Source organism: Panthera tigris, chromosome A1 (assembly GCF_018350195.1).
Source record: "Panthera tigris isolate Pti1 chromosome A1, P.tigris_Pti1_mat1.1, whole genome shotgun sequence".
Taxonomy (NCBI): Eukaryota; Metazoa; Chordata; class Mammalia; order Carnivora; family Felidae; genus Panthera; species Panthera tigris.
Genome location: NC_056660.1, coordinates 40844839 through 40913652, shown reverse-complemented (window position 1 = coordinate 40913652; position 68814 = coordinate 40844839). Strand labels below are relative to the sequence as shown.

General features: G+C 35.2%; 1 long non-coding RNA gene across 2 annotated transcripts; it reads left to right on the top strand.

Moving 5' to 3' along the window:
• The first annotated feature begins 25467 nt into the window (after positions 1 to 25467).
• LOC122230990 lies at positions 25468 to 29281 on the top strand. 2 transcript variants are annotated; one of them, XR_006208064.1, is made up of 4 exons: positions 25468 to 25608; positions 25865 to 25932; positions 28749 to 28885; positions 29244 to 29281. It is a non-coding gene; the product is annotated as an uncharacterized LOC122230990 (long non-coding RNA). The 2 variants fall into 2 exon arrangements; XR_006208065.1 differs by lacking the exon at positions 28749 to 28885 and having other exon boundaries at positions 29244 to 29279.
• Positions 29282 to 68814: the final 39533 nt, after the last annotated feature.

Here is a 68814-nt window from a genome sequence, read left to right as displayed (position 1 = left end):
AGCTTTTGTTTTATTTCCACAGGTTTTTACAAACGTCTGGCATAGTATGTTTTAACTTTTTTCTTGTTGCTAGTTTTTTCACTGTCTTTCTGTTCTCTTTAGAATGTAAAACTCTCCATGGCAGAGATTTTAATCTGTTTTGCAGCTTCCGTATTCCCAAAATTTAGAGCAGTATCCGGTACATCGTAGGCATCAGTAGATATGTGTTCTAATGAAAATTGTCTTTTGGTAAATTAGACACAATAAGCAAAACTAAATAGTGTAAGAATCTCCAATTTTCCCAAATTAATTTATAGACGTAATGAAACATATATATCACTTCTCCACGGGTTTTTTTTGTTGGAACTTGTCAAAATAATTCTCAACTTCAGAGTAATCAGTAATTATTGTAGTAGAAGGAGCAGGGAACTGTCAGATGGATGGCGGCTAGTGTCGTTAAAGCAGTGAAAATAACGATGAATTTGGAAAATAAGGAAATATGATTTCCCAACAAAATGTTAAAATATGGTATAAAATAGAATAATGTAAAAAAAATCAGCTTGCGTAAAGATCTGCAGATACGTAAATGGAGCAGCAAATGCAGCCTCAAAAACAACAGTAATCGGAGCAGTACTGACGGGTTAGACATAAAAAGTTGCACGAAATAGTAGGTATCTGGGGAGTTTTTGTTAGTTTATTTGCTTACAACATATACCCAAATAAATTCCAGAGGTTTAAAATAAGTTAAATAACACTTTTTATAAAAACAGAATAATACAAATACCAGAAAATACAGGTGAATATCCCAGACACACAGAAATTATTTGAGTCACGTTTTACCTGGTCTTTTAACGCTGATATTTCAGAAGTCATCACAGATAAAACTAACAGACAACTGATTAATAAAAACATTTTCAAACCTGTTTTCTTCTAAAAAGCTTGAAGAACTCTTCCAAAGTATAATGGCATTCAATTTTTTAAAAGAGAGCAAAAGACTAAAACAGAAATGTTTAGCTTCACCAATAATTTTTAAAATGCGAATTAAGAAAAAGAAAACAATAAGATGATATGTCCCCTGTTCCCAACTGGCTAACCCTAAAATTAGTAATTAATACACTTAAGTATTCTCATATCCTTGTGGGAGAAAATGAAAATTGGTTCAAACTTTCTGGAGGGAAATTTGGCTCTCTGATCAATATTTTTACTTTCAATAATAAATCCTAAATAAATAATCAAGAATCAAACTGTGTTTGATGCTCCAGAAATTTCTTCAAAGCATTAGTTAAGATTGAAAAATAATAGAACAACCTAACATTCAACAGTAGAGAAATAGTTTAATAAATTAAGTCATTTAATTCAGCTCAGGTAAATGATGGTATATTAATATGATAACATTTTTGTAGCTATTAATGTTCAAAGCATGCCTAAATATGTAGAAAACTCCTCATGATATGTGGAAAACCAAATAGATAATATTAACCTGATTTTTAGAATGATCCCAATTTCTTTCTTCCCATTTATAATACACATATAATGCATTCTGTCAATCTACTCATCTATCTACCAATCTTCTAGTTTATCTATCTATATACCTATCATCTATCATATCTAATTTTAACCTAGTTGTACTGCATTAAACATAATGTGTAGTATGAATATAAACTCTCTTTCTCACAAACACACTAATTTTTAAGTGATTACATCTGGTTATAAAACTGCAGGTGACTTAATTCTTCCATCCACTCTTCTGCATTTTACATTTTGTGCAATGAAGATAAAACATTTTATCATTCAATGAAAGAATTGAATACAAGTATCCATAAACTTTTCCTGAGACCTATTGAAGTACAATCCCCAAACTCTCATAGTTTAAATCGTGGCAGTTTCATGACTGTCTCAAATAAGGAAGTCAGAAAATAGAATGTGGCAACTAAGGGTTGGATGTCACTGCTTTCCTTTGCTGAAAAGCTCTTCTTTCATAGCTATTCACTGTTTATAAATGACAGCACAAAAGGATAATTGGGAAGAGTTGCCTGATACAAAGAAAAAGGAAAAATTCTCTGAAAGTCTTCTGCTAGAGAGTTATTTTTGGAGATCTTTAGTGGGCAGAATGGTCCTTCAGCAAGACTTGAGCTACTGAATGCATTTGTGTCTCTATCAGTTTTCTCAGGAAGGCTACGATAACTACCACCCACCCACGCAACCAAAACACACATAAGATTGTAACATTTTATTCTTTTACTGTGCAACAGTCCTAGTTTTAAAATGCCGCAATGTAACTACTGTGCTTGAAGGGATGGAGAACTGTAATCTGTTTTTTGGGGAAAATGCTTTTTGTGACCCAGAGGTGCCAGATTTTGGTAATACCGTCTCAACGATAGTGTCAAGTTTTTGTCTACATTTTCTTTTCTCCTCTGCATAACCTGTCTACTCTCTCCCTCTTTTGTCACCCCTTGTGATATGATATGCTTATGGTGGCTACTATTACAAGGTGCCCATAGATAAAATTGAACATGACAAACTTGTGAAATAAACCTATCCCAGAGTGAGAAAACTATTCATAGAACATTCACCGTTTGCAGGTGTTGTTTTTTTTTACATCTTTAATTGACTAATTTATTTCATCTTCACGACAGCCTGTGTTATACTGTTAACACTCCTTTTGCTCTCAGATTAAGATACAAGACACAGAGAAGGCAAGGATCTTACCCAGGTTTACACAGCTAATAAATAGATGATGGGCTAAGATATAAACCAGGGATTCTGGCCCTTAAGCACGATAGTAAATTTTCCTGACATTTTTGCAATGATCTATTGAGTCCCTTTGTGAAAAATCCCCTCTAACGTGTTGGGTGCAGGGTTTTTGTTTTTTGTTTTGTTTTGTTTTAATGCATGTAAACTCCTACTGTGAATCAATTTTGGGGATCATTTTCCTGAAGCCACACAAAAAAGTAACTTGATACTGGAAGGGAGAGGCTGTTTCTTTCCTCCCTTCTTATTCTGAAGGATGCGAAATTTACAGCAGGTTTGGTGGTGAGAGAGGCATCAGATCAGCAAGGGAAACAGTGGGCCCATAGAATACTTTTTTTCTTTTTGGCAATGGTGTCTGCAGTTGCAGCAAGGCCGCGTTTTAATTAATTTTCAGGAAAAGCAGTGATTCTTGGGAAGATAACATCCAGCTCCACTTTGAAACACATCTGAGTTCTAGACCCACTGGCAAGAAGTCAGATAAATTCTTCCTGACGTTTTGGATGTAAAGAAATTACAGGGGATTTGGGAAGACAATAGATTCGGGACATGCAGTTCAAGTCTTCTCCTCATTCCCTGTTCTCCCTGCACCTGCTCGCTGTTCCTCTGCCTTTGGGAAAATGGCTATGTGGAAATCCTAAGAGTTATTCCCTCTGACTTACTTTTTTTTTTTTTTTTTTTTTTTTTCTGGCCCTGAGCCTTTGCTCTGGTTTTTCACAGATTGGGCTCAACACTGAAGGTTTATCCACTCTTTGGTGAGGAAGAAGCCACCTGGGTCAATCAGCAGAAATGTGCATTGGTGTTGGAGAAAGCTGTATACCAAGGGACCACAGGAGCTGGGGCCAGCCGTAGTTTTTTTTTTTATTCAGGTCCAGCAGCATATGCTGACTTCCATGTGACAGATGGCACCGTGGCTGCTGTGGATGCAGCTTAAACAGTGGACTTTCCAGAGGCCAGCATTTACAAAATTTGGCGCAAGTGGTCACGTAAGAATTTCTGCTTTCTTGGTACAGCAAAGCAAACTGTTTAAGGGGCCAAAGTAAATATCCTCAGGAGTACTTCAGAAAAGACATCTAGTCATACAGTGGATTTCTTGTTTATCAATCACCATGATTTGAACATCTTTATGTTGTAAATGAGATCTTATTATAAGACCACAGGCTAAGGACATCTCTGAGTTGACAAGGACAGCCAATCTAGAATTGTTTTGCACGACGACGTCCTTATTGCCAAGTCATCATATGTATCTTTATACCAATCTCCCACTGCCCTCAGGGGTCTGACTCCCATTTTTTTCTGCCATGATTAGATTTCTCTCTTTTAAGACTACTGATTGATGAGTTTTACTTGCTGATTCCCACTGTTAAAATTACTTTCCTAATTTCCACTGGCAGGGACTATTTCTAAGCATGGAATTGATGACAGAAGTGCTTTGCAGAGAGGTAACAATAGGGAAGCGTCTCCATGGACTGACTGTCCCCCTGATCCACTCGGTTCTGCCCAAGTGTAAAATAATCTTGAATGAAGTTCAGTCAACTTGGGATTCACAGGTCTTTTTCATTTTTCGTATCTATATAAAATTGCAGCTCTGCCCATCTGTATTCTCCCTTGTTAATCTTTATACAATAGAATTCCACAAATAACACTTGATAGTGGGTGGCGAGTAAAGCTATAGCTTTAGCACTGTACTAATTTGCTTTTATTTAAAATCTGCTTTTTGGAATGATTCTAACTCCCTCAAGGGCTTTAAGCAAAAATATCCTAGAGAAAGGAGTTATTCCTCCTCCTCCTTCTCTTTTTACTTTGTAAAGAAATGAGCATTTCTGGTGAATTGCCTTTTTATTTGCAAAGTACACATATATTAACCCTTGAAAAACTTTCAAGGCAAGAATTACAACAAACACGCAAGAAGGAACATCACCTTGCTTAAAATCACACAGAGGGGCCCCTGGGGGCTCAGTCTGTTGAGCTCCAGACTTTGACTCAGTTCATGATTTCACAGTTTGTGAGTTCGAGCCCTGCCATCAGGCTCTGTGGTGATAGCTTGGAGCTCAGAGCCTGGAGCCAGCTTCAAATTTTGTGTCTCCCTCTCTTCCTGCCCGTGCCCTTCTCACATTATGTATCTCTCTCAAAAACAAATAAACATAAAAAATAAAAATAAATAAAATCACAGAGATTTTAGCTATATGAGACAGGTAAAACTTGAAATTCTGACCCTCAATTTAGAAGGTTTTATTTGTTCTGCCTTGTTTGTTTGCATATAGGAATATTCTCAAATATAAATAATAGTTATAAGTAAATAATTAAAATAACCTGAAATTATTTAAAATAAAAATAAAGAGCTGTTTTTCCTCCTCCCAAACCCATGATTCATAACAGTAAAATATTTGCACTTCCAGAAATTTTTAATGAATATATAAAATGTATAAGAATACTCACATGCATAAGAATATTCACATATAGATTTTTTTTCAAAATTTGGTATGTACTAAATATATTGGTTTGTAAGTTGCTTTTCTCACTTAATATCTCAAGATTTTTAAGTTGTAGGCATAATGCTACTTTTGATAGTTACATAGTCTGCATTAAAGGGAATAATAATAACATATGTTTGAAATTCATGGGTCCACTTCTAGGTGAATTTTTTTTCAATAAACACAGTGCAGTGTTATAAATGTATTTTTTCTTCCTTACAATTTTTCTTAATAACATTTTCTCTTCTTTAGCTTACTTTATTGTTACACAGTATATAATACAAATAACATTTAAAAATATGTGTTAGTCAATCGTTTCTATCATCAGTTTCTATCATCTATCTCCTTCTAGTCGACAGGAGGCTATCAATTAAGAAGTTTTGGGGGAGTCAAAAGTTATACTTGAATCTTCAACTGTGCAGATGAAGGGTCAGCAACCCTAACCTCCATATTATTCAAGGGTCAATTGTACATATGTATGCACATCCAAACTTGTATATTTCTTATAATACATATGTATATGGTAAATACATGTATATATTTAAGTCAGAGAAGAATAAAAAGGCTTATCACAAAATACTATAAAGTATAGGATTGCTAAATGAGACCCACAAGTCAGAAATCAAATTTTGCTAATAATTTATAAGGACACAGGTAATGGTGAGATACGGGTAAATTATGGAGAAGTCTGGGACAGCCAGCACATTTCGTCAGGTTCTCTCTCATCATATTAAAACACACTGTATCCCTGATTCAACAAATACTTCAGCAATGCATCATTTCAAATTTCCCTTTGATACACAAATTTATTCTTCAGGCATATCTTTCCACTGTATATTCTTTTTTTCTTCTTCTCCACTATTTATCTAACAAATGTCTTCTTTGATTCAATCATTACATTTTTCAGTCTAATGGTATGCTTGTCCTTTTTTTTCTGTTTTCTTTTTTTCTAGTTTCATATTGCTGATATCTTTCTTGCCCCTTTTTTCATGTTTATTTGGCTTATTTTTGAATCATTAGTCCCTCTAATCCAATACTTATACTTTATATGCAATCAAACATAGTATGTTGTCTCTCATTTGAAATAGTTGTGCTCTGCAAATGCCTGGTTATTTTGACTTGTAAGATTTTACCAACTTATGAGCTTATATGCTTATTTAGTATTCAGTCAGGCAAGGCCCTAACCTGTGCCAAGTCCAGCGATCTCAAAGAGCAGCATAGTGGTTTGTATTCTGTCCATTTGGCTAAGTCAAACTTGCATTTCCCTGAACCTTTTGCTCTCTTTGATTCTAGATTAGAGTTGGTCAAAAGAGGAATTTATGCAAGATTTGGAAGGTGGGAGTGAAGGAGTCACCATCGCTCTCTGGACATCCTTACAGATAGACGTGAGAGACACACATGAGGTCACCAGGGGTCTAGCTTGCCCTTGCTCTCCCTAGCTCTGTTCTCAGATCTTCTACCAACATGTTGCTTCTGCTGAGCAACAATAGCTCTAGGCCTATCACTGGACACTTGGCTGAGGATCCTCAGTAACAACATACACCCAATATGCTTCTGAACTATGTTCCTCCTTTGCAGCCCTCCCTTCAGAATGACTGACTCAGTAACTTTGACCCTCCAGTTCTTCCTTTCAGATCTTCACTTCCCGGCTCTTTCCACAACGGTTCTGGGTAACTTTCCTAAAACAATTGCCTTGTTCTCCTGTGCCATAACAACTGCTGACCTTTCCTACTTGAACCCTGACTGATTCAAGTTTGTGCTGAATAGGCTGAAGCACAGAAACACCAGAGAACCAGAGATAATCATTTCTTAGCAACTCCTCAGATCAAGGCGTTCTCCCAAGCTAAGCAAAGAGACACAGAATAAAAAGGATGCCCTCCTCACTCTGGCTTACCAGCCTTGGAGGTGTGTAGAAGACAGAGGTGGTGCAGCCCGTGTCCAAAGCATGTTAGATCCCCAACACCCGCTTTTCTCAGCTCCCCATCCATCCATGGTTTTGTGTGGCTGTGATCTTACTCCAGAAAAAACTGGCCCAGAGACCTGAGTCACTGCTGGTATGGATTCTGGCATTGCTGGTCCCACGCAGAGTGGGAGGAAGCAGAAACCAAATTCCAACAACCCCTTTCCTATTTTTATTTTCTCACAAGGAGGCAGGGCTGCCTTCCGTTCACATACGTCCTCCCCTGTACACACGCCTGCCTACAACAGCCGTGGTGAGGTTTCTCTTAGTTCTCTCCATGTCAGGGTGCTTTCCCTCCTTGTTCTCTGGGGCATAGCTTTGGAAATGCAGCCAGCACTTGGGCTTTCCTGCCACAGGTTTTGATATTTCTTGTGCGTGTGTGTGTGCGTGCGCACATGTGTGTGAATGTTTCCATTTTGGAAGGCATTTGAGGTAAATAAATGAATTTAATCTGCTGTGTTTCATCGTAAACCTCTGGCTTTGTTTACACTTTGTGTTAGACGACTCTGGCTGCCATAACAAAATATAGACAAGGTGGCTTTGACGTCAGAAATTTATTTTCACACAATCTGGAGGCTGTAATTCCAAGAGTTGGATGCCAGCATGTTTGGGTTTTAGAGCGTGCCCTCTAATAGGCCTGCAGGAGGCTGCCTTCTCACTGAGTCCTCACTCAGCAGAGAGATAGAAAGTCTCTGTTGTCTCTCCTTTCAAGAACACTAATGCTATTGGATCAGAACCCTACCCTTAGGGCCTCTTTTAACCTTAATTACTTCTATAAAGGCCCTGTCTCCAAATATAGTCATACTAGGGGTTAGAGCTTCCACATATGGGTTTTGAATGGATGCAATTCAGTCCATAGCACAATTCTAATTTCAGTTTTCCCCTTTTACTCTATCTTCAAAATAGGAACCCAGCATCTTCCCACTGAATCAAGGCTACTCATTTTGTTCTCAGCCTCCCTCGCTTTGCTTTAAGGTTCCTCCACCCCAATATACGACCTCCTAGAAATTTCCATAATGTAGACCTGTCCCTCTTCTAACTTTCACGAATTAGCTACCCTCTTTCCCAGTACCCTTGGCCAGGGAGGATATATTAGTTTCAAGTTTTACCAATGTAGGCAATAATAACTAAATCTAATTGAAATGCATATGCAGATTAAAAACACCTTAGGAGAATTTTATTAACAAATATGTGTTGACTAAGTGCTATATGACAAATACTATGCAAGATCTGGGAACAGATAAATAGGAAAACTAAAATCCCAGCTCACAATAAATGTGTACTAATCAAGGGAATTTGAAGCTCTTCAGTGGTAAGATGTGGGATTAAATACTCATTAAATCACATCATATAGTCAGAGGCTCCTAAGTTTTTGGCAAGCAGGCCACGTATTTTCCAATTATAGTAAAGACTCTGAGCTCAGACTATGTATTGTTGAGTGCGGATTGATCCCATTATCTGGGGCAGATAATAAGGATATCAAATACTTTCTCTCATACGTAATCTGTCTAGTAAATATGCTAATATCATTGGTAGTAGGCAAGCATTATTGAGTAGCTAGCTCATATCCATAAGAGAAATGACCCATAAAGGCAAAAAATCTTCATTTTTTCTGCACAATTGTTTTATATTTTTCCTGTGGATATTCGTGCAAAATGTCCTGATAGGTTTTATAAAAATTTGATATGGTTAGAAATATAAAAGAATCACAAAAATTGTATCTGGAATGTCTGTTTTTTGAGAAAGCAGGGTGACCTGAGGGTTTGTCTAATGGAGTGTGATGGAGTAAGTGTTAGAAGATTAGTTGGAGCCTGACTGTAGGGGGTCTTGGATTCCATGAGTTTGACTTATAGGGAAGATATGTCTGGTATGAAACCGTCACAATTTTTTGAGCAATGGATTAATGTAAGTAAAGCTTTTTTGTTTTTAGAGTAACTTGCTGACAAAGTTGACTTACTCATGGCAATTGTGGATGTATCAAGCTCATATATGAAGTCAGATAGGAGTCTGTTACAAAAGATCTAGATTAGAAACTGAGTTCAGTAGAGAAAAAAATCTCAAATATGGCAAGGTCTCTGAAAAAGTTCAACAAAATATAGACTGTTGGTTGTCAGTTTAGACTTAAGTATGCACTCATAAAGTATATCTGTTTGTAAATGGAGTTATCAGCCTTTTTGTAACATACAAACATATTAAGGAAGAGTTAACTCTGTGAGATGAATGAACTTCAATGAATAGAAATCAACATTTTCCTACCAAGCAGAACAGATTCCTCATTGTTTCTCTGTCAAGTTCTACAAGACTGAAAAATTAAGGAGCTACATAAGACAGAAAGTTACATAGTAATTTTTTTAGTAGTTTATATGATATATTTTTTATGAAAAAAGAGAGACAATTTGGGATACCTGGCTGGCTCAGTTGGTTCAACATTAGACTCTTGATTTCTGCTCAGGTCATGATCTCATGGTTCATGGGTTTGAGCCCCGTGCCGGGCTCTGTGGTGATAGCACAGAGCCTGCCTGTGATTCTCAATCTCTCTCTCTCTCTCTCTCTCTCTCTCTCTCTCTCTCCCTCCCTCTCTTTCTCTCCCTCCCTCCCTCTCTCTCTCTCTCTTTCTCTGGGACCCTCCCTTGCTCTTGCTCTCTGTCTCTCAAAAATAAATAATAAATAAACTTAAAAAAAGAGAGATAAAATTGTACTTACAGGAAATATTAATATAAAAATTCTGATTATTTTTAAACAAGACAAAAATGTCATTGCACACAAACAACTGTCAAAAGTTGTTTTTATGATAAGGCCCACAAGACAAAGTAAGCTATATTTACATAAATACATAGGAAATTGAGGGAGTTTCCTATATTGCCATGGACACTAGAATTGGCTTAATCATTCCACTTCCGTTTCCATTTTAGTTATTGAGCTTACAAGGTTAGGTTAGAAGAAGGTAGCTTTCAATAAATATTACACTCTAACATATTGGCAAAGTATCAGAAATGTCAGTCATTTGTATTCCAATGCCATGCAAGTGTATTTATTCAACTTTAAAGAATGTTCTGCATGGTATTAAAGAATAGTTCTGGGAATTTTTCATCTGAAATTCATAGGCACAAACTTCACATATATAAATTTGATGCAGGGGGGAAGAAGAGAAGGGTGAAAAAGAAAGGGAGAGAGAGAGAGGGAGATTGACAGAGAGAGATGGAGGGAGAGAAGGAGAGAGAATCAATTTGCCTTAAAAACAGGAGATTTCTTATCAAATGGTGTAACATATATAAAATCAAATAGCAAATTCTAAAGTGCTACAAAAATAAGATGGGATTTATTATTGTATTTTGTCAATGAGGACTTCATCTTTGTTTCTGTGAATGCTATAAGGACATTTGCATCAGAAGAAACTGAATATATTGAATACGATGAATGACAACTTGTGTCACTGAGTAGTGGCTGTAAAATTTTAATAAAAAAAATAAGTGTGTGTTCATGAATTAAAGTCAGAATAGAAACTGGGACCTATGCTTCTATATCACAATGTCTAGCAGCATAACTGATAATAAACTTTACAGAAAAGACCAGTGACTTTACCCCAAAGTGTAGTACAGCCACCAAACTCTGGGACACATCCTAAAGTGTAGCCTAATCATAAGGCACAGTGTGAGGCCCCTCTTGAACAGAGTCAGGTCAGTAGAAACATTGGTCAGGGAGTTCAGCCCACCCAACCAGGAGTGATTACACAAATAGCACAGTCTGCAACCCTGCCAAATAGTTAATACAACCAGTGGTACTACCCTACAAGGAAAGAGAGCCTGTGACCTTGCCTGACAGGAGGTAATTGCAGAATCCAGTCAGTGGCCCACTTGACTGTGAAACACAGCCACCAGCCCTGCCAGACCAGGGAGCTCTTCATCAAGAAGATATAATTGTAAATATGTGCATGTACCCCAACATCAAAGCACCTAAATATATAAAGCAAATACTAACAGAACTGAAAGAAAAAATAAACAACAATAGAATAACAGTTGAGGACTTTATTGCCCAACTCTCAAAAATGAATAGATCATCCAGACAGAGAATCAATAAGGAAATAGTGGACTTGAATAATATTAAATTAACCAAACAGGGGTGCCTGGGTGGCTCAGTCAATTGAGGGTCTGACTCTTGATTTTGGCTCAGGTCACGATCTGATGGATTGTGGGATAGAATCCTACATCGGGCTCTGTGCTGACAGTGTGGAGCCTGTTTGAGGTTCTGTCTCTCCCTCTGTCTACTCCTCCCCTCTTGTGCTCCCTCTGTCTCTCAAAATAAATAAACATAAACAAACAAACAAACACACATACACAGACCTAACACACATATACAGAGAGTTTTGTCCAAAAACATGAGACTATGCATTCTTCTTAAGTGTACATGATATATTTTTTAAGATGGATCAAATGAAAAGCAACAAAACCTGTCTCAATGAATTACAGAAGATAGAAATTATATCAAATATCTTGTTTAATGACAAGATATAAAATGAGAAACCAATATCAAGTGGGAAGCTAGAAAATTCACAAAATTCTTAGTTGTATATTAGCAAACTAAATTCAACAGCACATAAAAAAGGATCAGACACCATTATCTAGCAGGATATAGCAGCTCAGTGATGCAAGAATGGTTCAACATAGGCAAATCAATAAAAGTAATACATCACATTAATGACTGGTAGATGAAATCATATGATTATCTCAGTAAATGTAGAAAAAGCATTTGACAAAATTGAACATTTTTTCATGATAAAAATGTTGAACGAATTGGGTATATAAGGAATGTACCTCAACATAATTAAGATCATGTATGACCAACCTACAGCTAACATTACACTCAATACTAAAAGGTTCATTTTTTTCTCTAACATCAAGAGCAGGACTAAGATATCCAGTCTCACCACTCCTATTCAACATAGCACTGGATGTCCTTGCCAGAGCAATCATAAAAAAAAAACAAAACAAAACAAAACAAAAACAAAAACAAAACCCAAAAACCAAAACCAAAACCAAAACATACAAGACAAATAAAAAAAAAACAAGAACCAGAAGAATAGGAGGAAGAGGAGGAAGAAGAAGCAGAAGCAGAAGAAGCAGAAGAGGAAGAGGAAGAAGGATAAAAAGAAGAAAAAGAAAAAGGAGAAGAAAGGACGAGGAGAAAGAGAAGAAAAAGCAGAAGCAGCAGCAGAAAAAGGAGGAGGAGGAGGAGGAGAAGAAGAAGAAGAAGAAGAGCAGGAGGAGGTGGAGAAGGAGGAAGAAGAAGAAGAGGAAGAAGAAGGAGGAGGAGAGGAAGGAAGGAAGGAAGGAAGGGAGGGAGGGAAGGGAAGGGAAGGGAAGGGAAGGGAAGGAAAGAAGAAAGGAAGGGCAAGCATCCAAATTGTAAAGGAAGAAGTAAAATTGCAGATGATAGTATACATAGAGAAAACCCTATAGACTCCATCAAAATTTCTTAGAAGTAATAAACTCAGTGAAGTTGAAGGATATAAAATGAACATACAAAGTCAGTTGCATTTTTATATACTAACAACAAAATATCTGAAAAAAATAAGGAAAACAATCCCACTCACAATAACATTAAAAACAATAAAATACTTAGGAATAAATTTAACCGAGGTGAAAGACCCATACAGTGAAAACTATGACAATGATAAAAGAAATTGAGGAAGAGACAAATAAATGGAAAGCTATTCCATATCCATGGGTTGAAAGAATTAATATTGCTGAAATATCCGTATTACCCAAAGCTACCTATAAATTCAATGCAAAATAAGAAAATTCTAATGGCATTTTTCTATAGAAATAGAAAAAAAATCTTATAATTTGTATGGAACCATAAAGTGTCTGAAAACTAAAGCAATAATGAGATAGAAGAACAAACCTGTACCATAATTCTTGATTTCAAAATATAAAAACTATAGTAACCAAAACAGTTTCTCACTGACATAAAAACAGACTCATATACCAATGGACAAGGAGCAAAAGCCCAGAAGCAAACCTACACATATATGGTCAACTAATATTTGAAAAATGAGCTAAGAATACTCAATATAATGTTAATAATATATGTACAAAATAAAAATAAAATTAAAATAATACAAGAAATAAATAAGTCAGTAGCAGTATGTGTTCATTTTTGTTTTCCCTCTAATAAAAGTCATGGATAATATTTTTGTGTTCCATTGTCCTAATTTTCCATCACAGTAGTATGAGGGAATAGTGTAGGATAATCTCTAAATGTTTTTTCTTTAAATGTAATCCTCCGATCAGTTTAGACTCATGCTAGGAACTATAGAAAATTTAAAAGATGTAACTATATAAAGTAAATATTTTTGTAACAGAAAAAAATTTTTACATTAAATTATTTTTTGGTATGAAGTTGGTAAAAATCAGTATAGACCGATTTATTATTTAAAACATTTACTTCTACCTGGTAGATATTGCTCTAAGTTCTAAATTTGCATAATTTATTCCCTAATAGGCTAAAAAAAAATCCTAAAAACCCAACATCAACTTTCATAAAATAGTAAATCTATTCATTTTCTACTGTTCCCCCTCCAAAAAAAATATGATGATGATTTTATTAGTTATTTTGGGCCACTCTGCTAAAAAAATTTCTGGAACTTTACTTATGCAAATATTTATTAAACTACACATTTGTTAAGGTTCTTATTGCAATAGTGGAGCCTGGAAGCCTTTTATTGCAATAACTAATTGCAATATTTAATTGGGTCCTGTGGTGATTTCTCATCTGTTTATACACTTGAGAAAAAATGTTTTCAAAAGTCAGAATTTAATTTTCTTTTGACTACATTACGTAATTGTAAAACAAGTACCAAATAATAATAAAAATGGTAAAATTATTTGCCCAATTCAAAGTTTGTTGGAATAACTTAATGTTCTTGTTCAAGGGTCAACAAGATTTCTATCACTGAGGAAAAAAAAGCGACTGCCTTTGCCATATTTTAAAAGCAAAGACAAAGGAAAAGAGGAGAAAAGGAAATAGGGCAAGAACAAGGAATAGGATGGAGAGAAAAGAGATTTTGAAAATAATGAAATTTATAGGAACAGTAAAGTGAAGTAACCCACAGCATATCTCCAGAATAGCAAATCTTAAGGCCTTTATACTACAATTTGGCTTCTTCTCTCCTACCATATTCAAACAACTTTGCTAAGAAATGTTAGAAGTAGAAATAGGAATATTTACTTCTTGGATTTTGAAAAGCTTCCTAGGAAATTCCATGTGGAATTTTTCTTAATGTAATTTATTTGTATCTGTATTTTAGCATATCATATTATGTTCATGGTGTTTACTTACTTACTAGTCCCTTCTGGTTTGTGCACTTTTTAGGAAGAGAAAATAATTTATATTTTTATTTTTCTGCTTAGTATGTGGCATAGGAGGTGCTAATAAATGGTAATATACTGAATAGTTTAAAATGCCAACGGCAACATATAAGACAGGGTATGATTAAAATGTAATTTTTGTTTTTTTTGTTTTTTTTTATCCTAAGACATGGATAATAACTTAAGCTATCATATTATCCAATAACTTCAATTTCAGCAGCATGTAAACAGGTACAGAGAGTATCACACCTATATTTTCACAATGAGGGGAAACACAAAAGCTAGATATACTGTGATGTCTTTAATGAATAAATTGAGGAACTGGGAGTACAATATCTTCTCATAATATTGCCTGCTGATTTAATAAGCCTAGCACTTAATTTATTTTGTTTTTTATTTGAGTATAGTTGACACATCATTAGCTTCAGTTGTACGACATAGTGATGTGGAGAAAGGGGAACCCCCTTGCATTGTTGGTGGGAATGCAAACTGATGCAGCCACTCTGGAAAACAGTATGGAAGTTCCACAAAAAGTTAAAAATAGAACTAAACTAAGATCCTTCAGTTACACTACTAGATATTTATCCAAAGAATATAAAAATACTAATTAAAAAAAACTAATTTGAAGGGATACTTGCACCTCAATATTTATACAGCTTTATCCCCAATGGGCAAATTATAGAAAGAGCTCAAATGTTCATTGCCTGATGAATGAATAAAAAAGAGGTGGTACGTGTGTGTGTATATGTGCACACATATATATGTAAAATGGAATATTACTCAGCATAAAAAGAATGAAATCTTGCTATTTGCAACAACGTGGATGACATTAGAGTGTATTATACTAAGCAAAAGAAGTCAGAGAAAGGCAAATACCATATAATTTCACTCATATGTGGAATTTAAGAAACAAAACAAACAAGCAAAGGGGAAAAGAGAGAGAGAGAAGCAAATCAAGAAACACTCTTAAGTATAGAGAACAAACTGATGGTTACAAGAGGGTAGGTGGGTATGGGGATGGGTTAAGTAGATGATGATGTTAAAGAGTGTACAAGAGCACTAGCTGATGTATGGAAGTGGTAAATTACTATGTTGTGCACCTGAAACTAATACAATACTGTATGTTAACTAATCGGAATTAAAAACTTAAAAGAATCCAATGAAGGAGATTATGGTGACAGAAACACTATCATATCTGAGGAAGGAATTAATGAACTGATAACTAATGACTGATAAAATGGAATGTGGTATAATGCCAAGAGTTGCCTAAAATTGCAAACACTAAATTGAAACTAAAATTATCAATGGTATTTGTTAAAAAATAAAAAATATGGCAAAGAAAACCAAAGAAATAAAATGTTGGAAAAATACATTAGGCATACATTAATCATAAGAAGGCAAGTGTGTTTATTGTAATATTAGACAAAATGAAATTCAAACCAAAATACATTGCTGAAGACAAAGAGGGAGATCATAATTATAAAATGATTAATTCTTCAGAAAAACAAAATAGTTTAAAAGATGAATTTACCCAATATCACTTCATATACATAGCAAACATTGACAAAACTGAAAAAAGAATAGTTGTCACAAGAATATTTTTCAGCCTCTTCCAATAGGGTGTATTTTTTAAAATTTAATTTTAAGTTAGTTAACTTACAGCGCATTATTGGTTTCAGGAGTAGAATTCACTGATACATCACTTACATACAACACCCAGTGCTCATCACAAGTGCCGTCATTAATACTCATCACCCATCTAGCCCATCTCCTATCCACCTCCCTCCATCAACCCTCAATTTGTTCTCTATTGTTAAGAGTCTCTTGGAGTTTATTTCCCTCTCTCCTCTTCCCCCCCACCCCCATATGTTCATCTGTTTTGTTTCTTAAATTCCACATATGAATGTAATCATATGCTGTATTTGTCTTTCTCTGATTGCCTTATTTCACTTAGCATAATACACTCTATTTCTATCCACATTATTACAAATGGCAAGATTTAATTGTTTTTTGATGGCTGAGTAATATTCCATGATCATACATATACATATAGATGATAGATAGATAGATAGATAGATATAATGATTATATACATATATATATGCCACATCATCTTTGTCCATTCATCAGTCAATGGACATTTGGGCTCACTCCACTGTTTGGCTATTGTTTTGTTTTTTTTTTCCTTAAGTTTATTTATTTATTTTGAGAAAGAGAGAGAGCACACATGTGTCCATGCAAGGGGGAGGGCAGAGAGAGAGAGTAAGAGAAAGAATCTTAAGCAGGCCCCATGAACAGCCCTGAGTCCAGTTTGGGGCTCAGACTTACAACCTGAGTCAAAACCAAAAGTTAGATGCTTAACAGACTGAGCCACCCAGGCACCCCTTTAGTTTGGCTATATTGTTGATAATGCTGCTATAAACATTGGAGTGCATGTACCCCTCAGAATTTGTATTTCTGTGTCCTTTGGGTAAATACCTAATAGAACAATTGCTGGATTGTAGGGTAGTTCTATTTTTAGTTTTTTGAGGAGCCTCCATACTGCCTTCCAGAGTGGCTGCACCAATTTGCATTCCAACCAACAGTGCAAGAGGGTTCCCCTTTCTCTGCTCAGCCTCAGCAGTCAGACAATAAAAGGAAATAAAAGGCATGCAAACCGGCAAAAAGGAGTCAAATTTTCAACGTTTGCAGACAACCTGATACTCTATGTAGACAACCTGAAAGACTTCCACCAAAAAATTACTAGAGTACAGGAATTCAGCAAAACCGCAGGATATAAAATCAATGCACAGAAATCTTTTGTATTTTTATATACCAATAATGAAGCAGCAGAAAAAGAAATCAAGGAATCAATCCTTTTTGCAATTTCACCAAAACAATAAGATCCCTAGAAATCAAGCTAACTAAAGAGGTAAAAGATCTATACTGTGAAAGCTATACAACATGTATGAAATAAATTGAAAAGGACACAAAGAAATGGAAAAACATTCCATGCACATGGATTGGAAGAACAAACATTGTTAAAATGTCTATACTACCCAAACAATCTACACATTTAATGCCACCAGCATTTTTTGCAGAGCTAGAACAAACAATCCTAAAATTTGTATGGAACCACAAAAGACCCCAAATAGCCAAAGCAATCCTGAAAAAGAAAAACAAAACTGGGGCATCATGATTCTGGATTTCAAGGTATATTACAAAGCTGTAATAATCAAGACAGTTTGGTGTCCACTTTAAAAGAATAGGAATTCTTATAACAAGCCAATATGAATATGTTTATCAAAGAGACCTCAGAGGTTTAAGAATGAGAAATTTATTTTAGGAAGAAAAAGACAGAAATTATTAAGAAGTTCTGTTTTATTTAGGTGTCTTTGATGGAATAGGGAAATGACCATTAGCTGTGTGAGGGGAGGGGACATTTTGTATTAATTTCTTAGTTTATTCCTAGTGATGACGGTGGACATAGCAAATGGTAGAAAAATTGATAAATAATTCTTGAATAAATGAATACACCTCTTAATCAATGCACTAGTTTCATAACCTTGTTAACTTCTCCAACAATCTAATCTTTTTTTAGTGGGTAATGTAACTATAAATGCATAACATGCAAATGTAACAAATCACAAGAATATAAATTATCTACTAAAGGCAATAGACAAAAGAGTATTTGTAGCCTGAAGTTATGCTGAAAGAGAAGCTTAATAATTGGAAAGAAAAAAATAGAATAGTTAATAGAAATACATGTAAAACTAATGCATTATTGAGTTATATTCCATAAGGAGTTACATACTTCAAATTTAGCTCTTGAAAAGATTAAGTGCTTACTATGTAATTATCGTGCTGTTATATACACCATGATATTTTTGTGGCAGCACTAAGAATATATATATGAATATATGCAGATATATATATATGTACATATATAATGTAATATATATGTACATATATACACATATATGTGTATATATGTATAATATAATATGTGACTTGAGATGAAATTATTTTTTTCTATGATGTCGGTGGTGTTAAGAATTTACCTCTAGTAAGGGAGATTTGGAGCTTTTCAAAATTTGGACTAAAAAGCAACTTAGACTAAATAAAATATAATAAGATCCCTCCCAATTAAAAATGAATGCATAATATTTTTCTTCTCTGTTGGTTTAAGAGAAAGAGATTTTCCAATATCTTACTTTTATTTTCCCACATAGCTAAGTGAGATGTTTTGGAAAACAGCAACAAACAAACAAATCAAGAACACCTTGCCCTTCTTTGTCTTACTTATTGCTTCCAGAATAGAATCATAGTATTAAGGACTCCTCATTACATCATCTGAACATTTCTTTAGGATGTCCAGTAAGGCTTAAAGAAATCAAATCCTTGGACAAATGGCTATTAGAAGTGCAAAATCTTAGGATGCCTAGATGGCTCAGTCGGTTAAGTGTTCCACTCTTGATTTCGGCTCATGATCTCACACTGTGGAATCGAGGCCCTGTGTCAGGCTCTGCGCTAACAGTGTGGAGCCTGCTTGGGATTTTCTCTCTCCTTCTCTTTCTGCCCCTCCTCCACTCTCTCTTTGCCCTCCCTCCACTCTCTCCCTCTCAAAATAAAAAAATAAACATTAAAAAAAAAGACATGCAAATGCTTGGGGCACATGAAAGACTTCACTGGCCAAGAAAATACACATTAAATGATGTCCATTGAACAGAATGTTATCATACTGGATATTGACCTTTATATAAGGTCATGTCAGGTGATCATGAAGTTTCAGAAGGAGAAGAATGGACTCTGAAACCAGATTGCTGTGTTTTACATTCTAGAAAGTTTATTAATTAGCTCTATTACCTTGAGCAATTCATCAACATATATGTAATGCAGAAATGGTACCTATTTCATGTTTTAATTTTGTGAGTTTTAAAGTGGTGAGTTCAGATCTATAATCACCTACCTAAAACCCTCAGACGCAGAAGTGTTTTAGAATTCACAATTTTTCCAATTTCAGAAGAGTGAAATAGTATTTATACTGAAATATTCCCAATGAGTTACAAGGCAGCTTGACATTTTTGTAGTGAAAGCTGCCAATATTCACATCAGATGGGATTAATAAAGACCATAAAATACTTCTTCATGAGTCAAATCAGGTTTTGTGCAAACAAGTTTGCATCACATATGAAATTTCATTTCTCAGAGGTTTATGGGTTGCAGAACTACAGAAGGGATCTATATACAGAAAGCACCCAGGACCATGTATAGAGAATTGAATGTATTTATTAATACAAAAGGATATGGTAATCCTACTGCACTACATGGGAATCGGCTCACATTTGGAATATTCTATCTAGCTCTATACACTTCATTTTCTGTGTAAAGAGACACACTAGCAAATGTCACAAGGATATTTTTATACTAATGGGAGACCTTAGCTGAACAGGAGAAAGCACAAGTATGTTCATTCTATCACTGTCTCCTTAAACTAGGTTAATCCACATTTCTAGTTCCACCTGCCTACCTAGTCACAATGAATCCAAAATGTGTCTTGAGTTCTGTGGGAAACTGCCTGGAAACCTCCTTTCTCCCTATGATCCCAACTTTCTTGGGCTTCCTCCCCATATAACTGCCAAATGTGGCTGTGCACCCGTCACTAACATCCCATCTGTCACCCCATGGAAGAGAATGGTCCTCATCCCTTACTGCCTAGTTTTTAGCTTTGCCTTCCACTATGCCTTTAGTTTCCATATCAAGGGAGGTAGGGTCCCTTGAAAACTGCCCCCACCTCTTCTTCCTCTTTCAGTAAGAGTTATCAGTTGTAACATGCAGTGCCCCAAACTGTGTGCTCAGGAGGGTAATACAGGCACCAATACAGGCATCATAGTAATGAACAATGTGGATTTTACTTGACATAAATAAAGAATATAAAGCTGTTAATAATAGTGCTCACCAGTTGAGGTGCCTTTTTCAATGGCTGTATGACCATCAGAAATTTTGAATATTGGCTACGTCCTTGGTTATGAGAAAGGATATTTACTTTCAGATTTCCTATGAATATTCTATAGTTCTAATAATAAGCTACCACATTACATAATTTATTTTTTGATTAGCAATCCCTGAAATATTTCATTGAAATATTTGTAAATATGTCTAGTTAAAATGTATACATTTTCATATTTGCACAGGAAGTTTAAGTTAAGCCAATGTGTAAAATTTAGGCTGAACCAAGCTTTTAGATTTTGTGGGAGGAACAAGAGAAGACTATAGATAACTATGTATTCTAAAATATGGAATGGTGCTGTTTTGGCATGACTTCTGTACATGTTCAGATAATTTGGGCCAGTCTTGATTTATTCAAGCACTAAATGCCTAAAACAATTATTTTGACCCCACTGAGAATATTAAGATTCCTGAGAAATGTAAATGCTGAACCTCTAGTGAGATCCCTGTGGGAGAAATAAAGTGAATTTCCCTCCATGAAGAAAGCCACTGCTGTGAACTTCTTTTCTGTCAACTTGGCTAAATGTAGTAAGTAAAATTTAGTGAATAAGCTACAAAAATAGCATGTGGTTGAAAATTGTTTCAAATAATGAATTGCATTTAATGCTGAAAACATGTTAAGGTAATTAAAGTAAATTTTGTTAATATTTGTACTCATTTAAATACGAGATTCTTGACAAATATAGTTTGTCTTTTCTGGTGTTAACTCAGGAAGTAAAGTAAAGAATACTTAAAAAGGAGTCCAGATTAATGTTAAGTTTCTGTAACACAGGACTTTAAAAAAAAAAGTTTGTATTTATTTTTGAGAGAGAGCATGTGTGCAAGTGGGCGCAGAGAGAGGGAGGCAGAGGATCCAAAGTGGGCTGTGCCCTGTCAGCACAGAACCCGACGAGGGGCTTGAACTCACCAACCGTGAGATCATGACCTGAGCAAAGTCAGACGCTTACCCGACTGAGCCACCCAAGCGCCCCTGTAACATAGGATTCTTAAAGAAATTCTGTAAAGCGAATACTCATTATGCCTATTATGACATTTTGTGCCTAATCATTTGAAGTCTGTTTTTGAGAGGGGAGGTAAGATGTATCTCGTTATTTCTCAAAAGAACAGGGACAAATACCTTTTCTTTACTCCCCAGATAGCATGTCACTAGTATATCCACATTATTAGAAAAGTAACTGTGTCCTGTTTGCTGCATTCCTCATGAAGAAGGGGACTGCTGATTGTCAGCCCACTAAGCGATTCAAATATTTAGTGATTGTGTTTCTCTAGATGTATATTTTAAATCAACTGTTTAATTCACGTTATCCCCTTTCCTCATGAGATAAGGGATGAATAGTGACTTTCCATGAATCTGATTATAAAACAATGTCTTATCTTTGTGAGATTCGTATTACAAATCCTGTACTGCATAGTGCAAACTGCTCTACAACCTGATTTACTGTAGCCATCTGTTTCCAGTTCAATGAAACTCACCTAAAATGCAGTGGAATTTCATGTTAAAATCAGAGTGTGTATAACAGTCACTTGTTTTCATTCTATCTCTTTCTATATAAGAAAATTAACTGGAGTGTTTTTAGATGGTTTGGATAAGGCAGTAAGAAATTATGTCATGATTGTTTGGGACCAATGAAAAGCCAGTCTCCTTTACAATGTAGACACCTTGGAGAAGTGTCAGAGGAGAGAGAGAAGATTTAGAATGAGCTAATCTACCCACAAATCAAGAGGAAAGAGTAGGAGAATAAGCCATTTCCACAGCATAATTTTACTTTTGTTGGGCTGTATCTTTATTACTTCTTTGAAAAAGTTAGAATGACAAAACCTACATAATGGCATCACTTTGTAGTTAATGATATTTTAAAAAATAAAGACAAAAATTCAAAGTAATTTTTAGAGTAAATTTAAAAATTTAGAGTAATAAGATGGTCAACATAAGGTGTTTCATGTATTTTTTTAAGAGTAATGCAGCCATTATGATAGAAATTAACTATATATGTCATATATTTCATATTTAAGTATGAAAGCACTCATTGGAATTTCAAAATTAAATATCAAAATTCTAATAAATTACAAATTATGGAGTTTGTTTGAAACTAGTGGTATGTGTCTCCTAACAAAGCCAACATTGATAAAGACAATATTCACTATTTTTCCGTTTGTATAATAAGTGAACATATTGTAAATTCCACAAGATCAGGAATAATTTCCTATTTCAATTTCCTCACCAAACCCAGTATAATATTATATATAGAATGACTAACACTAACTTAAGCTACTCTATTCTTGTGACCTTTTTTCTTGCATTTTGATTTAAAGATAAATTAAGAGTATTTTATTTAAAATTTTAGAATAAAACACTCTCTTGCTGCATATACCATGTTACAGGAGGGCATTTGCTGGTTTTCCTCCATTCTATTCCTGTACTGTTGGATTGCCAGTACTCTACAAAGTTCAGTAAGCTTCCTTTTATACATCTAGTAAGTAGTAAGCAGAGGAACAACTAAAAGAAAATATCATTTTAGTTTATGCTGATCAATTCTGTGTTAGCAAACATTGTAATGCTTCTTATTCATATTCTTTTTCTTATAGGTTCTCTTTCTGTCTTATTCTCTCTGCAATTATTGTTTTGGCCAAAAATAAGATTTGTGGCTGGATAGACAGAGAGGCAGACAGACAGACAGATGATAGCCAGACAGGCATTTGGGTATGATGACGCTTTTCTTTTCTGCTTCTGGTTACCAAACTATCAGAGAATAGCTGAACTCACGTGGTTTTACAATATTGCTATTTCCGGTTCCCTTAAACTTTTTGTTATACATTTCCACGGCTTCATTCATGTGGTATCTGGCTTACCTTTGTTTTCCTGGAAAATTCTTATTCATCCTTTATCATTAAGTTCAGATGTGTCTCTTCCAGGAGTTCTTTCCTGACAGCCAAGGTGAGTTGAATGAACTACTTTCACATCACCTACATGTACATCAATTCTATCACAACCTTTCCAAATGGCATTATCTCCTTGAAAGTATCTTAAGGAAAAGGACTATATCTTCTTCACCTTTGGGACACATGTACACAGCAGAGCTTGAACATACCAGGAAGCTAACATATACACTGAATTCACTCATTTTGATCTCACTGTCTTGTAACATACTAATATTTATCTAAAAACTTAATGATACATTTTAAAGTTCTTTGTGTTCTCTTTTTATAAAGACGATTTAGTGTTCCATTACAGGATTTTAGTTATTTATAAGTGTTTAGTATTTATAAATGTTCTATCATAGGATTTTAGTCACATATTTATAAAAGTTTTGATATTCTATTTTGATGCTAATGATCTATAAATCATTGAAAATGAGTCAAGAAGAATGATAAAGTGTGAAAGTGCTAATAAACAAAGCAACTGGAAAATTAGAGGCAAGAATAAAAAATAACGTAAATGGCATTTAGATCATTCTGACAGTTTAGGGAAAAAAAATGAAATTACCGATTTATTCTTTTCACAAAAATAAATTTAAATAAATTAAATACTTTTTAGTTAAATAACATATTTTTAAAAACAGAAGAAAATATGGATGAATATATATCTTTTGTCTATAAAAGAATAATATTTCTAAATATAAAATAAGAAAAGTCATAGAAAAGGACAGGTCATCAAAAATAGACATTGTATAACAATAAAAAGGGATCCACTAAATGATACCTGTTATTTCCAATTGATGAAAGTCTATGCTGACATTGAAAGAAATGTGACTTATCTTTCGAAATGTTAATGATAAAACAGCAGGCAGTAAAACAAAATGCTTAGGGGACTGCTAATTTGTGTCTACTTAAGTATGTACAAAATTAAATTGATAATAGTAATTAATGAGAATATTGGAGTTAGAGAAGATTTTAAAATTCGAATTTTTAATAACTTTTATTTAATGTTTATTTTATTATTTCTTTTGAGAGAGAGAGTCAGAGTGCGCACACATGAGCGGGGGCGAGGGAGAGAGGGAATCCTAAGCAGGATCCGTGCTGTCAGTGCAGAGCCCGACCTGGGTCTTCCCCTCAGGAGCCGTGAGACCACACCCGAGCCAAAATCAAGAGTGGGATGCTCAACCGAATGAGACCCTCAGGTGCCCCTTCATACCTTTATCTTTAAACTTCCTACAATACTGATAACAAGAAAAAAGTGACTCAATTAAGAGCACATTTCAAAATATAAAAGTTCCTCTTCTCTATTAGACCTTGTTTACATCTAAGTTGTTATTAGACATTAACTGATGCATTAAAGTTTACTGTCTAGAGACAATAATCATTATTTTTATATGCTGTATATGATTTTGAAACACTCCGGTCTTATAAACATATCGTCTTTCTGTGTCTACTTACCTCATCATTTCTTCACTATTTTAACACTAATTTAACTTCTCTTCCTGTAGTACACAAAAGCTAAAAACTTCTCAAAGCAGACAGTATCTCCAGAACAAGAAAGATCATACTCAGAACTCGTCGTTTCACTTGACGATTCGACATCATAGAGAGTCAAAGATAAAATGCCTAACTGCGAACTGCGGTTTTGGTAAACAAGGTACCCTTCGGGTTATTTTAAAATTCAGCATCAGTTGCATTACTTTCCTGCTCATGTGACATTTTCATGTCCCCTTTCACTAGCCAGGTTTTGAAAAACTTGTTTCAACAATGTTCAGCTAGATAATAGGTCCCTGAGCAAGTAACAGTGAAGTGGTACAAATATTAAAAGCATTCCGTGCCCTTTGAAAATATTATGAAAGTTACTGCACAGATGGGCTGAAAGTTTAATTACCTCGAAAGAAGAGTGTCAGAGTCATCATCGCTGCTGCAACAACTGGAAATGTAACAACCAAAATATCCATCAGGAAATGACTCTGAGAGTATATATCAAATGCACTGAAGAAACAGCTGCCATTCCATTTATGTCACCCAGACATAAGAATTGCAGGGATCGGAATAACATGAAGATGCCGCATTGGCTTTTTCTGAATTTGACATTTTCTAGGCATTTCTCAAATGTGCCAGACTGGGAGAAATGTATGAAGTAGAGTAACACGCACCAAGTGAAACAACTCAGGTTCAATTTCATGTATTTTTGGTGTGCAATTTTGTGTGTGTGTGTGTGTGTTCATAGTTCTATTACAGGATGTAAAATTTAATTTTTAGTACATGTTTATTACAGAGGTAAGATAACTAATATTATCTACATAGAATTGCTAAGCTTTCTTTAAACGAAAATGTTACGCAATTTGGGTCTTCGTAAATGGTCTCTAATAATGTTTTCTACTGTTATATATTATTGTATAAATACTTGATGTGAAATCCTATTTCAGCACCATAGCTGTATGGCAGATGTCAGAATGTGTGAGAAGAAACATTCAACAAAGGTTATTTTTTCAGAGTAAGTATTCATTCCTCTGCATCAAAGGAGAAAGTGCATAAGGAGATTGTAAGAATATTTAAAAACTGCTCTTCAGACAACTTACTGTAAGTCATATGGCCCACTATGGCATCTTGCCATTCTCTGCATTCTGTTGTTTCTGGCAATGTTTTAGCCAGAATTCTTTAAGCCTGATTTATTATTACAGATAATGGTAAACTATGTCGTTAGGAAGCACAATATAGTTGAGAGCTAGAAAAGAGACGTGTGTTCATTTATATTTATCAGAGTAAGTTTTAAAAGTACAAGAAACAATACTGCATATTCTGGAAAATATTACAGAATCTAAGATAGTATAAAGAGATGTATATATTAATATCAATTTCTGAGAAGCATTATGATTTGTGGTTAATCAAACCTAAAAATGCTGAATCCCAACTGAATTAGGGAGAACTAGTTTTTACTCCCAAACATGCATTTAATATATAAGCCAAGTCTTACCTGAGATCTTGGGAAATGAGAATAGAACTGGGAAGATAGTTGCATATAGAGTAGTGGCTAATAAATAATTAGTAGCTTCTGTAATTTGGACATGTATGTGAGCCTCTATGACCAAGAAGTTTTTGAAATTTTCTGCTCAAGAGAATATGCAGAAAATCATAAAGTAGTTCTCAAGGCAGTTAACAATTTTGAACGTGATATAATTATGTATTTATTCAAATAATTATTATGTCTTAAAATTTCGGCATGAACTAATGGAATCTCATTTCAATAGGTCAAAAAAATTAGATTTTAAAACATTGTTCTTTCAACCAATAAACTTGGATCTGAGATTTATAAGGAAGACATTATGTTAGGCATATAGATTCAAGACCGTTGGATGAATAGATTTAGCATGCTAAAAAGACACTGACTTCTAGAAACTTCAGTTAAATGAAGAATACAGATACATATTCAGTGCTCATCCTGCATGACATAGCACCCCATTATTTGTCTGACCTTATGATCTATCACCTGAATCTGTTCCAGGCACACTAGACTGCCATTCCTCCAGAACAGAGGTTCTCCTGTCTCAGAACCTTTGTACATGCTGATCCCTGCTTGGGATTCTCTTCCCCAGTAAGACACACTTTTCACTTCCTCATTCCTTCCGTTCTCGACACCACACCATCTTCTCACAGAGACCTCTCCTGACCAATGTATCTAGATTTTGTCTCCCCATCCTGGCCCTTGCCAACTTACTCTCTACTTTTCTTGCTTAATTTGTATTCTTCTTATTACTTAGTATCTAACATGCTATATTATGTATAGATAGATGTTACCTTACTTGAGTTTTTGTCTGTTTTCCTCAGTAGAATATAAATATCTCCAGAGCAGGGATGTTTGTCTGATTTGCTGTATATTAGGCCCAGAATAATATTTGTTGCATGAATAAATGAACAAACTGGATGCAATACAAAGCAAAGTGAATTTAGTGCTGAGAAAATTGATCCAAAGAATAACTATTCTAATTTTCTCAAAACAATAAGATGAAAGGGCAGATCAGCTAATGTTTTTTTTTTCAAACTTACAATCCTATGATTCTGTAAGAAATATATTTAAAAAGCTATTTTACGCACACACACACATATTTTGTATCATTTCTCTGAAAGGGAATTAATATTCTCAATAATATAAACTGGGTTGGAGAGCAAGTAAACATACACATCTGGTGACACACTTGGGGGGGGAAGAAAGATAAGTCATCCTGTCTAGTATCTGTGTAAGCACGCTGGTAATTGTACCTTCTTATAAATAGACTAATTCTATTTGCCAGGAGGGGAGCCCTTAGTCTCCCCTAAGGAGAGGATTTAGGGGATTTAGGTTGAGGATTGTTTACAGTAACCCATCCTAAAATCTATGGATTTATGAGTTGTGGCTCTCTGATGTCACATAAGTTATACAACTATCTGGGTTATACAATGGAAACATTGGTAATGTAAACACTTGTTGCTGTATGAGGTGACAAAAACCTCACTTAGAAATAATTTCTATTACTTGGCCCAGAGAAAGAATGTCAGACGCAGAAAGGAAAGACCTGGGAGCCATGACTAATGTCTGTGTCTTCAGTTCTCACTGTTTTCTTGGGGCCTCCTTTCTGCTAGTTTCCTTGAAATTATTAATACTGTCTGATAGCTCAGTATCAAACAGCTGTAATGTCTTTAGAGGTTGATGCTGGAGCATAGTTCAAAAGGACTTTTTAAGTAATAAAAAGCTTGAAATTAGGAGACGTGAGGCTCAGGTTTGTTCCCAAGCAGGATATCTTACAGAATTTACTTAACATCTCACAGCTAAGATTCTTTATTTTTAAAATAAAGATAATACTTCAAAGGTTTGAGATGAGACATGAAACAAAGCAGTGCATTTGAAATATCAGTCGCCGAGTAAATAAGAGGCATATATTTTTATGTGTGTTCTTATGTTAGACTTCCGCCTTTTGTAGAACAAAAAGATAAACATATCAGAGATCTTCTCTCCTATCTTGAGCTTTCATTTATTATCAGTAAGGAATAGTTACTGGGCAAATCTGATTCAGGGTGAAATAGAGTAGAACCAAGATGCTGTGATTTCACACATTCATAATGATTTGGAGATAAAGATATTTTTACATTTATTAATAACCAACTCTGTGGCTGGCAGTGAACTAGATGTTTCTATCCACTTTTTCAGCTAATTTGTAGAGCAACTCTCTGATTTATTGTAATCCTCATTTTATAGAAGATAGAATGGAAGTTGAAAGAGGTTACATAATGGAAATAGAGGATTGATGTATATTGTGCATTTGTCTCTGCCTCTAGTGCCTAAGAGAGTGACTTGAACTTACCAATTAAATTTGATACATTTTATAAACAAACATTTACAACTGCTTTGTGCGAAGACAGAAAAGGGTGTATATATACGTGAAGCTGGAGACTGAAGGAAGACAGCAGAAGCGGTAAATCATTGCAACAGGCTAAACTACTGAAGGGTGTGATTGATTCTAAGTTAGGATTTGTGGAATATTTCAAAGTACAGCAAAAACCCACAAATAACAAGCCTGGCAAATATCAGTTAAAGCTGCACAGAAAATGTCAGCCTTTCTCAATTTACAAAGAAAGACCGGTCAAGACGTTTTCTTGTGAATAGAAAGACTTTCACAAGTTTGTAATTTACAGCCTAATGCTATACTATCACATCCCTAGTTAACTTAGACCATATGCAATCTATGCCTGGATATTTAAACAATAAAACAAAAATAAAGATAGTTTTCATCACTTTCTTTCTTTTTTTTTTTTTCAATTTATTTTTGACAGAGAGAGAGACAAAGAGACAGAGCATGAGCAGGGGAGGGGCAGAAAGAGAGGGAGACGCAGAATTGGAAGCAGACTCCAGGCTCCGAGCTGTCAGCACAGAGCCCGTCGTGGGGCTAGAACTCAGAACGCGAGACCAGGACCCGAGCTGAAGCCGAAGTCGGACGCTCAATTGACTGAGCCACCCGGGCGCCCCATCATCACTTTATTTCTAATTTAATTACTTAGAAAAATTTCACAGGCTTGACTAGATTTTGCTATCTTCTTATTTCTCTGAAGACCCCAGAAGATAAAATCGTTTTAAAATTATTTTCATTTCCAAATGATATACAGCAATGATCGATGGCACATCTTGTCACTGGGCCTCTATGCTTTTTGTTTGTTTGTTTGTTTGTTTGTTTTCTGATAGTGTTAACAATGTAATTGTTCTTATTTAAACATTTCCATTCAATGCAATATGGTTTTCAAGAATAACCGTTTTAAACGGATCTTTCTCTAGAGTTCACTTTCTCAAAACAATCTATTCTGCAGTCAGCAGCACCTTAGCAACTTTCTGCCTTAAATATCGTCAGTGAGAGGAGAAAAAAAATGTCTTGAACAAATGTCTCTCCTCAAGTGGGAGAAAGTGACATTGCCAGTGAATAGAGGTGCTGCTTCTTATCTGTGCTTAATAACCTCTCTCACTGGCACCCATTCAGCTGCCACTTAGCACAAAGACAAGTCTGCATGTCATTTAACAGGCTGCATTAATACACCTAACCAATCAATGACTTCTACCCATTCCACAAGGACACAAGTCTGTTACCATTACTAGACACTGTCAACAGAAAATGACACCAGAGTCACAAAAGGCAAAATGATGTCAGTTTAATCAGAGAGCAGACAAAAAGGCAAACAATGCTACCCAGGATAGAAGTGTAACAAGGAGACTCAGAGGTTGGCATAAGCCACTCTTGGCAGGTCCCAGTGAAACCGGCTTGAAATTCAATGATATAAAATCCAATAGAATGACATAGACAATCAGAACTGTTTTCCTCCATTCAATTAAAATGGGTGACTGCTGTTGGCAGAGGGAAAATCTGTAACAAAATATTGGAAGAAGGTGCAACTTGAATAGATTTTATAGGAAATCAAACTATTTTTTCCATTCTAAGAAAAGGACCAGCAAGCTAAATTATATTATTTTAAAATTTGTTTAATCAATTACTTCAGTTTTCTTCCCATGGAAATTAAATCGATGTTTTAAAAAGTCTTATTATATTAAGCCAACAGCTTTGAATTGGAATATGTACACGCTGACAAGATAGCTGCTCACATTAAGTAGTGATAATAATGATGGATCTGTACAATTATGCATGTGGAATAGGCCTCAGAGATGATCTGGCCCAACCTGCTCATTTTACAGCTGAGAGAACCGAATCTAAGACAGTGTGAGTGAAATGCCCAGGAGCACAATGGCAGAGCCGGGTTCCTGGCTCTTGGTCCAGCTCTTTTTCCACAGCACTGTTAAAGGCTCGTGTTTTACAATAATAATGCAGTTTTTATCTAGGAAGAGAGAGCATTTCATTAATTTTCCATATGCGTGTTATGGTTGAAACAGTGAAAAAGGAAATCATTTCAATAAAGTTACTTCAAATAGAACATTCATGAACAATGCAGCAGCATTTTACTGACCCTGGAAGCCTTGTATGATTCCTGTACTACGTCCTCCAAATTCTTGAGGATGTTCAATTCCCCGAAAATACACTAGAGATAAGCACCCCAGCAAAGCCAAGAAGAGCTGCCTGTGAGCAGTGAAGACTTGGGCAAAATGTCAGAAATTCTGTATCCCGATCCCCCACTGCCCTAATCTGAAGTATTTGGCTGGCTCCTCACCCAGTTTTCACAGGGTTCAGTATTTTGGAGTCCTCTCTGACATTGTTCTCAGTACCTCTTTCTGTAGAAGTCCGGAGCTCACTGTGCTGCCCACTTCAGACACCGTTTTCAGCCAAGTCTGGCTCATCCTTTCTTCCAGTTCGATTTCCCCCAGTTTTAAGTCCTGTAGCTCTGGGACGGGTGATACATATGGAGAGCCAGGTGGATAGGCCTTTTCCCCCGGACACATTCCAGACAGCTCCCTGACTTAGGCTGACAGCTTTTCCTGGTAGCTGAAATTGAAATTTGGTTTCAAAGCTTACTCTTCCCTTATTATCTAAAGAAGTCTATCTCAACCTTTTAGAATCCATGCCTTTCTTGAATAAATAAGATATATCTCAAGGACCCTCTGCTTCTGCCGCTGATGCTGATATAAGATTTAAGGGTTATTTGTGACACTAAGAATAGGGTTACTGCTACCCATGAAGCATGTGTTGGGCATTGATATTGGGAGTTCTGTGACAGAAAACTATCTCTTTACATTTAAAAATTTTAAATACAAAATATTTAAAGTGTGTATTCAAGCTTCACAGACCTTCCTCTAAGATTCTAATATGGACTGCCCTCGTTTCCTTCTCCCCAAGCCACAATGGGAGTCTTACTGTATTGTAATCTCTTTCTCCTTTTCCCTATCTCTCTGCCTTTTACCTCTCCCAGAAAAGGTAAATTCATCACAAAGCAGTTTCTTTTTCACATAGTTTCATATATTCTTCCTCCTAACTTTTTTAAAAATTTTTTTAACATTTATTCATTTTTTTGAGAGACACAGAGAGACCATGTGAGGAGGGGAGAGGCAGAGGGAGGGAAACATAGAATCCAAAGCAGGCTCCAGGCTCTGAGCTTGTTAGCACAGAGCCCAATGTGGGGTTCAAACTCATGAACTGTGAGATCATGACCTCAGCTGAAGTTGGACGCTCAACCGACTGAACCACCCAGGTGCCCCCCAACCTAACTTGCTTGGTCAATAACGGCTGTTAGCACCATTACCTCAGGAAGGTCAGCCTTTTATTTTTCCTCTTAATTTTGAGAGTAAACACACATAAACACACGTACACACACATGGAGAGAGAAAGAGAGAATTCTAATTATCATGGCTAATTAGTGTAAATATAGTTCCAGGAAAATTAAAAAAAAAAAGATATTACCCTTACCTTAATATTAGGAAGAATAATCATTGAGTGTTACCAACTTCTGCATTCCTTTAACGTTTCTAAAAGTTGTAGCAAAATCCTTCCTTATTTCTGCTTTAATACTTTTATTACCCATATAAATTGTCATTCTGCTTCATTCTGCCTCATTTAATTATAATGTTAAAATGTTGATAACTTTTTCACTAAAAATATACAGTCTTAAATTCTAAGTTAAACACAAACCTTACATGTAAAGTAAATGGATCCTAAATTCTAAATAATCAACTTATAACCTTTCCCCAAAGCCACCATTTTGTAAACTGAGGCTAGTCTGGATAGGGTGATTTTTTAAATCTAAAAAACAATTTAGAAAAATGGCATTTCAAGATATTATATGGGAGCAGACTTAATGTTCATTGACAGATGAATAAAGAAAATGTAATATATACATACAGTGGAATATTATTTGGCATTTAAAAAGAAGGAAATGCTACCATTTGCAACAACATAGATGGCCTTGGAAAACATCGTGTTAGGTGAGATAAGCCAGTCACAAAAGGACAAATATTGCATTGTTTTACCTATTTGAAGAATTTAAAATAGGCTCATAGAAGCAGGAGTGTGGGAGGAGCAGAGAGAGAGAGAGAGAGAGAGAGGGAGACACAGAATCTGAAACAGGCTACAGGCTCTGAGCTGTCAGCACAGAGTCTGATGTGGGGCTTGAACCCGGGAATGGTGAGATCATCACCTGAGCCAAAGTCCAACGTTTAACTGACTGAGCCACTCAGGTGCCCCTGGAAGTTTGTACCTCTTAATCCCCTTTACCTATTTCACCCAGCCCCCTCCCCGCCACGTCCCTTCCCCTCAGGCAACCATCAGTTTTTTATCTGTATTTATGAGTCTGTTTCTGTTTCTTTGTTTTACTTTTTAGGTCATATATATATATATATATATATATATATATATATATGTCTGTCCATGTTGTGGCAAATGTGTATCCATTTCTAATAAACTCTCAGATGATGCTAAGTGTGGTCAATTAGCCACACTTTGTTCCATATGAGAATCTATATGGGACCTTATGATCTTTAATACATATCAATTAAACTAATAGATCTAATTTTAATTTTCAGACTTGAAATCTTTGGGCTTTAGAGTCAATTTAACTTAAATTCTAGTTTGCAGTCCTTTGATGTCATGGAAAGTTGAGGTGATGTTGGCTTTGTCTGTGTGCATATTGCCTATTTCAAATATTTATATTTTTAATATGATTATTGTAATACTTCCCTTGAATTCATCAATCTGGAAGGCATTTTCCAAAAACAGAATATGAGAAATGATGTGACAATAAAGTCCAAGCATAGATTTTAAACCGATGTCACCAAGTTTTGTCTTTTTATGACAAGTCTTAAGATTTAAAGTACAGCAAGGTTTGAAAAAACACCTTTGGTTCTTCTAGTAGTATATGCTACAGTTCAGGAGCAGTCAAACTACTACTTCACTGAAAATCTTCTTTAAATAGCACTGGTATAGAGGCTGGAAAAAAGCATGCAATATTAAAAATATGACAAGAAGAGAAGACTAGAGAGGAAAGAGAAATGTCAAATTGTAAAAATCCATTTGAGTGGAAAAGAAACATGTTCTTGGTAGGGGTACATCATGTTGGGCTTATGTACTGCAATGAAGATGAATAAGGTATGAGAAAAAAGATCCTACTCATAATTAATTGAGCTTATGAACTCTTGTGGGTTTTTTTTCTGATTCAGCACATTGATACATTTGTAAAATATAAAAGTCTCAAAGGAAGAAAGGCACCCATAGCTGTCATCATTCCTTAGGCTGTAATCCTAAACAAGATATGAGAGAAATGCAAGTGACTTTTTATAAAGTTCCATTAGATATGGCAGGAAGGGGAGTAAGTGATTACCTCTCTTCTTTTAAATTTTTCATCCTGAAGTAACTTTAGATTTTCAGTAGACTCACAAGGATAGTACTGAGAGCTATTAGACACCTTTACTCAGCTTCCCCTAAAGTTCACATCTTCAAAAAACATTTCATCAAAACTAAGAAATTAACACTGGTGCAATGCTGTGAGCTAAACTACAGACTTTGTATAATGTTCATCAGTTTTTCCAGTAATGTCATTCCTGTATTCCAAGGAATCCAATCTAGTTTACTGCATGGCCTGTGTTCATGAAGTTTCCTTTATCTCTGCAAATTAGGACAATTTCTTAAATCTTTCTCTGTTTTTAATGTCATGGACATTTTTGTAATGTACTCATGAGGCATTTTATAGACTGGCCCTCCATTTGGATTTTCTCATTATTAGATTGGGGTTATAGATTTTTAAAAAGAATACCACAGGGGCACTTAGGTGACTCTGTTGGTTAAGCATCCAACTTCGACTTTGGTCATGATCTCATGGTTCGTGGGTTTGAGCCCCGTGTTGGGCTCTGGGCTGACAGCTCAGAGCCTGGAGCCTGCTTTGGATTCTCTCTCTCTCTTTCTCTTTCTCTCTCTCTGCCCTTCCCCCACTCACACTCTCTCTCTCTTTCAAAAATAAACATTAAAAATTTTTTTAAATAAATAAATAAAAAGACCACCACAGAGGTGAAGCTACCTTCTCATTGCATAACATCAGAGAGTACATGATATCAACATAACTGATTACTGTTGGTGTTAAACTTGATCACTTGGTTACGATGGTTTCTGCATGATTTCTCCACTGCATAATTATTCTTTTTTCCATTTCCACACTATAAGCATGAATTGATCACTGAATTGAGCCCACCCTTAAAGGAGGGGTGGATTTAATTAAGATCCACCTCCTGGAGAGAGGAGTACTGTGTTATGCAAAATGATATCCTTCAAAGATGTCCCTTTCCTAATCCCTAGAACCTGTAAATATGCTTTTCTCTGGCTGTCTTCAAGATTTCCTCTTTGTCTTTGTTTTCAACAGTTTGAAGATATATACTTGTGTGTGCACTTTGTATTTATCCTGTTTGACTTTACCCGAGCTTCTTGGATCTGAAGTTTAACACTATTACTAACTTTGGAAATTATCAGCCATTATTTCTTAAGATAATTTTTCTGTTTTGTTTTTTTTGTTTTTTCCTCCTTCTGGAATTCTGATGATGTATTCTTTAGATCATATGGTATTGTTAATGAATGCTCTGTTGTGTTTTCTCCCCCCAACCCATTCCACTAACTTCTCTATAGTCTTCAGTTTGGATAATATCTACTGAACTATTTTCATTCTTACTGGTTATTTTCTTGGTTGTGTTTAGTCTGCAGATGAGCACTTCAAAGACATTCGTTACCTCCACCTAATGTTCTTGATTTCTAGTATTTCCAATTGACTTTTTCTTAAAGTTTCTATCTCTGCTGAAATTCTTTGCCTGTTCTTGCATATCTTTACATTTTTTAATCAAAATCTTTAACTGTTAATTGTGGCATTTTAACTTCCTTACCTGAAAGTTCCAAGGTTTTTGTCCTATATGAGTCTTGATCTGATGGTTGATTTATTTCTTTAGACTGTGTTTTTTCTTGCCTTTTTATATGCAACATATTTTTTTTTGGCATGCCAGACATGGTGTATAGGACCATTTATACTGATGTATCTCATGTTTATGTTTGGAGCTGAATATGCCTTTCCTTCCTGTAAACTTTTAATTTGGGAGTATTGTGGCTAATAAGATCAGGAGTGGGGTTTGAAGCATATTGTTATACTTAACATCACTGCACCAGAAGCTTCAAATTATTCCAGTGATATCTTGTGTTTATGATATTGATTTATGTGTCACATGTTTTTCTCTCTGCTTGCACTGAACTTGATTTTAAGTCTTTTTGCTTCTTAGAGAGATTCTATGCCTTGCAGCACTTTCAGCCATATTCTACTGCCATTATTTCCTAATAATTGTTAGCGTGGAAGGGTGATGGGAGTGAGGAATGCACTCTCTTGTTTGAGTGAGTCTTAATATTAGGCAGTCTATTGAACCCATTAGACTGGAACTTGAACCTGGGTCTCCAGGTAAAGCCTGCACAACTGACATTACTTCTCTTCCACTGTAGGCTTGGACCCAACATATACCACTACCCTTCCCCCAAGGATAGAGAGTTTTTTATTCATATCCCCCTCTTTCAGCAGTTAAGTGTCTGCCAGGCCTTCAGTTTTCTTTTCTTTCCTTCCTGTAGATTAAGGCTTTTGTGCCTCAGGTGATATAAGACAAATGGGTATGGACAGGGTTTCTCTCCTTTCCTCTAGCCACTGAAGATTTCTACCAGAGTCCACAGGCTACTGTTTTTGTTTTCCTTCCTAAGGTGTTTTTTTTTTCTTTTTTTTCTTTAGGGCATAAGGATTGGATCTGGACAGAGTATCTGTAGTGGGTATGTGTCCCCTCATCCAGCCAACACCATGAAGAAAGCTTTCTCAGGATTCATCCTGATATTCTCATTGATCAATTAGTGGAGCTCCTGAGAGAGGAAGCCTGAATGTGGCTGGGAATCCTACCTATGCCCGTGGTCCTCAGGTGCCTTACACTGTCTTGAGAGCCCACAGTTAGAGGTTTAGCAATTTATTAAAAATTCTTCACTGGAAGCACCTGGTTGGCTCAGCTGGCTGAATGTCCGACTCTTGATTGTAACTCAGGTCATGATCCTAGGGTCGTGAGATGAAGCCCGCCTCAGGCTCCATGCTGAATGTGGACCCTGCTTAAGATTCTCTCTCTCTCTCTCTCTCTCTCTCTCTCTCTCTCTCTCTCCCCCTCTCCCCTGCTCCTACTCTCTCTCTCTCTCTAAAATAAATAAATAAATAAATAAATAAATAAATTCTTACTGAATCTTCTTTCCTACTTATATGATGGCCAGTGGCATCTGACCTGCATAAGGAATTGCTTAAGTTTCTTTCTACCTCATGGCACCCTCTCCAGATTTCAGGTTAGTTTGTTCTGCAACCTCAGTTCTTTGATGAGCTTCAGAAAACCATTAGTTTGAAGATTGTCCAGTGTTTTCTTTTGGAACAGTGGGAAGTGACACTCTTCATTTCCTTGTATCTCTGAATTAAAATTGGAAGTGGGGCCCCTGGCTGGCTCAGTCAGTAGAACATGTGACTCTTGATATACAGGTTATGAATTCAAGCCCCACATTGGATAAAGAAAAAAAATAAAAATAAAATTGGAATTGGATTATTTCCTTTTAAATTTGAGAAAATATTAGCTTGTAAGTGTTCTTTAGTATTGTTTGGTCACTTTGTGATAAGTCCTGGGGATGGAGTGATTCCAAAAGTCAGGCAGAAGTCAGGAATATTCTTTTCTTGATTTTCCCAGCTCCCGCTTCATGGGACAGGAAACAATAGGATGCTCATAAGTATTGTTTGAAAAACGTGAGATAGATGCATTTGTCAAATGCATTTGGAAAAATGATTGCTTTAACTCTATTACACAATTTTTCTTACTGCAAATTTTCCAAAGCCTTTAATATGTAAATGTGTCTGGTAAATCAACAACAATAACAATACATTTTCAAACTTACTTCAACAAAAAATGCATTTTCCACCCTCTGGAAATGTCTGGGAAGTTATTTGCTGGCAGAATATTCTTTTTAATACCTGTCTAATGTAATTAAATAATATATAAAGTACAGTTGGCTCTCTATTTGTCACATGGTGAATCTTCATATCCATTCCTGCTTTGATGGAACTTTCTCCTCTGAATAAACTCCTGAGGTTTCAGGCAGGTCTGAGAGACATGGGGCTCCTGATGCAACACCTATTTGGATGGGCCTAAAGTGGGAAGGGGGTGGGAGGTTTACCTAGAAACCCAGTGGTTATACGGCATAATTGTTAATTTCACTGGCTACACCTGAAGTTGACTCTGAAAATAATTGCCAAATTATTATGTGTTATGTGAAAAATGGGTAGAAAAATGTGGTATCAAAAATTGGCTTCACATTGAGCCATTTCATTGTCCCAGCCTCTGAGACTGTGCGTGAATGCTGTAGCTCCCTTTTAAAAGAAAACCAATAATGTACGTTTTTAGTCACCACTTTTATTAACATTTCTTAACCAGCTAGTTGCAATGATGCTAATTCTTCCTGGGTTTTGATATTTGAAATATGAAAAAAAAAAAAAGTTTTTTGGTGATGGATGGATATGCTAGCCACACCTTCATTTCACTTTCATAACAAATTGTCAGAGAAAGCTAGATTTAAAAGCTGGCCAAACAATGTTAAGAAACCCACCCGTGTTATTATGGTAGCGAAAAAAACCATTTCAAAAGGCAACAAGCTTTTGTGTTTGTTGTTTGTTTTTGTGTTTTTTTACTGGGAGTTGAGAAGGCTTACAGTCAAGAGTTCATGTCTCGAGCACCCCAGGATATGAGGAGATGCTGGTTCAGTGCTGGTTTTTCAAGGTTAAAACTTGCTTTGTATAGTCATCAATTCATCTCAAATTGGTTTCCTGCAAATGTCAGGTAAGTCAGCTGGCAAGGACAAAGAAAAAATTCAAAATCCAGACCATCACACTCTCTTCATTTTATTTAATTAGCTATTTTCTTTAGGAAGAAAACATCAGAGGTTTTATTTTATGGTCACTTCTGAAGGATTCTGGAGATATCACGTAGACATGGTCTCAGAAGAGTTTCTTTCCTACTGCAGGCAACCTCTGTAGTTGGCTGTGCAGTCTTATATTACTTTAAGAGTGTGTAACTTTTGAGTCAGAGGTTCTCATGGCATGAAAAGCCTGGGCTGGCCTCAGGGGATTTGTCACACTTTATTTAGCTCAAGCATGGACTCAGAAACCTGGAAAATGTGCTCTACTTGGCAGCCCAGCACTGCTTGCAAGTCGTAAAGTTCAAGCTATCAAAGAAGTTTTCAAGGTGACAATTATATAACATCATACATGACCTTCACAACAAGTCTTAGGTTGGGAAATCTATGCTGAGGGGTTTCCCTCCTGCTGGCACGGACCCTGCCTCCTCTCTTAAACATGCAGTTGGACAGAAAACAGTCTGGCTATATGTAACCCATTTGTTCTACGCCATACTAGCTAAGGAAAGGGTTTTATCGTTACAAAGATAGTAACACACGTTACCTTCCTGCTACCTTACCTGATAATTTAAAATAATCACAGTATTCAAATACCTCCCTTCTGGTTTGTAAGAGATGGTAGTGGTCTAAGATTTGCTCACAAAAGGAATCCTTCGAAAAGATTAGACTGACGACTATTATAATTGGACTATTATAGAGGCAATAAACTGGCTTAATCTACAAAATATAAAAATCTAAGAAGGTATAAAAGGAATGGAGATTTCACTTAATCGGGGATGTGAGCTGGGAGAATGCTATTTAGTCTTGATTAAGCAGAGTTGAATTAATTTTTTGTAGGTAATTCTTTTCAGTGGGATTTAATGACTTTGTATTAAGCACATGAAACTGTATAGATATATCTCATATATAGAAATATTGTGTTGAGTTTTTTCATGGGTTTTTGTTTGCTTTGTATTTAGTGTTTAGCACCTTATTTGATATGAAAAGAATATCAAGATATTTGATGTCAAAACAATGTCAGGCTTAGAGTACAACCATTTGTGACCTGTATTTTAGCGATTAGAGGGTTGTGCGAAGTATGAATGTGCATCTTTTCCCTTGGATACATTTATTGAGTACCTACTATATTCAAGAAATGTTTCTCTGAACTGTAGTGTAGTAGTGGGGGAAAAAAAGATTAAAAAAACCCTCTGGCTTCTCTTTTCTTGTCTTCTTCAGACAATATTATGTTTGTTTCTTCTCGTTTTATGAAAACTGCAGAAGCTTCACACTCTTGCCAAAAAACCGCAATGGACTCTGCAAACCACACCCAGGAATGGCAAGAGAGAGAGGAGAGGCCCCTGGAATTGACAACAGTGTAAAGGAAGTTAGAGTGTTTCTAGAGCTCTTTGCTTCACGTGCAGTCAAGGGTGACCCCCAAGAAGTGAGAATAAAAGAGGTAAAAAGAGCACTTTCTGTTAAATAAGGCCCGGGGACTGGGGTTGAATCCTAAAATTTGAGGCCCGCTTATATTGTGGTAGTATTTTACAGGATCAGGGCTTAGAAGAGAGGCTTAACAGAAAATACTTTATTTTTGAAGAAAGCCCCCCTTTTTTTCTCATGTCTATTTTTCACTTTTTCCTCCTATCAATCAACATATTGCCTTTCCTTATAATGTCATTTTTATTCTGTTATACCATAAAACAAAACTAGCAAACAAAACTCAACCGAAATACAACAAAACTACTCTTAGGGACTACTTTAATCAATTGAATAAAGTTTCTGTTATAACTTTTGAGATTACTTTTTATTTTGTTTATAATTTTTTTCAATGTTTATTTATTTTTGAGAGAGAGACACACACAAGCACAAGTGAGGGAGGTGCAGAGAGAGAGGGAGACACAGAATCTGAAGCAGGCTCCAGGCTCTGAGATGTTAGCACAGGGCCTGACGCGGGTCTTGGGCTCACAGACGGTGAGATCATGACTTGAGCCAAAGTCAAACACTCAACCAACTGAACCACCCAGGTTCCCCAGGAGATTACTTTCTCTTTAACAATAGTTTAGGCATGTTGTAGATTTTCATGCCACTGCCTATTCAGTTGAAATATACTGGTATATTTTCATTTGAATTCTCTTTTTTAATGGTTTTTTTTTTTTTTTTTTTTGAGAGAGAGAGAGAGACAGAGAGGGAACGTGTGTGCAGGTTGGGGAGGGACAAAGAGAGAGGGGGACAGAGGGTCTGAAAAGGGCTTTGCACTAATAGAGAGCCCAGTGTGGGGCTCAAACCCATGAACCATGGGATCTTGTCTTGATCTGAGCTGATGTCAGACGCTCAACCAACTGAGCCACTCAGGTGCCCCTATTTTCATTCTAATTCTTAACAAAACAGAGGCATCTATCCCTGCTTCTATTAACATATATCAGGTATACAGAATTTAAATCTCTCAGTTTGAATTTATATCCTACAAAAAACTTTTTTGTTTCTAATATAAATGTTTGATCTTTATCTCAACACTACAATTTAGGCTATTTCCTGATATCTGCCAAAGAGCCCTTGTGGGTGGAGTTCATAATGAAAAGTTAAAAAGATTCTTCTTGAGAGAACAAAAACCTGACATTTTTATAGCCCCAAGGAAAAATTCTATATGATATATACAATAAAATTAAAGTTAAGAGAACTTATTTTAGTATGAATACTTTTTTTTTTTAAGTGAAGGAAACACTCTTCATCATTGAGTTCTGATGATGTACAAAATGCATATATTCTAGATAATTTTTGACATCCAAACCTCCAGTCAAGCTACACAAACTTTACTTTCTTGGACATTGATTGATCCTCTGAAGACTTTTCAAGGTCTAGTAACTTGAAAAAATATCCTAGGAATTAGTGAAGCTCTTCTCAGCATTGGAAATCTCTGATATAATTGGGAATGAGTACATCCTTGAGATCTGAGATGATGGTTTTGTGTATAATAAGCCTGAGATTCTTAGAACCTCCAATTTACACCGCGCCCATGCAACAATTAACCAAAACAATTACTTAAAAAATGATGCTAGTTTTCTCTAATACTTCCCTTTGCTACTTAAAAAAAATTTCTTTAATGTGAATTTATTTTTGAGAGAGAGAGAGAGAGAGCGAGCACAAGCTGGGGAGGGGCAGAGAGAGAGGGTGACACAGAATCCAAAGCAAGCTCCAGGCTCTGAGCTGTCAGCACAGAGCCCAAAGTGGGGCTTGAACTCACAAACTGCAAGATCATGACCTGAGCCACAGTTGGACACTCAACCGACTGAGCCACCCAGGCGCCCCCTACCTTTGCCACTTCTAATTGACTCTATGTGTATTATTTTGGTCGTGTCTCAGTTGTGTGAATAGGGGAAAAGAGTTCCTGGATAGAAGAAAATAGTGTATGCCAAAAAATTGCAGGTTCTGGGTAAGTATCAGTGGGAATCATGAGAACATGGGTGGGAGTGGATTGTAGGTTATAAGGAAAAGTTAAAGATATGGAGGCAGTTATTCTTTACCCTGGATTCACTGGTCTAGCCAGGATATTTGAGTGGTTCTAATGATTTGTCTGCATTCTTTTATTAAGGCATGGAAATGATGATGGATTTATATCAATATGATGTAATTACTAGAAGTTCTTTGGCATTTTATTTAGGAAGAGGCAGAAGGCTAAGAGAAGAAAGAAAGAAAGAAAGAAAGAAAGAAAGAAAGAAAGAAAGAAAAAGGGAGAGAGAAAGAGAAGAGGGAAGGAAGGAGGGAGGGAGGGAGGAAGGAAGGAAGGAAGAAAGAGAAAGAAAGAAAGAAAGAAAGAAAGAAAGAAAGAAAGAAAGAAAGAAAGAAAGAAGAGGGAGGGAGGGAGGGAGGAAGGAAGGAAGGAAGGGAGAGAGAGAGAGAAAGAAAGAAAGAAAGAAAGAAAGAAAGAAAGAAAGAAAGAAAGAAAATCTTGTTAGTTCTCATATGGCAAGGAGAGAAATATACATTTACTTTTTTGCCCATTTTTCATGTTAACTCTCCTGATCACCTACAGATACTTTAATTATATTAGTATTCAGTAAACACCAACTGATCCGCTATATTTTTAACACACATACTAATTGGACCTGCCAAGCAAGAACTAGTAAGTATTTTAGGTAGCCTAGTAACAAACATGCCTGTTAGCAGCAATAAGATAAATACTTCAATGGTTCAGGGGTCTGCTAAATAAGTAAAATCCAATGATATAGGTCTTGCTGAGACATATCTTTTAAACTTAATGAAAATGATTTGAATCTTGAAAGTTGGTACCACTAAAACTCTCAGTTTTGGTCCTTTTGGTAGACCTCTTTGGATTGCCATGGCAACATTTATCTTATTTAAAAATCTTGCTCAAAAAAATAAAAATAGAAATCCTGCTCCAACACATTGACCAATTCAAACAGATTTGTCCCGGGGCTGACAACCAATGTCTCTTCTTGGTCATCCCAATGCTAGTGCAGTAGGTACATGAGCATAGGCACATAGGTGCAGGGATGGAGATTATGCATTGGCTCAGAAATATGGAATTAACCCTGCCAAGAATCTTCTAGCTGCTGTCACCGATGGATATCCAAATGTCAGTAGCAGAGAATGTGGCTGAGCTTTGATTCACACTATTACTTAGTGAGATTTACCAGCAGATTGATTACATAGGCTCCTTCTCCCTTGAAAGGAATGATGATTTTGTCCCTACTGAAACTGACAAAAACTCTGGACATGGATTGCATCCCTTACCTGCAACACTTCAGAATACGGTAACAAGGGCTTACAGAACACTGAAGATAGCAAGCACAGAAAACATGTATTCCACTTATGGAAAAATAGACATGTATAATGCTTTTATTTTACAGCCCAATGTGCATCAGTGGGAAATATGTAAAAAAAAAATTGTGGTATATTACAATGGAGTATTACACTTTATTTAAAATGAATATATTAGATTTAATTCTATCAGTAAAGGTTTGTGGTAAATATATTCTTTGTATATTTTAGCTTTCTTGTGTTTAACATTTTGGAAATTAAATATGTCTATATATATTTTTTCTAGAATTATCTGATATAGTAGTTTCAAACCAAATGTGGATACTCACTAGGACCAAAAACTATGGGAAATGTAAAAACATTTCCTTGGTATAGCTTCTTTTGAATTTAGGGGCGCCTGGGTGGCTCAGTCGGTTAAGCATCCGACTTCGGCTCAGGTCATGATCTTGTGGTCCATGAGTTCGAGCCCCGCGTTGGGCTCTGGGCTGATAGCTCAGACCCTGGAGCCTGTTTCAGATTCTGTCTCCCTCTCTCTCTCACCCTCCCCTGTTCATGCTCTGTCTCTCTCTCTGTCTCAAAAATAAATAAAATGTTAAAAAAAATTGAATTTAAAGCTGACACCAATCATGACTGAGAATAATTACATTTGTACAGACATTATCAAACTTCCCTGATAAGAATTAGATGATGAATGTATTAAATGATACAATTCCAAGCCTTACACCTGGATATTAATATTTATTTAGCTATCTGTGGTGAAGCTAAGGATTTTGACTTTGTAACTGAACTAAGTTGTTCATAACATCAGATCAAATGGGGAAATAATACACTGAACTGTAACATTAGGGAAGCCTCAACAACAAATTGAGGGCTTTAAGACTTAAGCATGGAATGGGTAATATTTTTATGACAGGCATGTTAAATTACAGTGTTTATTGCATTGTCTTTTTGTTCTCTTGGTTCACATTTTTTAAGCTCAATTTTTATACTTAAGCTATGATGTCAATTTATGTTTTATTTTTTCACAATTAAGCATTGTCTTACGTAAAATTTGAAACTTGAATGCCTGCTTTTTCCTGAACTCTAATATATGCTATAAAAATCATGCAAATAATAATGGTGTTATAAATTACTCACCTGGCCAAAAATTATGAAATGAAAAGTGAAATATTTCTGCTTTGATAGTGAAAATAATGTTAATTATAGACAAACAATTTCATCCTTCCTTAAGAGTGGATATAGTCATCTTAAAAGCCAGATAATAAGGTTGACTTATAACACTTCATTTCATATAGTTAAAAGTGAAATGAAAGAAATAGATATATCCCTCCATACCTTGATGTTTCAAAGCAGAAAATAATTTCCATGAGCACCTGGGAACTCTTAAGGCAGTTAGCACTAAATTTCAAAGTGATAAACCAGATACATTGCTGTGCTACGAAGTAATAGATGATGTCACATAAACACAGGATAAAATATACATTATATGCTTCTTTGGCTGTCCTTTGCATAAACAGCCTCAGAGTTTTCTGGTTCTTGAGAATAAGGGTGTATCATAGAAATTTAAAGTTTTATCTGTTAGCATTTTTTCTTTTTTGGTACATAAGTTAAAATCTCTGATCTAGCATATGCAATACTATAACACACTAATTTTCAATCTGATGAGGTGCCTTCTATATATAAAACTGTTAGTAAAAAATACATTATATCCTGTGATTTCAAGTTGTAAATTTTATAGAAAATGAATATCTTGTTTGTTGTTTAAACACAAGAAATACACATCCCCAAAGGCAAGGGAATTAAAAGCAAAAATGAACTACTGGGACCTTATGAAGATAAAAAGCTTCTGCACAGCAAAGGAAACAACCAACAAAACTAAAAGGCAATCGACGGAATGGGAAAAGATATTTGCAAATGACATATCAGACAAAGGGCTAGTATCCAAAATCTATAAAGAGCTCACCAAACTCCACACCCGAAAAACAAATAACCCAGTGAAGAAATGGGCAGAAAACACGAATAGACACTTCTCTAAAGAAGACATCCGGATGGCCAACAGGCACATGAAAAGATGCTCAACGTCGCTCCTTATCAGGGAAATACAAATCAAAACCACACTCAGATATCACCTCACGCCAGTCAGAGTGGCCAAAATGAACAAATCAGGAGACTATAGATGCTGGAGAGGATGTGGAGAAATGGGAACCCTCTTGCACTGTTGGTGGGAATGCAAATTGGTGCAGCCACTCTGGAAAACAGTGTGGAGGTTCCTCAAAAAATTAAAAATAGACCTACCCCATGACCCAGCAATAGCACTGCTAGGAATTTACCCAAGGGATACAGGAGTGCTGAGGCATAGGGGCACTTGTATCCCAATGTTTATAGCAGCACTCTCAACAATAGCCAAATTATGGAAAGAGCCTAAATGTCCATCAACTGATGAATGGATAAAGAAATTGTGGTTTATATACACAATAGAGTACTACGTGGCAATGAGAAAGAATGAAATATGGCCTTTTGTAGCAACGTGGATGGAACTGGAGAGTGTGATGTTAAGTGAAATAAGCCATACAGAGAAAGACAGATACCATATGTGTTCACTCTTATGTGGATTCTGAGAAACTTAACAGAAACCCATGGGGGAGGGGAAGGGAAAAAAAGAGGTTAGAGTGGGAGAGAGCCAAAGCATAAGAGACTGTTAAAAACTGAGAACAAACTGAGGATTGATGGGGGGTGGGAGGGAGGGGAGTTTGGGGGATGGGTATTGAGGAGGGCACCTTTTGGGATGAGCACTGGGTGTTGTATGGAAACCAATTTGACAATAGATTTCATGTATTGAAAAAAAATAAAAAAATAAAACACAAGAAATAATATTTTGAGCTAAATTAATAACAAACAAGAAGCAACCAACGTTTTTTACTATTTTATTTGCTAATCAAAGCCTTTCTTAAAGCTGTATCTCTAGCATTTATATTTATGTGAGTTAAAAAAATTGTTCTTTTTTTTCTATTCAGGTATGACATTGCCAAAGAAAGCAATTTTTTTTTCATTATCTGACAAAATGAATACGTATGATATGTTCTATATCTCTTCAATAGGGTTTTCTCCAGACGATTAAGGAACACTAATTACGTTCAGGGTAGATATTTTTAGCACAAATTGCTTTCTTCAATATCTGTAACATAAAGCTTTTAGTAGTGAGTATTTTATAAACTGAAAGTTAGGTAAGTATTCAGGGTTATAGGTCCTTGTGGTGAACTCCCATGATGTTTTAACCAAATGAAAACACTGTCTTGAATAGATCATAGTAACTATATAGATCATTAAGTTTATTTCATAAAAAATTATAATTCACAACTCTGATCCTTGTTAAAATACTTTTCTAATTCTGCCTTTGTCTTTCTTGAGTATCATTTTTCATATCTGAGATATTATCTACCTTAAGATATGGGAACACTATTGTTTTCTATTCAAAGGATTTTGAAGTGCTACAATGTCCATAAGTACTTGAAAATTCTTCATCACATCTGCAAGGGCTTTTTGGGAAGTTAAAAGAAGAAACAGGTTATTCAAGTGGAAAAGATGAAATTGGATCCCTGCCTCAGACAAATAAGGCACCAGGTAGGTTCAAGATGAAATGTCAAAATATAAAACTTTAAATTTGTCAGTAAATTTTTTAATTAATTATCTTTTGAATATTGTGTAGAAAAACACTTATTGAATAAGATACAAAAAAAGCTTAACAAATTTGACTCTATTAAAATTAAGAACTCTTGTTTATTAAAATACACATTAAAAGAAGGTGAAAAAGGATCCTATACACTGAAAAAATATAGTTATAATTGTTTTCTATCAAAACTACATAAAAACATCAGCAAATCAATGAAAAGAACACAGACACAAAATAGAAAAAAATGGACAAAAGACACAAATGTGTATATTACTTAAGGTCTAAAAAAAAAAGACAACCTCATCTATGATCAGCAAAATATACAAAAACAACTTTATGACATTCTGTCATATTTCTATTACACTGGCAAAATTTAATCTGGCATTACCAGGTGTTAGGGACAAGAGGATCCACAGAATCCCTTATATGTTATTTGTTGGAGAGTTCATTGATTTACCACCGAAACAGTTTGATTTATAAAATAAACAGCATTATTTTCATAAGTTGATTGTTCTTACATCCTGCAACACAGAAAACCCTATCTAGCTATGTCCACAAAAGATTCTTTTGTGCCTGCATATCAAAGACAGGCTCAGAAGTATGATACCACTAAAGTTCACAACAACAAAAACTTGGAAACAACTCAAGTGCCCATTAATGGACCTGACATTTAAGAAATAAATTATCATTGTATAACCAGAAAATGGTATATTACACAACAATTAAAGCTAAATCTAAGACTATGGATGAATTTTACCAATATAACACCAAGTGAAAAAATTTTTTGAAGTGATATCCTTTTGTAGTGAAAGAAAACTCAAGATACATTTTTTAGACATATATGGAGCTGAAGATTTAGAATGAATAGTGGAGGGGGGAATTGGTATGAGAGCAAAAAACCATTTGGTTAGATATCGTTTATTTTCAAAGTACTAGATGTTATTTTGGATGATGTTTAAGATTGTTAATTACACAATTAAAATATACTAGTACATAAACAAGGACATATAAGCCAATCATACCTAGGCAATTGATTAAAATATTTCGTAAATCAAAGATTTTGATTAATCAGTTCTGAATAATGAGCAACCATTGAAAATTAATAACTGTGGAAGAGTAGCTGCCTCCTCCCATACCTCAATAACACTTTAAAAATTTTTTGTATCACACCGTTATATTATTTATGTAACTGCGTACACTAAAACAGGTATTCTTTATCTTATATGGGCTTAAAAACTATTTCTCTATCCCTTTGTCTCTCTGTTTTTGTGGTATTATTTTAGACTTCAATGTTAATATCACACACTTGAACATGCAGTGAAGGAATATAAGTCATACCTAGTCAGACGTCCCCCCCTCCGCCCTGCCCCCAAAAGGTTTTCACCAGGACGGTGCATACAATTGTGCCATTTACTATTGCAGCCTTCTCTTTCTCTATGTTGTGGACACAAGAAGCTGGAGGGGAAAAGATAAAACTGTTTTCTGGGTTAGGTGTGGTAAACCATTCTGCAAGTCATATATTTATCAGAGCTAATGTAGCATTTTTTAAAAAAAAGAATTAACAGACTTTTTTCTTTAGAGCAGTTTTAGGTTCCCTGCAAAAATCAGCAGAAAATGGTTTCCATATATTCCCTGCAGCCACACACAACCTTTCTTCACTATCGACATCTCCCACAGACTGATACATTTGTTATAATGGACGAACCACATTGACACATCATTATCAACCGAAGTCCACATTTTACCTTAGAACTCATTCTTGGTGCGTATCCTGTGGGTTTTGACAAATACAAAATGACATGCAATCATTTGTTGGTATCCTTTAACTACCCTTTATTATTGAAGTATAGTTAATAAACAGTACAGAGAGAAAGGGGCGCCCGGGTGGCTCAGTCAGTTAAAGCATCAGACTCGGTATCGGCACACGTTGTGATCTCACAGTCCTGAGATCCAGCCCTGTGTCAGGGTCTGTGCTGACAGTGCTGAGCCTGCTTAGAATTCTCTCCCTCCCTCTCTGCCCCTCCTCCACTGGCACTCTCTCTCAAAATAAATAAATAAACTTAAAAAAATAGAGAGAGAGATGAAATGTACAACATAGGGAATGTAGTCAATAATACTGTAATAACCTTTTATAGTGACAGGGGCAACTACACTTATCATGGTAAGCACTGAGTAATGTAAACAACTGTCAAATCACTGTTGTACACGTGAAACTAATATATCATTATATGTCAACTTTTTTAATAAAAATGTTTATTTATTTATTTTTGAGAGAGAGAGAGAGAGAGAGAGATACAGAGCAGGGCAGAGAGAGAGGGAGAGAGAAAATCCCAAGAAGCCTTCACAGTGTCAACACAGAGCCCGACATGGAGTTTGATCCCACGAACCATGAGACCGTAACCTGAGCCAAAATCAAGGGTTGGATCTTAACTGACTGAGCCACCCAGGAGCCCCTCATTGTGTCTCAACTTTTAACTCCCCTTTCGAAAACCTTTGGGATTCTACCATGTTAGATTATACTCTCTATTCTTATAATATGTACAGCATTGTCTTCATTTGTTATTACACATTTGTCTTCCCTACTATTATGTTGATAAATACACAAAAGGGCCTATACCTTGTGGTTTTTCATAGCTTCAGAATTTATCAGAATGCCTTACAAATAGCAGAATCCCTATTAATGCCTATTAAATAAGTAGGACCTGGATATACAACTCATATTATGCCTATCCTTTTTCATCTACTTCATCAGAGTCCCCTGATGATTCATGGTTTAAAAAAAAGAGTCAAGGGGTGACTGGGTGGCCTAATCCGTTAAGCGACCAACTTTGGCTCAGGTCATGATCTCACAGTTTGTGAATTCAAGCTCCACGTAGGCTCTGTGCTGACAGCTTGGAGCCTGGAGCCTGCTTCAGATTCTGTGTCTCCCTCTCTCTCACTCCTGCTCACTCTCTGTCTCTCTCTCTCTCATTCAAAAATAAATAAAACATTTAAAAAATTAAAAATAAATAAATAAAATGAAAAAGTCAAGCTAGGACAATGTCTTGTTTTTGACATCAAAGCAGAAATAATTTTTCTCGTAACCAAGTGATAAGGACACCAAAATGGAAAGACTGTCCCTTGAAAGGAAAAAAAATACTAGAGCTAAGTGTAAAGACTACTGAGAGCAGCCTGTTGCAACAACTGTAGGATGGCAGAGTGAAGGGAGGTACAAGAAGTCAGCACACAAATGTGCACTAAAAAGAGTTTCCAGTACTTTGTCATGAAAGTCAACTTTGAGAGAACTGCAGACAGAGCAAGCCCCCGTGTTGCAATCAGGGACTGCGGAGATTTTAGAGCAAGAGGATCTGGGCCTAAGGTGAGCCACAGAAGCAGAGTTGCACACAATGACAAGGTCTGCAAATAACAGCTGCAAATCAAAGAGCAATCTCCATGTGTGCACCGTGTGGAAGGGACTGGAGGTTACAGATTGGTCTTTTCCGCTTCACCCACACACACAAATAGCAATCACTGACAGTAACATCATCTTTGAATAATAGGAAAGGCCCAGGGAAGTTTATTTATTTATATATTTTTATCCTTTGTACTTACTGTGAGGCAGTTTTATCAGGAAGGATCCAATTTAATAAATCTAATACATAAAATCTGAAATAAGATTATTTATGTTGTAAGAATGAATGCCTGCGGCTGATTTTGACCTCTAATAAAAGACATTTTATTTAATCTGATTCTTTTCAAGGCAGTAACTGCTCCCAGCACATAGGTCCAATGACTATTATAATTATATAGCTGTATTTTGAAACAGTAGGATGCTGAATCAAAAACATCATCTCTGGGGAGCACTTCTGACATGTAACCTGTGTTATGCATCGCCTTCCCCGAGAGTGTGAGGAAAACTAATTCCGTTCCTGGAAGGATAGACTGACTCAGATACAATTCACATTCAGCGTGCCTCCACAAAGAAGATAATGAAACTATCTATATGGTATCCAAGCATTCTCAGTGTCTGAAAATAAAAGTAATTAGATATTCTTAATAAGTTGTTACTCTCCATTCCTTTTAGAAATACTAGGGGGAAAAAAGAGCACAAAGGATCCATTTCCAGAAAGTGATTACTCAGAACTGAAATTATTTTTACTCAGATTCCGTTGAAAATTTCCCTTAGGTACATCCCAATTGTGGGGAAGCAAGAAAAAAGAAAGAAGCACCGCTAAGTTCAAATTCGTTTTTGGCTTCCATCTCTGAGCAAGTGAATTAGTTAAGTATTTTCTCTTATGTAAGCAGAACAAATATCCATGCAGTCATCATCAGGCATTTATTAGGCACTTAGATATTGTTCACGTTGCTAGTCACTAAAGACAAAGAGACATGAATAAACCAACGTACCTGCCCTTGTAAAGGTCACAGCCTAGTAGGGAAAGACGGATGTGTCAACAAATGAGTACAGTGCATCAAGGAATGCTCTCGGGCAACAATGTTCTGTTTGCTGGAAATATGGAGGAAGTACTCAATGTTTCTCATGGGTTGAGAAGAGCTAGGGGTTGAATATGGAAGGCTTTGTAGAAGAGGCAATATTAGACCCCACTTTGAAAGATGAATAGGAATATTCATGGATGAAAAGGAGGCCAGGAGGAAGGGCAAGAGCACTTCAGGCTTTGGGAATATGACTCAAAGGCAAAAAAGAAACATTACTCATGCTGCACGTGTGTATTTTCTGGAGATTTAAAGCTTAGATCACAAGAATGAACTTTGCCAGTAAATATATTCTTGAAACACGTGAAACTTTTTTTTTTTAATAATATATTGCCCCCTCAGGGTTGTGAAAACATAACCAACCTTGCTCTTTGAACATAGAGGCATCATGAATAGTGGAAAAAGAGCATCAGCTTTGAGGTCTGGTACACTTCAGTTGAGATACTGTCTCAGCCACTTACGAGCCAAGTTACTTTTGACATATACCTTCACTTGCGGGCTGGATTTCCTCAGGTTTTGCTGTAATGGAAGTTCTACCTCACAAGGTGTGGTGTAAAGGAGATCTTCCGCCCAGATCCGATTAGATAGAAAACAGGCAAAAAGACACATTAGCGTATAACCCCTTGCGTTCCCCATCTGTTTACCACTTCTAAACCCATTGCTTCATTGTGGCTATATACTATGGCTTTAAAGCATTAAGGTAAATTAAAATAGGGTTTTTCAGTATTTTTAGCAAAGGTAATACTTGAAGACTTGAAGCTGTTATCAGTCATTTTCATTTTTGTCTAAATACATTATATAAACTTCCTTGTGGGCTCCTGGGTGGCTCAGTCGGTTAAACGTCTGATTCTTGATTTCTGCTCAGTCACAGTCTCAGGGTTTGTGAGTTTGAGTCCAGCATCAGGCTTTGTGCTGACAGTGCGGAGCCTGCTTGGGATTCTCTCTCTCTCTCTGTCTCTCTCTCTCTGCCCCTCCTGTGCACTTTCTCTCTCATTCTCTCAAAATACATAAAAACTTTAAAAAATTCCTTGGAATCAAGTTTGTGTGGAAAAAATGCAGTGGGATGTATGGAAAAGTAAGACTAAACAGTGTGATTTTGAAAGTCAAAGACAAGGTCTATTTCACACCCCTACATATCTCATTCTAGGTTTGTCAGCTCTGGCTCCCACAGATTCTCATTTCTTAATCCAGGTTACTTGTAAATGATCCTTAAGGAATTTGTGAGCAAAATCAAGAAATATGGTAATTTGATCCACATTTACTGTCTTTTGCTTAAACTGTGAATTAGTTTAGAGGATTAAGTAATCAAGAATTTTGTGAAATAGTTACATGAATTTTCCTAGAAAATGTACATGTACCTAGTTAATATTTTTACCAGCCTGAAAACTTAAGATAAATATTATGATGGTGAGAGGAAATGCCTTAAAGTGCACGTCACTGAACAGACATTGGGGAAAACTGGTGGCGTTCCAACAGTCTGGATGGCTCTGAAATGTTATGTTCTTGCATAGAACTTGGGAGCACCAATTGTTTTACCTCTCATTTTACTGAAAGAAATGACAGCAGTGATATGTACAGCAGTGGCAATAACTGAATATTTTGCGCTTTTATTGCCACATTTAATCATTACAAAAATGTTCTCAGATAGCTTTTATTACCCACATTTTGCAAGGAAAGAACTGAAAGGTAAGTTTCAGGGATCACACAAGGAGTAAGTACACACCAGGAAGGCAGTACTGTCTGATTGTAGTGCAGAGAATGTGTTCATACTATATCACCTCTTACTCTTCCTAGATTGTTGTGAAATGCAAGGAAGTAGTGTTCCCAAACTCTTCCTTTTTAAAAGGTATTCAATATCGTGCAATATTTCCAAAGTTCTCTTAAAATTCTATGATGCTTTTCTACCCAGTGGCTCTATTTTCATTTTCCCCAGAGAGGTTCACTGCAAGTTTCCCAGACAGTAAGCTTCTATATCTGGCGCCACAGTCTTTTCTATTATTGTATTATTGTGTTTTCTCTTTCCACATAATCTGTTGGCATGATCTAGGCCCTTCACTGCTCCAATGGTTCCTCCAGACGAGTAGAGGATGTGACCTTATTTAGCCAAGGGTGAATACCAACATTGGCCCTGTGTAAATCATGTTTTTACAGGAGATGCAACTCTTTCACTGGACCTTTACCTTGGTGTGTTTCTTCCTTTCTGAAAAGCTGACTCAGGTTCATTGGAAGACTGTTCCAGATAACTTGAGAGACTACCATTTCATTTTCAAGAACATTCCATCTTACAACTCCTTAACCTTGGATTAAATTTATGCACACTAATTCTCATTCAGTAGAGCAAATTTCTTGTCTATGCTAATCTCTTTACTGCATGAGTATTTTAGAGAACATGTTTACATAAACCAGATGTTTTTAAACTTGACATTAGAGGCTGATAATTAATCTTAATAAATTATTTTATGGCTAGTTTATGAGGGCTGAGAACCATAAGAGATTTCAACCCCCATCTCACATATTTCTGTGTATAGGAGCTCTTCTTATGGAAACCATACTACATTCTCTCCTCAGGAGTTCTAGCAGAGGAACTAGGTCTTGAATAATTTTATCCACCAAAGATGAGATGTACAATAATACATATTTCACAGCTTTAAAGAACTGTTAGTCACCTTAAAGTCACTTTAGTCTAATTATCATTTTTTATAAATGAGTCAGCTGACACCAAGACCATTTAAGGGAATAATCCAGTTATATGGATAATTAGTATGAGAAAATTGGCAACCACTTTTGGCCTTGTTTTCTTCTTAAACTTAGAAAATAATATTTTTCTAAGAACTCTTATATACTATTGGACAACATTTGTGGGCCATATTCAAGAACATTAGTCTTCTAACTAATTCAGTATCACCTAAAGCAGTACACGTTGAATCCTTTAAAAATGGCTAAAAAACAGAAATCACCAAAGCATGCTTTACATACTGCTTTTTGAAACATTTTTCATCTAAATTCTGCAATTCTACTGTAAAGACAGTAAAATAGCTTGGCATGGTGATAAAACAGTGTTGATGGATATCTATTCAAATATAACACAGATTAAATTAACAGTGGATTGATGCTTGGAACAAATTGTTTTGTACTTTTTATGCTTTATTAGGGAGACTTGTATGTTAGAAAAGGCCTACATAACAGGCTTTTTTCACCAGGGTCAGACTGCTTTGGTGTTCCCCATACCAATATTTTCAAAAGTTTCCAGCTGTACTATCATAGACATTTGCTTCTTGACAGTTATAGTGTCCTACCCCCAGAGTTTATCGTGATTTTCTTTTTAAAAAACAACAACAACAATCTGTAGTTAAACATTAGTTGTCTACATGGCAAGATGGGAATCATTAATAAAATGAAACAGTATGGCTTATGAAATCTGTATTTGTACTTACTAATATGTAAAGTGCAGGAAACAGGCAATTGAAAGCCTACTGAACCATGCTATGTTTTTTAACATAAATTGCAAGTATCATTAACATTTTAATGTCATATAATGTAGACAATAATAATTCGTTTCAAAAGGAGAGATACTAACTCTGCCAGGTCGCTTATTTTATTTATTTTTTTAGCATGGGAAAATAAATATATATATGTAAATAACTATATTTAAGATGTTTCAACTATCTTTAAGCTCCATTTTGAGCAGAAGATTTTACTAGAACTAGCAATAATTTTTACTTGCCTCTATTATCCTGTGAAACTTACCTGCATATGAAAGCTAAAGGTGCTTTTTTAGCTTACCTTGGTTTTTCTGATGGTAGTAAATTTAACGTGACTGATTTTCTGCTCTAGTTTCTTTATGTATTTGTTTTATAAGCAGAAAATACAGCAAACTAACTTAAAGGTGATTCTATTTTGGAATGGTCTCTTAAGTCATATATTGGATTTTATTTAATTTTAAGTAGTGTTCTCAAACTATATCATTCATAAGTCAGTAATTCGATAAACCACAATCTATTAACTAAATCGAGTGTATTTTCAGACAATGTCATTTCAAATCTCATACATGAATGCAGTTCTCAAAAAAATTTATCATAAAAAAGCAATTTACTCTTACCTGAGTCTGATTTATTTCATGGGACTCTTTTGCATTTGGAAAAGCAATTAGAATGAAAGTGTGTGTCCATGCATTCCATCTAGATATATGTGTTGCACATGAATTGTCACGAAGGCAGAAATACAGGTTTCTGTAATAATCATAACTGAAAATTACTACATGCAATATTGTTTATCCCTTAAAAATAATATACGCTATAAGTATTTAATGGATGAAACTGTGAGTGTTTTGTAAGTACTAGACCATCTATTGACAAATTTTATTATTGATTCATTTTCTCTCAAATATGGTAACATAAATCAGACCCAATTCAAGTTGAGATATTTATTAAACAACTACTGTTTTGCAAAAACATTTTCCAAGCATATAAGACACTCTCTAAACATGTAATTCCAAACAGACACAAATTTGTATACAGTCATATAGTCGATACCTATTTAGAACCTTCAACATGTCAGGCTGTATGTTTAGTGTTGGGACTAGTATTAAGAACATGAATAATCTGATCCTTATTCTTATGGAATTTACAATCTGGGAAATGTTTTTCTTTCAAAAAGCTAAAGGTAAGGAATTTCATGGACTAAAAATTTTAATGAATATTTAGCTCTGAAATAAGATATTTACTATCCATTAATGCTTGTTATTATTTAACTTTTGAATCTTAGTAAATATGGGACATAGCCTGTGTTCATGTCACCTATCAGCTAATATAAATTAGATTTGTTATGAGAAAAAACCACTTGCTTTCTTACTTTCAGCTTAGCTAAATGGCATGTAATGTAACAAACCATTGCTTACTTACTTTACTAACTTGAACAAGATTTATTTGAATTTTTCCTTTGATAGTTACCTAAAGTACTACTCATCATTTACTTGAAGAGCAATTGGGAAACTTAGAGTTATAAGGTTTAGATTAACAGATTTAAACAACTGATCTCTTACTCTCCTAGGACTTCAGAAATTTAAATTCTTATGAATAAAATGTTATATTTTTACCGTTTGCATTATATATGCTATATATAACATAAATACAGTATTTCCTATGTATTATGTATCTATTTATTGTATATTATGATATACATATTGGGACAAATGAAGATTATAAAATATTTTTATTATACAACACTATGGGAAATTATTTTATAATTTAATTTAAAATTTACTACAAGTCTATTAGACCGATACTTCTCACACATTAAAGTGCACATAAATCACTAGGGGGGATCATTTTAAACTGCAGGTTCCTGAGTTCAACTCTCAATGATTTTCTTCTAGTAGGTTTGGAGGCCTGCCATTAATTTGGATTTCTTACTCTCAGGTGATACTGATGCCTAGACTATAGTTTGAGGAGTATTACACTAGACTAAAACTATTGGGGAGTCTTGTCCTCTGGTATTTTTCTTCTCTAAGCTGCCTGTTTTATCAAAGAAGAACAGCTGAGATATAGAAATGTTTACATCAAGATTATGTGTGTATCTATGAGACCAAACCTAACAGATCAAAGGCACAAGGTAATAAAAAATGAAACACGTTTTGTTGCTAAATATATATATAAATGTATATTTATATATAATATATATTTATAAATATTTATATTTCTAATATTTATATTTAAATATATTTACATTATATTTAAATATAAATATTACATATATATATTCAGAGAAACTGTGCTGATTCTACTTAAATGTAAGTTTGTATTGCAATATTATTAAGGGTATTAATTAAAAAAAACCAACTTACTCCTATGTTTAGAGCTATATCTACTAGTAAAAGTTTTAAAATATTACTCAAGGAGTATGAAGGAATTACGCAATACAGGAATCAGTCTCTGCTTGAACTTCCAAAAACAAAATGCTTCTTGCAAAATGTAAACTTACATGCTGAATTTTACAGTTTTTAATCAGAATACCCTTGTAAAGAGAAGTAGGAAACATGGAAAGAGTGACTTTGTATAGCCCTTCTAGTTATTTTGCAAAGTAAGTAGGAAACATTCTGGAGGATATTCTGGGAGGAAATAAGGATTTCCATAAAACTCATTTGAAGAAGATTTAGTACTTTATAAATTTATTTTTAAGAAATAAATTAGTGCAAAAACAAAGCATATAATATGGATATTTATATGATTCTTGATACAAAAAGTCAAGTGGATAAAGAACATTTTTACTCACTCAAAATTAATTTATATCAGATTATAGCCTATACTTTCACCAGTATACAGTTTCTGAGTGATTTTTTGGGGGAGGGGGAAATGGATCTTTACAACAGAAGTCATTAAATATGATTTATAGTTAGTTGTCAATGAATTTGTAGAAAATTAAGAGAATGTTCAAACATTATTGGTAAGTTTTTTTGACATCAAAATATTTTAGAAGATTTTCAGATATTATTTTGACTTTTGTAAAGGATTCTACTTTACAATTATTATCTGCATACCAGTATACAGAGTGAACAAATACAGTTAAAAACACATCATATAGAACTCAGCATTAACAAAGTTTACTTCTCTGGTTATGCTGTTACTTATGAATCACTGTAAATTTATGGGGGGTTTTGCCTCTCCTTTGTCAGCTGCCCAAAACATTTTTCTGTTCTGTTTTACAGTTTCTGAATGTAGAAAGTCATCTTAGTAATACATACTTTGCTCTTCTAGTCTAATATGCTTTGTCCTTTTAATTTTTTTTTTAAAAAAAGAGGCTAAAAGCAAATACTTATAATGATACTCAGATCTTGTTCTTCTCTATTCTCATTGATGACTTACCTAGTTTCATTTACAATGGATATAAAGACTGAAAGAAAAACTGTATTATAACACAGAGATGTTTCATATTTAATAGATGTCTAAGTGTGTCAACTTCCTGGTATTTCTGACAACCAATGTAGAAAGACTATAAAACTGAAGTGCCTATTTTGAGCCTGGCATGCACTCTAACATCTGTTTAATGAAACATTTCTACCAAAAACAAAAACAAGACAAAACAAAAAAAGAACACTAATGTTTTTGAATGATATGAGTGTTTTTATTTTAAAAATGAGATGTTATTAGAAAAGTATGTAAAAGTAAATGGGGGAAAAGAAGGTATCAAATATACCAAAAGTATCTGTGTTATCACAGTCCTGGATTTGATTCAGACGTGCAATTTATTATCTACACCTATAGGAGACAGTTACTCAGGAAACCTTGGGAATTTATGTCCATGTTAGTCATATGCCAGTATGTCTGAGCATGATCTAACTACCTAGAGGCCCTGTACCTGATTACTAGTTGAGTTGTTTTCATTCCTCATAACTATTAGTCTATAACCTCCTGGTGTCAGAAAATTTTCTTGCTATAAATACACCGAAGCATTACAACACCCCCTGGGTAAAAGCTACACATATCCCATATATAAATAGTCTAACAGACTAGTGCAATTAATGTTTGAGCTATACATAGTAAAAATAAATGTTACTCTCATGATATCAGAGTTTTGTGATGCTAAACGTGAACCATGATATATTCTATTCAATTTTGGCAAAAGAAAATGGAATACTGAATAAACCAGTTAAGATGATAGCAAGAGTTTGGTTAGTACTCTTAATATATTCATTCTTCAAAAGACCCCAGACTTTTTGTGGGTGGAGAAATTTTTTTATACAGCAGAGAAAAGGAAAGGGTGTCAATTTCACACACCAATGCCATGTCTTCTTTCAGTCAACTGCTAAAGTGAATTCCAGATTTCCTATGCTCATCATTTATTATTTCTTCTCTCTCTCTTTCTCTCAACTTCTGTGGACTGCACATTCATGAGACTTGTGAATGGCCAACATCAGATGTTCTTACTATGCACTGATTATGCCAAAATATGAGTCAAAATTATTAGAAGGCTTATAGTTTGTCTATTAACTTTTGGTTTTAGAAATAGCAAAAAAAAAGAGACATGTTCTGTGAAAGTTTTTATTTTCTTTATCCCCATCCCTCTTTTTATACAAAGTTCCTCATTAAGCTAGACTTCCATGCTCTCAAAGACTGCAATACTCAATGTGGCACCTGGTTGGTTCAGTTGGTTAAGCGGCCAGCTTCAGCTCAGGTCAAGATCTCACTGTTTGTGGTTTCGAGTTCCGCACTGGGCTCTGTGCTGATGGCTCAGAGCCTGGAGCCTGCTTCGGATTCTATGTCTCCCTCTCTCTCTGCCCCTGCCCCACTCTCTCTCTCTCTCTTTCTCTCAAAAATAAACATTAATAAAATAAAATAAGTAAAAAATATAGCAATACTCGAGGATTTACAAAATCATCTCTTCTTAGGGAAGTGGCATCATTCATATATATTTGAGCAATGCTTCAATAGGACTATGTCATTACCTCTATGATCATTTTAGTAAACTATTAATAATTATATGCTATTTTTTGCATGTAATAAATTTCATTTAATTTATAAATTTTCTTTCATCATGACTTGTCAAGCCAATTATTCTTAACACTAACTTATGTGTTTTATTTTGGTTTTGCCTTGCTGCTTTTAATAATTGCTGCCATAATTTCATGTGTGAGCAGGTTAGCTGTCTTTGTAGTTGACAAAACATGACATGCCATTTCAACTGCTAATAATCTTGGTCAAGAACTGAAATACTTTATAAGAAAACCTTAATATATCAGACATTAAATGAGCAATATTATTAATTGAAAAATATAATGAAACTTTATAACTCTGTATGATAACACATTTTAATATTTCTGATAAAATTGTAGTAACTGTGCATTTCACTTTTTTTTTTAATTGTGGAAGGAATTTCAACAAAGTTCGGAAGCTGTTTGCAATGTTTTACTTCTTATGGTTTTAGAACAGGAAATTCAACAAGAATAGGGAAACAGAGTTTAAAGGAATCTAATTTTTATGCTGTTGACTTACTAATAAGCCTCTAGGTTTTAGTCAAATCCATTATTTAATGGGATGTCAAAAATTTTTTTTTGTTATTTTTGAATAACAACTGAATGTAAGAATGTGTTGTCTCAGAGTATTTACTCCCAAAGGTAATCCTTTTCGACTGAGAAGGTCATTGGGGAATTAGGATCTGAGCTGCTATTAGACTAAACACTTTATCTATTTTTGCAGTATGTTTTATTTGTTGTGATCACTGTGACTGTTCAGATAACATGCCTCCATTTTTATGCTCTGCTTAAACCTCTATGTGTCACCTTCTCTATAGAATGTCAGTGGCTGAGCAATCAGAAATGGAGGAATAAAAATTTTCAAACCATTCAGACATAGTATTAGTGACTGTAAAAGATTATGTTTGAACTCAGTGATATAAATCAGAGTAAGCAATAGAAGGCCGAAGAAGCTGCATTAGCTAGTGCTTATCTAGCCTAAGATTTATACACTTGGGTGGTCAAGCTGAATGTTAATATCAGACAATCCAAGATTTGGTAAGAGGACACAGCAAATGCTTAGGCTGGTCCCATTAGATAAGGACAAGAATAAGAAAAGCAAAGTAGAAGACATTTCATTCCCTCTGTTCTTTCTCCAGCTAGTTTTTTTCTGTCAGTATTTTCATGAAACTTCAACAAAGCAACTCAGTTATTTCCTGAATCGCGCTGATTTCATGAGTTAACTTCCATCAATGCAAAGGAGAGTGATGATGATTTTCCATGCTACTAAATCTTTCATCACGGGTCCCCATTTTGAAAACTCAAGAAACTATGCCTCGATGTATTCACCACCATAAATTTTTTTCTAAAAAAGGCTTTACTTTAAAACAAACATAACTTTTTTGTTCTCCCAATGACAGTTGGTAAACATTTGCCTGGAAATAGCATATGTTACAAAGCCCCCACTCCCCCGTGGTTTTGCCTTGTTGCTTACAACCCTGGTTTTTTGCTTTGTGTTTTTGGAACTATTTTGTTGCCCTTTAAAAATGGCCATTTTAAAAGTTTGCTTCAAAATGACGTTAGTGTTCAATATGATATATAATAATATGATTGTCGTGATAAAAATAAGTCTAGACAATTAAACACACATTTGAATAAATCCAGCAAAAATAAATTATTTCTTTTCTTAATAATCAAAATCATTTTAATGGTATAGTACCTTTAATAGTTGGTTTAAGGACACATCTGCGATTTTTTTTCTCCTACTTTGAGCAATGAAAAAATGTATGTAGTACAACCACAATTACTTTCAACTTCATGTTAAACTAGTCCATGCATTAAAAATGTATAAACTACGTCTTTCCCTTGAGGTAACGATTATAGATTAGGGTTTAGTTCTGTGTGGCGCCTTAAATTTCTCAAGAAATCACTTGTTACTAGATTTCCACCCCCCCCCCCCCCCCCAATTTATGGGCTTCTAAACCTGCGGGATGGGGAAGCAGCTGCCTGGCTCATATTTTGCTATTTTCCAGCTCCCCCATGCTGTGCACTTCTGTCGCATTATGCTGAGAAAAGTAAAAAGAATGAGCCTGAGAATGCGCCCGCCTGTCCAGTTGCTTTGAGGAAGAAGTCAGCCCTCTTCCAACTCCCAATCTCCCCACCCCATCACTTCTGTACTTATTAGTAGAGAGGTGGGGTGTCCTCCAACAGGTCAGAAAATTGGTTTCTATGGGGGGAGACAAAAAAAAAGCCAGCTTGGACTTTCACTGTTCAGAGAAATACAATCTCTGAATACCTTTTGTTTATAACTCTACCAAATAAATAAGCATCATTAGCATAAGAATTCATGTCGGGTTTTTAATGCAAAGGAGTTATGCATTTGTTCATTAAATTAAAAAACTTTACTGTCTTACACACAAGTAATTTATCACCTATCTTTTAATATTGTTGAGTATTGTCACTGATAGAAAGATTAGAAAAAATATAGAAAAAAAACAGCATGAAAGACATCACATGTCAAAGCAGAAAGGTAAAAATAAGGAGACTCTAAAAAGGGGAGAAAAAAATCAGTATTTAAGAAACAAGAGTCGTGTTCTAATCTCCTGACATATTGCTCATAATGTGTCTCTATTTGACAGATTTTTCAACCTAGCTCCTGATGAATTCAAAATGTGAATTTTGAACTAAGTCCAAACAATTTGGAACTGCATGGGTTCCAAACAACTTGGGCTAGCAGTTACGACCTTCTATAATGTGCCCCTAAGTTTATTATGTTCCTTATGCAGAATTCTCCACCTAAAGTTCTTTTATCTTTGTTTTCACAAATACAAATTTTATTTGAGTTTCAAAGTTCTGATAAAGTGCCTCTTGTAACACTGAGATATCCTTGATTCTTGAAATTTTCTTTGTATTTTTCTCTGCCCTAACTATCCTCAATGGAGTGGGGAAAAGACAGAAGGTGGGGAATATCTTTTATTTCTCTGAATATTTATAGGATTTTTACCTCTTCTGGAGGTGAATTGGGCCGAACTGTTGAATTGCTTTTATTGACTTAACTTCTGTATTAGAATATAAACATTTTAAGATGATTTTAAAGTCTGATAAATCTTTCTATTACTCAGGGAGTGGGGGTAATGGGTTAAGTGGGTGATGGGTATTAAGGAGCATGCTTGTTATAACAAGCCCTGGGTGACATACAGAACTGTTGCTTCACTATATTATACACCTGAAGTTAATATAATACTGTATGCTAATTGGAATTATACAAAAACTTTAAAAAAAACCTTCCTATTACTCAGTGATCATACTCTGTATTGTTCATAGTAAGTGCCCATTCAATGTATAGTAATCGCACAGCATATTTTTGAAAAATAACAAGTAAATCTTTATTGCTTAAATATATTATTTCAATAAATATTCACAACTTTTTATTCCCTTAGTATTTCTTTTGAACTATTGTGATAATTTTCAACTTTCCAGAAGAGGGTGGTAAGATATAGCTTCCCCATCAATGTAGTTCCTTCCCTTTCTTATGAATTTAAGGATCATTGTGCTCAGTGATACCATGCATATGTTGGGTAGGGTAAAATGGAGAATCTTTATGGATGATTATGGAATCTATATTTAGGATATGTTATCTAAAGTTCACTGTTATTTTAGGGATTAATAAAATGGAGTAGTTATGATTATCAAAGTAGGTTTGGTACTATGTTTATCACAAATGACAATTTGTCCCTCAAACCTTCCATTACCAGTAGAGGAAAGTGAGATGGAGATAGGACCACCTACCAAGGTCATATTTAGTGACACTGAATGGAAAAAAAAAAAAAGCTTGTCTATCAGATATTTTTATGAGATTCTAATCTTTAATATGTACTAAGTAGTGGTATCTGAGTGAAACTCTAACCAAGTTCAATAAAACTAATACATTTGTCACCCACAATTTCTGTTATATTTATTAAGGTACACTGGGTTTTATTAGTACTCATAACTGTCTTTAATTCTGTCCTGTCATTTGTGGTAGTCACTGTTGATGATCTAACTCCCCTTCTTTCTGGCTAAAGGAATTGCAGTGTTTGTTCTGGAGCTAGTCAGATATTTGAACAATTATCTCTAGAGGATGAACTCTTGTGCTCATGATTGGCTTAAGGGTGGTTATATGACCAGATATGGCAAAATATAAGGGGAATTTTTACTGGCAGAGAGACTTCTGCAAAATATTTATTTATTTAAGAAAGAGAGAAATGCTATGTAAGCTATCTCACCATACTTCATCTCACACTTCTTTCTTCGTTTGGGATATTTTTGTATATGGCTTAGAGATGCTAGAAGCCATTTCGTAACCATGAGGAGAAGGGCAAGAGCTTTGCAGAGAAGTTGACCCAGATTCCTGACATTATTGAGCCACAGAACAAACTCTGAATCTTCTGACCTATGTATAGCTATTATGTTGTGATAATAAATCTTTTATACTTAAGACTTACTTAAAGATAACTATTCTGTTATTTGCAGGAAAAACATAATTGACACAAATAGTAATTTTAATATGGCTACATTGTCATATAAATGATCATTGCACTAAGGAGTATTTAATAGTACTTGAAATAATCTGTAGCCTCTTGGAAATAGGGTGATTAACCTTTAGAAACAATTTCTACTATACTACAAATAAGATATGATGTCTTTAAAATACCAAAGCCAAATAAAACAAATGCTAGTTGATATCTATGGCACGGAGGCCACTCAACCAAGAGCAGTGGCCTGACTCTAACTCTGGCTCTTTACTGCCATTTTCAATAAAACTTCAAGCTCAATAGGCATGTGGTCTGCCTTCCAAGTCATTAGTAATAATGAGTTGCCCCAAAATTTGTCAGTTCACAACAAAGATAGGTAGCTTTCCAACACCTGGTATCTGTTTCTTCACACTGCCTGTCCATTACACCAGTGTCACATTTTAGTTTTATATTACAGAATAACTCCACTTGTGTTAACAGTGTTAATGACTAAGGACTGAAGGGGTTTTGAGGGACAAAGGTTTTGTAAGACTTTTTATTTAAGCAGATGACATATATCACAGAAAATATTAAAACGTATTGTTTCAGATTAGAATTTATTGTTAAAGACTTGAGCCTTTCAGATCACTTAAAGTAGCCATCACAAAATAAGGGCAGTGAGTGAACATGGATGCAAGGAAGCCAAAAATAATAAAAGGGACTTTAAAATTATGTACAGGAAAGGACTTTGAGTATGGTTACTGTATATGGAACAGTTTGAAAAAAGCAAATCACATATACCATTCAAAAATTTTTAAATTTTGAAATTATAGGTGCACGCATCATTGCAAAGACAGGGAAACAGCTCATGTATTCTTCACCCAGTTTCCCCCAGTGTTAACATTTGCATAATTGTAGTACAGGATCAAAACCAGGATTCTGACACTGGTACAATGTGTGTGTATGTATTTTTGCAATGAGTAGTCCTGGCCTTGGGGATGGGATGGTACAGAGAAAATAAAGCTGCTCTGTTTTCCCATTCTGTGCTGTTATTCTCAACTTTTTTTTCCTTCCAGTGTATTGCTGAAGCTTCTTAAGTGGACTCTGGAGCTCTCCCAGAACTGATTTGTTTCTTTATACATGTCTAAATATTGACCTTTGTGGAAGAATGTAAGCTGGGGTCTTTGCCATCTTGGGAATGTCATTCTCCTCTGTCCATTACTAATGGAATTTCTACCTCTATTTGGGGTATTGTAGTTGTTATAAGTGTAATTTGGGGGCTGAAGTTGTTAAAAAATAAGCCCACCTGCTTACTTATTAACTAGCAACTTGAGGAAACATTGATGATAGAGACAAGATTTGGAAGAAACCTGACTCCTTGAATTGCCTCATAGAAGGCTGCTTACTGAAAATCTACATTGCAATGTTCAATAAGTGAGAAAGAAAATTCCACTGGGGTTTATCTGTTGGAACAATCATCATTATTCTATTACAGGACCCACAGAAACTATTACAGCTAGTAGCCATATAATCTCACAATTTTCCTTTTTTTTTTTTTTTTTTGATGGATCTGAAGCTCCAGGAAGTATATAGACACAGCAAAATAGAAACCATAACTTAGTTTTCACAAAGTCTAATGTTTTCCCTTTCTGTTACCTTAAATTCTTTTTATAAAGTTAAGGAGAATTTCTTCTCCAAAGAAGACAACATAATATTGTAAGTACTATGAACATTCAACACATTTTTATCTACCAAGTGCTAAGGTGTAAGTAAATTTGTGTGAATAGTACATAAACACAAGTAGCTACATAAATACAGTACATTTTTCTTAAGCATGGCTACAAAAATGTATTATCTTTCTCTCTAGAAAACCCCCCCCCCAAATCACTATTATTTTCTATCTAAATGTTACAGCACATACCAACTGACTAAATTGCAGTGAGAGAAGACCTCAACAGCCCTATTCTCTGAAGGGTGATCCTTGTCTACTTAAGGAAGAATAGAACTCAATGTTGAAATAGTTTATCTCCTTCCCAGTCTTTAAATATGTATGAAGGGTAGGTGTTTGTTTTGATATACTGGATTAATAGTGTTAATATTTAAATAGTTCCTCTTTTATTTCTAAAGTAACGCTTCATTAATATGTGAAATATAACATCACCTTTGGTCATATTGTTTTAGTCTATTTGGCTGCAGGCTTAGTGTTACAATCTTGCATCAATTTACATAGTGAAGATTATTTTTTGCTGCTGAATGGTACTAAAATTTCACATTTAAGCATAGGTGTTTTGAAAGGAATAAGAGAAAATTGTTAGGATCTATGGATTTCAAATCACTGTTGGATATGAAATATTTTGGTATGTCTAAAGATTCTTCTTTTTGATTAAGCAATACATATCAGCTTCTTAATTATAAGAGATCATCATTAAACTAACAAGACTGAAAATTGATGTTCTCAAACTCTTTCAGGATTAGTACTATTTAACAAATTTCTATCAGAAAGTCAAACCCAGAAATATTACTCATATGCCTTTTCTTAACCTTTAAATTTCTTTTATTGAAGTATAATTAACATTCAGTGTTCTATTAATTTCAGATGTACAATATAGAGATTCAACATTTCTATACATTGCCCAGTGCTCATCACATTAAGTGTACTCTTAACCCTCTTTATCTATCTTAGCCTTTTACCATGAGTAAAACTTCTGCATTTGACTTTTTATTATGGAAAATTTCAAACATATACAAAAGGATAATGAATAGTGTAACTAACCCTCAAGTATCAATTCTTGGCCAATATTGTTTGATTTGTATCCCCACCCATTTTTCTTCCCCCTAAATTAATTTGAAGTAAATCCCAGATGTCATAAAATTTCCTTAAATCAATGGCTTAAGCAGAATTAGAATTATGGCAAATAACAAGGACTATCAGTAAGAAGAGAGTTATAAGAAAATATATATGTATATCTTCCACAATAATATCCAGTTTGTGTGTATATATATACTGAATGCTTGCTGTTTCTCTGCCTTAGAATGACTAATTAGGAATAATTATCACTTTGTCAGTCTACTATAATTTATCAACTTTACCTCAGCAACTTACTAATATCAGTAGTTAAGAAATATATTGCAAGACAAATCTTGCCATTCTGGAATTTACATTGTAGAAAGGTACATAGATGGATAAGAAAACAGCAATGATGATAAGCTATATATCAAACACATGCTGTGACTTTTAAAAACACTAAGGCAAGATGATTGAAAGAGAAAAATCCCAACTCCTTACTTATTATCAAGTCTTCTTATCTATCTTTGAGTAGATGCAGAAGTTGCAGTTCAAGATGTAGTAGCCAATGCCCATACCCATTTTTTAGTGGTACTTCCCATGGATATATCTAACAAACTTTTTTAAATAAGCGATGTAATTTCTGGACATATTTTTTTAATGTTTATTTGAGAGAGAGAGAGAGAGAGAGAGAGAGAGAGAGAGAATGAGAAGGGTAGGGGCAGAGAGAGGGGGACAGAGAATCCAAAGCGGATGTGGGGTTCAAACTCAGGAACCATGAGATCGTGACCTGAGCCAAAGTCAAATGCTTAAATGACTAGGCCTCCCAGGTGCCCCATCGGGACATAATTTTTAATTGTGAGCTGTTTTTTGTTTGTTTGTTTGTTTGTTTTTAAGAGTGTGAGTACAGAGCAGATGGGAGGGGCGGAGGGAGAAAATGAATCTTAAGTAAGCTCCACACAGAGCCACCACCTGGGATCATGACCTGAGCTGAAATCAAGACTCAATGAACTGAGCCACCCACGCACCCCGATTAGGAGCTGTTCTTCATGTCTTGATGTTGACATTTTTAAATTGATTTCCTGAATATATGCTAGCTTAAGTAAGAGATAAATACAAATATTATAGAATGAATATATAGTACACTAAAGATGGCTTCACATTTCTGGACAATCCTCCCACTGAAAAGTGGGGTCTGTGCCAAACCCTATTTTAGAATCTATGAAGGCTCTGTGACTAATTAATCAGAAAAAATACAGGGAAAGTAGATTGTGTCTCATTTTGGGATGATCCCTTGTAGGATTGGTGACTTCTATTTCCTGTCTCTTAGAATATTTTGGAACTTAGCCACCATCTTGT